This window comes from Diadema antillarum, unplaced genomic scaffold (genome assembly GCF_040938485.1).
Source record: "Diadema antillarum isolate AM-2024a unplaced genomic scaffold, OU_Dant_1.0 seq00000821_RagTag, whole genome shotgun sequence".
Taxonomy (NCBI): Eukaryota; Metazoa; Echinodermata; class Echinoidea; order Diadematoida; family Diadematidae; genus Diadema; species Diadema antillarum.
Genome location: NW_027271698.1, coordinates 3,956,297 through 4,028,385, shown reverse-complemented (window position 1 = coordinate 4,028,385; position 72,089 = coordinate 3,956,297). Strand labels below are relative to the sequence as shown.

General features: G+C 38.2%; 2 protein-coding genes across 2 annotated transcripts; one reads left to right on the top strand and one right to left on the bottom strand.

Annotated features, from left to right (window-relative positions):
• Positions 1-26,087: 26,087 nt before the first annotated feature.
• LOC139739947 (E3 ubiquitin-protein ligase TM129-like) lies at positions 26,088-31,685 on the bottom strand. Its single transcript, XM_071650547.1, has 4 exons — positions 31,475-31,685; positions 28,797-29,262; positions 27,723-27,885; positions 26,088-26,657 (listed from the first exon to the last, which is right to left on the bottom strand). The coding sequence occupies exons 1-4, from the start codon at positions 31,683-31,685 to the stop codon at positions 26,406-26,408; spliced, it is 1,092 nt and encodes a 363-aa protein (XP_071506648.1). The 3' UTR covers positions 26,088-26,405.
• An 832-nt stretch (positions 31,686-32,517) lies between these two features.
• LOC139739856 (eukaryotic translation initiation factor 2-alpha kinase 3-like) lies at positions 32,518-63,887 on the top strand. The gene is made up of 16 exons (XM_071650457.1): positions 32,518-32,888; positions 35,718-35,847; positions 39,657-39,854; positions 43,876-44,006; positions 45,015-45,243; positions 45,824-45,974; positions 47,536-47,799; positions 48,414-48,552; positions 56,295-56,507; positions 57,106-57,228; positions 57,780-57,926; positions 58,498-59,500; positions 60,727-60,897; positions 61,314-61,415; positions 62,064-62,126; positions 62,998-63,887. Exons 1-16 carry the CDS (start codon positions 32,647-32,649, stop codon positions 63,154-63,156), a joined length of 3,465 nt encoding a protein of 1,154 aa, XP_071506558.1. The 5' UTR covers positions 32,518-32,646; the 3' UTR covers positions 63,157-63,887.
• The last annotated feature ends 8,202 nt before the right edge of the window (positions 63,888-72,089 follow it).

The window sequence follows — 72,089 nt, the reverse complement described above, 5'->3', positions numbered from 1 at the left end:
GATTCATTATTGCCCTATAACACAGTTATCAGTCTCGGGCCGAATCACGGCAGTTAATAGGCAGTGGAAGATACCATAGTACGTTTAATGATATTCTATTTAGCGTGCATTGTTCACTTTCGACCTGCTTGTGAGTCAGAAAAGACATGCTTACATTTTTTTCTCCGCTAACAATTTGTCGCAGCTTTTCTGATGAAAGACATGGATCCACAGACGAAGAACGACCGAGAAGGAAGCCTCCTCGCCCGAGGTCTGTGGTAACACATGGCGTATCACCTGTTTCCCCACCGTGTATAAGCTCGTTATAATCCCTTCATTAGCAATCAAGCTGCTGCACACCTCATGTTCATCAGGAGTCCCCCATGAATAATTCATGAGTCATCCAGGATTGAGATCAGGGGCCCCTGGTTCAATACAATCTGTGGTCACGGCTCATGATCTGATGAGCGCTTTCCTCATGATCGATTTTTTCCCCCTCGTCGTATATGTATGGAGCCATGAAACAAACAAACAAACAAACAAACAAACTCAGGGTGAAAAATAATCTTGAATTTTGCATGTACCTGGTAATTTCATGAGAGAAAAGACAGATACAGAAACAAACAAACACAATAAAAAAAACAACAAACGAAAAAGATGAGTGTGATTGTTTCTGTATGCACTTAATTAAAAAAGACCGGTTTATTAATGTACTGACATTCATCCATATCTTCTCCGATGAACAAATATCAAGGTATTCTTTTAAAAAGTTCCTATATTTCAACACTTGGCATCCACTATAATCGCCTTGCTGTCTCATTGTCGTGCACTGCTGAGGAAAGCGTGATATCTGTCAATTTAGAGCAATTACAAATTAATAATTGTTACAAAGGTTTGAAAGAAGAGGTTTTATTCTAAAAATATAAAATTGTTAGATAACTTTGAGATTACAAGCACGCCAACACGAAATAGACATTCACAGAATATAGGTTAGCGATCCACTGGCACTCGGTAGATGAAGAACGCAACTATGACGTATGTGTCTCGACATGCGTGCATCCTTTTCACACGTCATACCGGCATTATAATGAGCACACGTGGTGTATTGTGAGTCAACCGTGAAGACAGTTCTCTGGCAACACTGCTAGTCTACAGTCGCCGCTTGTAATCCCCCCCCCCCAAAAAAAAAAAAATATATATATATATATATATATATATATATATATATATATATTTCCTTGTGGGACCTTTGGCAAACTGTAGCCTCCTGAGGAGAGTCTGAAAAAAAAAATAAAATCCCTTTCTCTCCTTTTCGCAGACACACGTGCGACTGTTTTGCACGTCACAGAAAGTATAGAATTATGGAGTGGGGATATGGATTATAATATGGGAAAACAACATCTCGCTCAATTTGTGTGTGTGTGTGTGTGTGTGTGTGTTGTGTGTGTGTATGTGTGTGATAGTTTCATCACAACATTTACTGCCATTGCTTTTAACATTACTGTGTATAAGGAAAATATGAGAACTTCAAAATCCCATAACCTTACTTCAGATGAGCGTCACGAGATAGACACCCACGAGTCACACAGCCCACGAGTCATACAGCCCACGTGTCATACAGCCCACGAGCTTGACACTAGGGGAACAAGGCCCACGAACTCGACATCCGAGAAGATAGGCCCACAAGCTTTACGATCCATGAGCTATACATAATAGTCATTGTCTGGTGTCTAACTCGTGGGCCTGTTTTACTTTGTTTCAAGTTCTTTGGTTGTATAATTCGTAGGCTGTATGACTCGTGGGTATATAACTCGTGGACCTTTTCCAAGGTCTATATAGATAATTTGACTCGTGGGTGTGTCACTCATCGGGTAACCCCGCTACTTTAGGTCCAATTTAAAAGAAATATTTACCATTCTGATTGTCTCATTCTTATACCATATCTTCTAAAGCCAACTGAACTTGGTTTGGAATTGCGTTTTAAGCACTTTACACTGTCTCTATTTCACGTCACATGATAATAGCCTAAGATTGTTTAGATAATCATGTACATGATTTTATAAGGAATTTTCATTTACTTTTCATAGAATGAAGATACATCAAACATTTACAATAAAACGTAATACAACTGAATACTATACTCTTATAGTTAAAAGTCGAGAAAATTAATGATCGCTGGCACAGGAATGTTTGAGTTACCAAAAAGAATATGTAGAAATGTAATTCGATGAGACCTACTGTCAAAAATAAAAGAAAGAGAAAGAGATGATGTAGAAGATGTCACTGATATAGGACTACACCTCGGTCCGTTCTCATTCCGCACACACGCATATCAAATCTGTTTGTGTGCCCGTGACGTCATCACTCCGGTCCACAGACTGCATGTCGTCTACTGCCATCAGACTGTGATACCTTGTCTGTTCTCACATTACATTCCCATGTCATCAGCCGATGCCTGAAACACGTGATACCATCCTAAAACGCGTGATACAATCTTCTCCTATAAGACTGTTGATTTGCACACGTCTCACAGAGCTGCAAATGTGTTGGCATGTCAAAAAGTCAGAATCTGTGAGAGAAACGTATAATTTAAATTATCATCATCAGTTTATCTTCCACATAATCGTCATTATCATTTTTATTGTCGTCAGTCTGTAATTTGCAATGCCCTTTACTTTTCATGATTTTTTTTTTGACAAGCATAAAATATTTTTACAGGCTTTAATTTATTCTGTCGTTTGACTATCACATGCAATTCTTATCAATGATGTGATTTCTTTATTCACCTTTCGTTTAAAAAAAGTATAGCCTATTCTATATCCAAACAACCGAAATTGCGTTGAGAGCCATACAACAAGTACGAGTCCTTGTTGGCTGTGATATAATGCATTTTATACTCAAAACTTGGTGATTACTTACATGCCTTTTGGCAGTATTTTTCCTACTAGGACCCAACAAGGTTTCCCAGGGGCGGTGCAGCCGTGGGGGCCGTGGGGGCTCGGGCCCCCACACTTTTTGTGCACCATACAAAGGAATACATAAGGTGTCATCACTTTGGGTCCCACTTTTCAACCCGGAAGTACGTAAGAGGCACTACAATGGGAGGGGAGAGAATGAGCTGAGGACTTTTTTTTTTTTTGCTTGTCAGCTGAAGAAACCCGGAAGTGGACGGGTAGAGATGAGCTGAGGACCATTTTTTTTTTTTTTTTTTTGCTTATTAGCTGAAGAAACCCGGAAGTGGGCGGGGAGAGATGAGCTGAGGACCATTTTTTTTTTTTTTTTTTTTTTTTGCTTGTCAGCTGAAGAAACCCGGAAGTGGACGGGGACGGGGAGAGATGAGCTGAGGACTTTTTTTTTTTTTTTTTTGCTTGTTAGCTCATGAAACCCGGAAGTGGGCCCCCACACTTTTGAAAACAGTGTGCCGGCCCTGTTTCCTACATATCATGCAATATTTGTCAGCCCCAAATTCCTTTTTTAATTTTTGTTGCGCATTGATATTCCTCAACAGAACTCTGGCTTTTTTAAATATAATAATATGAAAATTTAGCATTTTTTTAATGTCTCGTGGACACGTAATTTGTAATGTATGAAGTCACACGGGTAAGCTGTAAGTGATGGTACGTGATTATAGATTTCCTATTTCAAATTGATATCAAGTATGCGGCATACTTTCAACCATAGACTACCTCATAAAGCTCCCACCAACGGATGACCCATGACACTGCTTGTCTTTAATAGGGGTTCTAATGATCTGTTGTAGATATACTTTTCAGTCAGAACGTCATAGTTTGGTCAAGTAAATACTCATCATTTTGTTTCAATCTTTGTTTCGTTTTTTGGTTTCGATAGGGTGGAGTTATTTGACACTGTTTAATAATCTTGCAATGTAATTCTTTGTCCGATAACATTTCTTACAGGAAGTATGAGATAATATAATAATGTACAATGATTCTTTCAAGGACAAAGTCGTCGTACAAACATACCAATATTGGTGTTGGTTCTACCCTGTGGATCTTTTAAGGAAGAGCAATATGAAGCTATATAGTTTTCTCGGTCTATACACAATCTCCATCTGTTGCCGAGACATGCCGCCACTTGGAACATTCCATTCGTGTAGCATCCACCAGTCGTTGGATGTTGAAGTTATCATGATATCGGAACTATGAGAGGCAGATTGTCTACGGCGAGTGATGGGACCACCTCCCTATTGGCCCCCGACATAGCAGCTACTTATCACTGGAGAGTCGTCTCCATCAACTAGATCATCCGACTATATCAGTGCCATATTAAAGGTGCATACCCTGCGACGGTATATGTTATGAAAGTTATGAATTGAGTCACACGCCCATGAATGAGAAGTGGTTCCCCCTGAATTCCCGAAATTACGACATGCATTTAATTTTAACTTAACTTACCCATAATTCTAGGAGGGGGGGGGGGGGGGAGGGGGAGGGAACAGCATGTACATCGCTGGGCAAACTGAACGCAATTATGTACCATTGTTCTCATCAAAATCTGATTAAGAAAATATGAAATGACTGTCATGACCGTTTTTTCACCACATGAAAATGCTGTTCAGAGAGATTTTCACGTACAGGAGAAATTATGTTTATAAGAAACTATCAATGGTGTGCTCATCGGATTTTCTTCATACAGAGACATTCGTGACACGAGTATACGATCACTAAACATGGATAGCCTGGATCTGTTTTCAGTTTCAGTATCGCAATGATCAGAGCACATGAGATGAAGAGCAAAAAGAACGGCTCTTGTTACGCACATCTGGTGTTTTGCAGAAATTTTTGATGGTGTGGACGAGAAAGAGACTATCGGGCACCAACGCTTAAAGGGAAATGAACTCTAAACTAGAGATTGTAATTTGTCATTACTGACAAATTAAGGTGATCCGATTTTTTTTTTCATCAATGATTCGAGTCCTGATCGCAATAGGCATGACCATACAGGTTTCGTCTGTTGTTAAAAACGTTGGCCGTGTGATGTTTGAATTCTCGTTTAGAAAAGGGAGTCATATCTGCCATCTTTGGTACCAAATTCCGTATACACTAGATAACGAAGGTACAACAACAAATACATATGACCTTTGACCCACCTTTACACTCCCAAGATGGCATCTGAGGAAAAAGTGATTATTTTGTGAAATGATTCTTGCGACATCGTCTATACGTGTGCAAAATATGGGAAAGATAGGACAGGTATTCGCCAAGATACAAGATGAAACATTTATGACCTTTGACTATAATTTACATACCCCAGATGTTGTCCGATCAAGTAGTTGTTATTTTATGAAATAATGTACGTGACATGAACTAAACATGTGCAGAATATGGGGGTGATAGGGCGTGTTTTTCTTGAGTTATTGCAACGAAAGTTGCAGAAAGAAAGAAATATCTCAATACATAGAAGATAAGCTTTAATTTCAACCAAGTTTTTATCGTGATCCCGACATCGTATGAAAAAACAAAATCAAATTTAACGATAGCGCAAAGTCTCAGCTACAACATATTAAAATCTGGGAGAAATTCACCGAAGGGTAAGTGAGCTAGTGCTCGATAAAGACAATCATGTCAATTTTCACATTAAAAAAAATTCCCTCCCATAGAGATAACACGTCATAACGAAGATACAAAAAGAAGTACATAGGACCTTTGACCTCAATTTGCACAGACAAGATGGCATCTGAGTAAAAAGTGGTTATTTTGTGAAATGATCCTTGTAACATGGTCTTTGCGTTTGCAAAATATGGGAAAGATAGGACATGTATTCACTAAGATACAGGATAAAACACTTATGACCTTTGACCCTAATTTACATACTCAAGATGGTGTCCGATCAAGTAGTTGTTATTTTATGAAATAATGTACGTGACATGAACTAAACATGTGCAAAATATGGAAGTGATAGGGCGTGTTTTTCTTGAGTTATTGCAAAGAAAGTTGCAGAAAGAAAGAAATATCTCAATACATCGAAGATAAGCCTGAATTTCAACCAAAATTTTTGACGTGATCCCGACATCGTATGAAAAAACGAAGGGCACACTTACGGTAGCGTAAAGTCTCAGCTACAACATATCAAAATCTGGGAGAAATTTACCGAAGGGTAGGTGAGCTAGTGCTCGATAAAGATAGTCATGTCAATTTTCATTTCCAGAAAAACTGCACTCCCATAGAGATAACACGTAAACTGGTCAAATTTGACAAGGTTACTTTCAATCCATTTTTACGAGGTGATACCGTTATCCAATCAAAATTTTGTAATTTTATGTTTGAAAGAACATTAAATAAGCTACAACATAATGAAATCTGGGTGAAAATTGACAAAGGACTAGTGAGATACGCTCGAATGAACTTGAAATTTGATGACGTCATTTTGAAAATTTACTTTTTTTACTTTATTAAGAAATTTGCTATCTTTTAATCATTTTGTCAGCATTGCCACCCCATGAAATGACATGTACAACTCATCAGGTTTTAAAATATGTAAAGAAAATGGGGGGTCACCGTCCATCCTGACGAGTAAAATCGAATTTAAAATTAGCAGTTTTTTGGCATAGTTGCACTGTATATCGCCATTGACGCGCGCGCGGAATATCAACTTTGACGGGCCCGTATGACGTCATATTGAGTCGCATTGATTTGAAACTTGGTATAAATATTCCTTAACATTTCAGACATCCGATCAAAGTGAAAAAACTGGAAATTTCAATTGCACATGAGCTGTGCGTGCGTATATGCGCGCGCGCGTACGCGTCCGTCCGATTTTTTCAATTTTTCAAAAAATGCTCCAAATGGTCTGAAACGTGTGCAAAAAAATTTTGAGCTCGATTGGAGCATACAAATATTTCAACGCGCGCGTACGCGCACGTTTTAAGAGAAAATATGAATTTTGAGAACATGAGTAGAATGCGCATAATTTGAAATATATGTGACGTAAATTTCATTGAAAAATTTCATTCCATTAATGAGATATGATTGAGAATGTGTTTTCATATAATGACGTCATAGTGACGTCACGGTCGACTGATCACAATGATACATTAGATTTGTCGTCTTTGGGACATGATGCATACATGGTATAATTTTGAAATTGATAGGCAGCGGACTTTCTGAGCTAACCTCTGCACAACTTTTGCGGAGAAATAAAGAAACAAAGAAGAAGAAAGAATCCGTACAGATACAGAAGGTGATCCGAAGGATACTCGGATCACCTAATAATATACTGATCGAGTGAATGCACATCTGCTCAGTAAAATCAAGCTCCTTGGTAAAATACCTCGGTGAAGTTCGGGGATAATCGGGCAGTGGGTTAAAAAGCATATCAATTTTTGAAAGTTTCGGTACCCTCGTCACTGAATAAGGGAACTACAACAATATCGTGATGTCACAGAAGGACAACGATAGAAAATACACAGAGAACTAGAGATTGTAATTTGTCATTACTGACAAATTAAGGTGATCCGATTTTTTTTTTCATCAATGATTCGAGTCCTGATCGCAATAGGCATGACCATACAGGTTTCGTCTGTTGTTAAAAACGTTGGCCGTGTGATGTTTGAATTCTCGTTTAGAAAAGGGAGTCATATCTGCCATCTTTGGTACCAAATTCCGTATACACTAGATAACGAAGATACAACAACAAATACATATGACCTTTGACCCACCTTTACACTCCCAAGATGGCATCTGAGGAAAAAGTAGTTATTTTGTGAAATGATTCTTGCGACATCGTCTATACGTGTGCAAAATATGGAAAAGATAGGACAGGTATTCGCCAAGATACAAGATGAAACATTTATGACCTTTGACCCTAATTTACATACCCAAGATGTTGTCTGATCAAGTAGTTGTTATTTTATGAAATAATGTACGTGACATGAACTAAACATGTGCAGAATATGGGGGTGATAGGGCGTGTTTTTCTTGAGTTATTGCAAAGAAAGTTGCAGAAAGAAAGAAATATCTCAATACATAGAAGATAAGCTTTAATTTCAACCAAGATTTTTATCGTGATCCCGACATCGTATGAAAAAACGAAATCAAAGTTATCGATAGCGCAAAGTCTCAGCTACAACATATTAAAATCTAAGAGAAATTCACCGAAGGATAAGTGAGCTAGTGCTCGATAAAGACAATCATGTCAATTTTCACATTAAAAAAAATTCCCTCCCATAGAGATAACACGTCATAACGAAGATACAAAAAGAAGTACATATGACCTTTGACCTCAATTTGCACAGACAAGATGGCATCTGAGTAAAAAGTGGTTATTTTGTGAAATGATCCTTGTAACATGGTCTTTGCGTTTGCAAAATATGGGAAAGAAAGGACATGTATTCACTAAGATACAGGATGAAACACTTATGACCTTTGACCCTAATTTACATACCCAAGACGGTGTCCGATCAAGTAGTTGTTATTTTATGAAATAATGTACGTGACATGAACTAAACATGTGCAAAATATAGAAGTGATAGGGCGTGTTTTTCTTGAGTTATTGCAAAGAAAGTTGCAGAAAGAAAGAAATATCTCAATACATCGAAGATGAGCCTGAATTTCAACCAAAATTTTTGACGTGATCCCGACATCGTATGAAAAAACGAAGGGCACACTTACGGTAGCGTAAAGTCTCAGCTACAACATATCAAAATCTGGGAGAAATTTACCGAAGCTTAAGTGAGCTAGTGCTCGATAAAGATAGTCATGTCAATTTTCATTTCCAGAAAAACTGCACTCCCATAGAGATAACACGTAAACTGGTCAAATTTGACAAGGTTACTTTCAATCCATTTTTACGAGGTGATACCGTTATCCAATCAAAATTTTGTAATTTTATGTTTGAAAGAACATTAAATAAGCTACAACATACTGAAATCTGGGTGAAAATTGACAAAGGACTAGTGAGATACGCTCGAATGAACTTGATATTTGATGACGTCATTTTGAAAATTAACTTTTTTTACTTTATTAAGAAATTTGCTATCTTTTAATCATTTTGTCAGCATTGCCACCCCATGAAATGACATGTACAACTCATCAGCTTTCAAAATATGTAAAGAAAATGGGGGGTCACCGTCCATCCTGACGAGTAAAATCGAATTTAAAATTAGCAGTTTTTTGGCATAGTTGCACTGTATATCGCCATTGACGCGCGCGCAGAATTTCAACTTTGACGGGCCCGTATGACGTCATATTGAGTCGCATTGATTTGAAACTTGGTATAAATATTCCTTAACATTTTAGACATCCGATCAAAGTGAAAAAACTGGAAATTTCAATTGCATATGAGCTGTGCGTGCGTATATGCGCGCGCGCGTACGCGTCCGTCCGATTTTTTCAATTTTTCAAAAAATGCTCCAAATGGTCTGAAACGTGTGCAAAAAAATTTTGAGCTCGATTGGAGCATACAAATATTTCAACGCGCGCGTACGCGCACGTTTTAAGAGAAAATATGAATTTTGAGAACATGAGTAGAATGCGCATAATTTGTAATATATGTGACGTAAATTTCATTGAAAAATTTCATTCCATTAATGAGATATGATTGAGAATGTGTTTTCATATAATGACGTCATAGTGACGTCACGGTCGACTGATCACAATGATACATTAGATTTGTCGTCTTTGGGACATGATGCATACATGGTATAATTTTGAAATTGATAGGCAGCGGACTTTCTGAGCTAACCTCTGCACAACTTTTGCGGAGAAATAAAGAAACAAAGAAGAAGAAAGAATCCGTACAGATACAGAAGGTGATCCGAAGGATACTCGGATCACCTAATTAGGTGATCCGAGTATCCTTCGGATCACCTTCTGTATCTGTACGGATTCTTTCTTCTTCTTTCTTTCTTTATTTCTCCGCAAAAGTTGTGCAGAGGTTAGCTCAGAAAGTCCGCTGCCTATCAATTTCAAAATTATACCATGTATGCATCATGTCCCAAAGACGACAAATCTAATGTATCATTGTGATCAGTGGACCGTGACGTCACTATGACGTCATTATATGAAAACACATTCTCAATCATATCTCATTAATGGAATGAAATTTTTCAATGAAATTTACGTCACATATATTTCAAATTATGCGCATTCTACTCATGTTCTCAAAATTCATATTTTCTCTTAAAACGTGCGCGTACGCGCGCGTTGAAATATTTGTATGCTCCAATCGAGCTCAAAATTTTTTTGCACACGTTTCAGACCATTTGGAGCATTTTTTGAAAAATTGAAAAAATCGGACGGACGCGTACGCGCGCGCGCATATACGCACGCACAGCTCATGTGCAATTGAAATTTCCAGTTTTTTCACTTTGATCGGATGTCTGAAATGTTAAGGAATATTTATACCAAGTTTCAAATCAATCCGACTCAATATGACGTCATACGGGCCCGTCAAAGTTGAAATTCCGCGCGCGCGTCAATGGCGATATACAGTGCAACTATGCCAAAAAACTGCCAATTTTAAATCCGATTTTACTCGTCAGGATGGACGGTGACCCCCCATTTTCTGTACATATTTTGAAAGCTGATGAGTTGTACATGTCATTTCATGGGGTGGCAATGCTGACAAAATGATTAAAAGATATCAAATTTCTTAATAAAGTAAAAAAAGTAAATTTTCAAAATGACGTCATCAAATTTCAAGTTCATTCGAGCATATCTCACTAGTCCTTAGTCAATTTTCACCCAGATTTCAGTATGATGTAGCTTATTTAATGTTCTTTCAAACATAGAATTACAATATTTTGATTGGATAACGGTATCACCTCGTAAAAATGGATTAAAAGTAATCTTGTCAAATTTGACCAGTTTACGTGTTATCTCTATGGGAGTGCAGTTTTTCTGGAAATGAAAATTGACATGACTATCTTTATCGAGCACTAGCTCACTTAAGCTTCGGTAAATTTCTCCCAGATTTTAATATGTTGTAGCTGAGACTTTACGCTACCGTAAGTGTGCCCTTCGTTTTTTCATACGATGTCAAAATCACGTCAAAAAATTGGGTTGAAATTCAGGCTTATCTTCGATGTATTGAGATATTTCTTTCTTTCTGCAACTTTCTTTGCAATAACTCAAGAAAAACGGCCTCTATCACTTCTATATTTTGCACATGTTTAGTTCATGTCACGTGAATTATTTCATAAAATAACAGCTACTTGATCGGACACCATCTTGGGTATGTAAATTAGGGTCAAAGGTCATAGGTGTTTCACCCTGTATCTTAGTGAATACATGTCTTATCTTTCCCATATTTTGCACACGCAAAGACCATGTTACAAGGATCATTTCACAAAATAATCACTTTTTACTCAGATGCCATCTTGTCTGTGCAAATTGAGGTCAAAGGTCATATGTACTTCTTTTTGTATCTTCGTTATGACGTGTTATCTCTATGGGAGGGAATTTTCTTTAATGTGAAAATTGACATGATTGTCTTTATCGAGCACTAGCTCACTTACCCTTCGGTGAATTTCTCCCAGATTTTAATATATTGTAGCTGAGACTTTGCGCTATCGTTTCATTTCCTTCGTTTTTTCATACGATGTCGGCATTACGATAAAAAATTGGTTGAAATTAAAGCTTATCTTCTATGTATTGAGATATTTCTTTCTTTCTGCAACTTTCTTTGCAATAACTCAAGAAAAACATGCCCTATCACCCCCATATTTTGCACATGTTTAGTTCATGTCTCGTACATTATTTCATAAAATAACAACTACTAGATCGGACAACATCTTGGGTATGTAAATTAGGGTCAAAGGTCATAAATGTTTCATCTTGTATCTTAGTGAATACCTGTCCTATCTTTCCCATATTTTCCACACGTATAGACGATGTCGCGAGAATCATTTCACAAAATAACCACTATTTCATCAGATGCAATCTTGGGAGTGCAAAGGTGGGTCAAAGGTCATATGTATTCATTGCTGTATCTTCGTTATTCAGTGTATACAGAATTTGGTACCAAAGATGGCAGATATGACTCCCTTTTCTAAATGAGAATGCAAACATCACACGGCCAATGTCTCTAAACACAGATGAAACTTGTATGGTCATGCCTATTGCGATCAGGACTCGAATCATTGATAAAAAAAAATCGGATCACCTTAATTTGTCAGTGATGACAAATTACAATCTCTAGTCTTCTTCTTCTTTCTTTATTTCTCCCCAAAAGTTGTGCAGAGGTTAGCTCAGAAAGTACTCTGCCTATCAATTTCAAACTTATACCATGTATGTATCGTGTCCCAAAGACGGCAATCGAACTAAAATCAAAGTGATCAGTCGACCGTGACGTCACTATGACGTCATTATATGAAAACACATTTTCAGTCATATCTCATTAATGGAATGAAGTTTTTCAATGAAATTTACGTCACATATATTTCAAGTTATGCGCATTCTACTCATATTCTCAAAATTCACATTTTCTCTTGGTACGTGCGCGTACGCGCGCGTTGAAATATTTGTATGCTCAAATCGAGCTCAAATTTTTTTTGCACACGTTTCAGACCATTTGGAGCATTTTTTGAAAAATTGAAAAAATCGGACGGACGCGTACGCGCGCGCGCATATACGCACGCACAGCTTATATGCAATTGAAATTTCCCGTTTTTTCACACGTATCGGCTGCCTGAAATGTCAAGGAATATTTCTACCAAGTTTCAAGTCAATCCGACTCAATATGACGTCATACGGGCCCGTCAAAGTTGAAATTCCGCGCGCGCGTCAATGGCGATATACAGTACAACTATGCCAAAAACTGCCAATTTTAAATCCGATTTTACTCGTCAGGATGGACGGTGACCCCCCATTTTCTATACATATTTTGAAAATTGATGAGTTGTACATGTCATTTCATGGGTTGGCAACGCTGACAAAATGATTAAAAGATATCAAATTTCTTAATAAAGTAAAAAAAGTAAATTTTCAAAATGACGTCATCAAATTTCAAGTTCATTCGAGCGTATCTCACTAGTCCTTTGTCAATTTTCACCCAGATTTCAGTATGATGTAGCTTATTTAATGTTCATTCAAACATAAAATTACAGTGTTCTGATTGGATGACGGTATCACCTCGTAAAAATGGATTAAAAGTAATCTTGTCAAATTTGACCAGTTTACGTGTTATCTCTATGGGAGTGCAGTTTTTCTGGAAATGAAAATTGACATGACTATCTTTATCGAGCACTAGCTCACTTAAGCTTCGGTAAATTTCTCCCAGATTTTAATATGTTGTAGCTGAGACTTTACGCTACCGTAAGTGTGCCCTTTGTTTTTTCATACGATGTCAAAATCACGTCAAAAAATTGGGTTGAAATTCAGGCTTATCTTCGATGTATTGAGATATTTCTTTCTTTCTGCAACTTTCTTTGCAATAACTCAAGAAAAACGGCCTCTATCACTTCTATATTTTGCACATGTTTAGTTCATGTCACGTGAATTATTTCATAAAATAACAGCTACTTGATCGGACACCATCTTGGGTATGTAAATTAGGGTCAAAGGTCATAAGTGTTTCACCCTGTATCTTAGTGAATACATGTCTTATCTTTCCCATATTTTGCACACGCAAAGACCATGTTACAGGGATCATTTCACAAAATAATCACTTTTTACTCAGATGCCATCTTGTCTGTGCAAATTGAGGTCAAAGGTCATATGTACTTCTTTTTGTATCTTCGTTATGACGTGTTATCTCTATGGGAGGGAATTTTCTTTCATGTGAAAATTGACATGATTGTCTTTATCGAGCACTAGCTCACTTACCCTTCGGTGAATTTCTCCCAGATTTTAATATATTGTAGCTGAGACTTTGCGCTATCGTTTCATTTCCTTCGTTTTTTCATACGATGTCGGAATTATGATAAAAAATTGCTTGAAATTAAAGCTTATCTTCTATGTATTGAGATATTTCTTTCTTTCTGCAACTTTCTTTGCAATAACTCAAGAAAAACACGCCCTATCACCCCCATATTTTGCACATGTTTAGTTCATGTCTCGTACATTATTTCATAAAATAACAACTACTAGATCGGACAACATCTTGGGTAAATAAATTAGGGTCAAAGGTCATAAATGTTTCATCTTGTATCTTAGTGAATACCTGTCCTATCTTTCCCATATTTTTCACACGTATAGACGATGTCGCGAGAATCATTTCACAAAATAACCACTATTTCATCAGATGCAATCTTGGGAGTGCAAAGGTGGGTCAAAGGTCATATGTATTCATTGCTGTATCTTCGTTATTCAGTGTATACAGAATTTGGTACCAAAGATGGCAGATATGACTCCCTTTTCTAAATGAGAATGCAAACATCACACGGCCAATGTCTCTAAACACAGATGAAACTTGTATGGTCATGCCTATTGCGATCAGGACTCGAATCATTGATAAAAAAAAATCGGATCACCTTAATTTGTCAGTGATGACAAATTACAATCTCTAGTTAGTAAACATGTTTTCATTTTCGTAGCATAATGAAAGAGCACTTGGTTTGGTTACCTCTTTCAGGAGGCAGGGGGAACAACATCACCCTTAACATAATGTTAGTGTGTTAATCAAGTGGAAGGAATGTAAATTTTTCATGGATATGAAATAAAAAAAAACCAACAAAACAGCGAGACAGGGGTGGGAAGGGAGAGATAAATATAGATGGCCACAGTACAAACTGCATCTTGTAAAGAAATGGTATAGGATTAAAGTTTTATGATTGAAAAAAAGTTCGTGCATTGATTCACGAAAAAAATCGTCTTGTGCAAAATGGAGGCAATATAAGAAATTTGTAGAAGCTTCGATGTTGACAATAAACTACTATATTTCAACGTAACTGAATAATATACACGCAAAGAACAGTACTATACTGTATATACACGCAAAGAAAAGTACTATGGGCATTTGATTTTCGTGTCTAGGCCAATTACCATGGGCACCCCAGACCTTTTCCCTGACCCTATAACTCTAACCCTAATCCTGAACTTATAGGCCTACTAATCCTGACCCAAACTCTAACCTTAATCCTCATCTTTACTTTAACCTTATCACTAACCAGTATTTAGCCGGGGGCATCGAATTGTCCATGGGTGCTAATTGCCCCGATAAAGGCGATTCCTGTTCTACACCTATGTATAACTATGTTATGCACACAGTTTTTATTTAATAAAACTGAAAGTTGTCTCTTTTTATGTCAGTCTTACCGAGTGAGATAAGACGAGACGGGTGGTGGTGTTCGCCAGGAGACCGAGGCCTCATGGCAATCTGTTGACTGGTTGACGATTCACGGCTTATTTTCTATCACGTGTCTTCTCTCTATTCCTTCAATCGGGTATATATAGACTGGCTTCCAGGCTGCTTGCGTATCTTGCTTTAATCTCATGCAAAAATTAATATAGATAAGGAACAACAAAATTCCAAAGGTGACAATGCCGATATACAACTATCCTACATGTACTACTATACGGTTACTACTACAATTGCAAACGCAGAAATTTTCGCGGTACATTAATTTTCGCGTATTTTGCACTACTCTTGGCTAGCGCGAATTCTAAAGCCACGAAAATTTCTTCATAATTTTCTCTGCACATTTTGAATGGGTTGACAATAATATATTGCGTGCTGCGAATTAAAGAACCCGTGAATATATTTATGAGCCGCTCGATCAGCGCGAAAAACTAATAGCGCGAAAAACTAATGACGCGAAAACATCGACATTTACAGTACCATGGTATGGTTATACTCCTATACGGAGACATGTACTTACTACTCTACAACAACAACAACAACAACAACAACAACAACAACAACAACAACAACAACAACTCTTTTCCACCTCCCTGCTGCTACTATATACTACTACTTCTACAACTTTTATACACCACTTGTAATACTGATGACGATGATGATAACATTGCAATTCAATACAACAGGATGCATTGCTGAGACATGTCACTCCGTGCTCACGTTGACCTTCAGGATTAGGCCTATTAAGCAAAAAATGTCCTCCAAACAGTAAGAGGAATTCTCCATGACATTTCAGAGAAATTCACTCTACTTGACCATGAAGGTTTAACTCTTATAATCAGCAGCTTCCTCAATGATAAACTCAGCCACACGCTGGTCTGGTTTTAGGTTATTAGTGGATGTATAGCCCAAAACACCTCCTCACGCACCCCCCCCCCTTCCCTATTCCTGGCAAGCAATGCCATAATACATGATGACGTTGTGCTCAATGCCTGTGTCATGTCGTTGAAAGAAATAGCTAGTATTATAATCATTTGGCAAGTTGATAGGGAATTAACGGTGTATTGTGCGTGCATGAAAGAAATTGATCCACGTCAGGACACTGTGTGGAGAGTCTATGGCCAGAAGTTGGTTTCCTTTCATTACCAGTGTGGAATGAGGAAATCTCTGATTATAGCTCGGTAACACATTCCAGACAGGCTCAGGAGACTGTCATTAGCGCTAAAACTTGGCTTAGTATAGAGAGCTCGATCGAATTATGCAAGCACACCCTTTTACATTGTAGTGACTTTAATTTCCATACATTCCATCAGTTGAGGTTTTTTTTTTTTTTAATGGTTCATTATCATTCAAAGAGTATAGGTCTAATTATAGTTTAGCACGAAAAGAGAAGGGCCCTTGGAGGGTGAGACGTTTTTCTTCTCTTGATTAAACCATGTTATGTTTGAGGAGGATGTATAAAGGCATAATATCATACTTCTTTGGTTGCGATTTGGGATTACTTGATGCCCTGCCATGCCGCAATGAATTCGGGGAGAAGGCCTCGACACTAAACCGTGGTATTCTTGCGCAATCCATATAGTCCATGGGCCAAGACCCGAAAAATGGGTTGTTGGTACCATCTGAGGTGGCACAACCTTTTTGGTGTCAGTTTGTTTGTCGGGCATAGATATGCTTATCAAGCTATGATAGCATTTCCAAATGAGTAGCTTAGTCATAATAAATGAATTTTTAACCAATTTGGTCTCGTTTTTATATCCCTATACTTCTGAATCGAAACTAAACCGCTATACAAAAAAGAGCACTGCCTTCTGTATGTCCACAGGTGTTCTGTTGTAAACGCGGTGCGCTTAGTCTTTATTCAAGGCAGCGAAGGGAATATCCAAAGGGTTATGATGTCCACAGCTGTCACGCGGTGCGCTTAGTCTTTATCTAGAACAATGTACCGTTATCATATCTAAAGTTCCTCTTAAAAGGGATTATCTATACTGTTTTTATACTACCCTATCAACAAATACATCAGTTTTAAACAAAATCACTCTGTTCATTTACAATATCATTCATTATAATGTATCGTAGTGTACCGGTACATTGTTTTTGCATTATCTTATATTGTTGGAGGGAAATAAAGCAACATTGGCGTGGTATCAGCGTTTTCATCGTAGCGTTTTCGCCGGAAAATGATAAATAATTGAAAGATACGGTAAAATTCACAAGGAATTGCTTTTGTTGTTGTTGTTGTTTTTAGATAAAAGGATAAACACTGTATCATACGCTTTGGATATTCCCTTCGCCGTCTAGAATAAAGACTAAGCGCTGTGGACATCATAATCTTTGGATATTCCCTTCGCTGCCTTCAATAAAGACTAAGCGCACCGCGTTTACAACAGAACACCTGTGAACATACCATAGAGCTGTATTTTACAGCTCTATGGAACATACAGAAGACAGTGCTCTTCTTTGTATAGCGGTTAGTTTCGATTCAGAAGTATAGGGATATAACAACGAGACCAAATTGGTTAAAAATTCATTTTCTATGACTAAGCTACTCATTTGGAAATGCTATCATAGCTTGATAAGCATATCTATGCCCGACAAACAGAATGACACCAAAAAGGTTTTGCCACCTCAGATGGTACCAATATCTGGCCTGGCCCATGGACTAATAGGCCTATAGAAAACCCGGCTTACCCTTTGTCCGCTCAAGTCTTTTGAGCTTCAATCCTCGACCATGCTGGTAGAATACTTGGTGCTAAAGCTCCTATTCACAACTTGCTGTATACAGAATCACTGGAAGTTTAGGATTGTGGTTTCGAGGGGGTTAATTCATTTGTGTAACTACATTGTGGGAACTTGAACCGCACAATAAAGAGTTTGGTCTCAATTCTCGAGTCTTTTTCTTATCACTCTACATAATGTGATTGTGCTGTTGGACACTATTTTCTCTACATTTTAAAGAAAGCGGCTGGCAAGAAAAGACTAGGTTTACCGGGATCACTCATGCAGAACAACCAGAGTCAATAAAAGAAATGCAACCCCCGGATGGTTGGGCGGAATTCTCCCTGATGGTCGCCATGAGTGGACGTGCAGCTAAGCCCCTCGCGCAATCGTGGACAAACCCATCACAAAACACACACACACGCCACCACCACCACCCTCCCCAATCAACGCCCAGCAACGATACGCCACCACGATATACCACCAAACAATGGCAATACAAAACAAAGATCATGGTGGACCACCACCACTCACACTCACATCCAGCAGCCATGCACCACCACCACAACCACGTCTTACAGTCCCGAACAAAACAACGATAGCAAAGCTCTGCACCAACAAAGCTACTTCAAGATGGCCGACAAAATGGTCACAAAATCTGAAATGCCCACATACTTCCCTACAACTACTGAGTGAAACTGGTCATCGTGAGTGATCTAAAAATCCTACATATTTCCCAAAGAATGGTGATTCAGGAAGTTAATAAGAACCAAGGGGAAAGTTTGAAGAAAATCGGACAATCGATGCAAAAGTTGTGAAATTTTAAGATTTTGGTGTTGGAACCGCTGGATGAAGAGACTACTTGAGTTTATGGCATCATGTGTGGACAACAATATAAAGAAAATATAAAGAAAATTCAACATGCTTTCACTTTTCTAGCATAATGAAAGAGTACTTGACTAACCACTTTCAGAAAGAAGGGGGAATAATTGCTACCCTTAACATATATAATAGTCAGTATCAAGTTGATGGAATATGTAATTTTCATGAAAAATGAATTTTTGTGGAATTTCCTTTATACTTTCTTTATATTGGTGTTCAAACATTACGTAATAACCTCTAGTAGTCTCCTCATCCAGCCTGCGGTTCCAACATCAAAGCTTCAAAAATTCATAACTTTTGCATCGATTGTCCAATTTTCCTCAAACTTTCACTGATGTGTTCTACTAATGTTGCTGCTTTCACTCAATCCACATTGCTCTTTAGGTTTTGGTTTCCTTCAAATCAGCCAAGAGAGAGAGATAGCTGAAAGACTGCTAAAAGACCACTGAAAGACCATAATAATATTCATTAAAGACTATTTTGAACCGTTTCAAACTTTTTGGAGATCATGGATACCATAAAATTCACTGAAAGATCACATAGGAATCATGAAAGACCATGGTGATCACTAAAACTTCACTGAAATATTCTTGACGAAATTCCTGACAAAATTCATATCGCGTGAATACAAGTCTGCATTGCTTCAACGTGCATGCCTGTGGTATAGAAGACACTCGCGTCTGAATGCAAACCGCATTACCGGGCCGAGCGCGTACCAAGGCCGCCGCTATTTCTAATTTCTACACTCGCCTATGACGAATCATTCAATACACCTCACAACACGCCCCGCTTTTCTTGTTTTCGACACGCTCAATTTAAGGTCGGATTAATCCAATTCATGCCAACGTCATGAATGTCACAGTGTGATAAGACATGATTCCTTTTTCCTTCGAGAGAGAGAAAAATCATTGAGGATACAGAGATTATGAACTGGGAAGCCCTTATGAGAAATGCGACTGGGATTATGGGATTAATAATCATAATGATTGGCAATAATAGCATTTAAGATATCAGCTCCACACACACCGAACCAGACGGTCTGCGACTAATTTCTTGATTAATATATCAAGGACTGTTATAAACATACCGGCGTACATACTAGTGGACCTAATGGAGTGATGGAGTTGATGAGGGCAAAGAGATGTTACGTGTGGTAAACCTGCCATATCATTCCCATGCAAGTAAATCTTGCATCATCATCGGGTCAGGCCATTGTTCTCGGCCTCTCTCTCTTCCTCTGCTCATTCGTATAGGATATCCATTTTTTTTTTTTAAGAATCGAGTATCATGGCAGTGAAATTGTTAAATACGTTTTGTATATGTGTATTTCAGAAAACCCATTTTCACCATTGGAATACCATGTTTCAGGTCTACAAGCATCAGTATATAACCAATATACCCCCCCCCCCCCCCCAGCATGATATCATTATGTAAAGCTGAATGTATGTTGATGGCTTTTAGTTCACGCTAGAGGTTCATCTGTTGCCTTGGTAATCACATATGACAGGCATTGTATCTCATTGTGATGTACCCATTGTCTTCTATTCTGCCTCCCCCTCCCCAAAGTAATTCTTCCCATCATGCATTGCTGCATTAAAAAATGCATCACACAGATTTCCCAGCCTCATTGTTATATCATATCCACTGACTATGTCCATTTTATCTTTTACTTTATTATAGCAGAAGAGTATGTTTATAAACATGTTGAAAAAAAAAACCCAACAACTATTGAGCAAGGACCTGACAGACTAGATAACCCTGCTTAACTCATTCCTCCTCACTGCCTTGGCCTCTGTTGATTAAGATTATATGCTGCATGTCAAGCAATAAAATCTACAATAAACTTCAGAGTGGAATATAAAAAGATATAAGAGGAGAGATAACAATTTTTTTTTGCTAAAGCAAAGGTATTGATCATAACAACAATAATTTCTATCATAGACAGAATGATAAACTGAGGTGTCAGCCTCCTTCATCCATTAGTTTCAGTGTCCATCTATACAAACATACAGTTTGTATCTTGTGTCATCCCATTAACCCATTGAAGACCGAGTCCAAGTATACTCGGGTAGGTGTCTATGGGAAATGTGTGTTATAGCAAAATCAGATTGTCCTCGATGGGTTAACATACTGCTCACAGGAAACTGTGCTACAGGTGAAATCCCAGAGTGAAACACAGTATCATGAAGATTGAGTTATTGCAACTGATTGACAAATTAGCCTACATCTACTAAGATTGAGTTATTACAGTAATATTCACCATGTAGTTGCATCAATGTCATAAAGCTACGTAAAATTGCAATATGCAGCATGCACAGGTAAAGAATTTTTTTTTTTCAAATAAAAATTATCCTTCTCTATCACTGATCATATTCATTAAGCCAGCTGATAAAGCCACCACATCCAAAGATGATAATTTTGACAGCATTCAATTACAATCTATTGAATCTAGGATGCAATGACGGATACAATCCAGGAGTCAACATCTCCGTCAGTTTCACATTAACGTCTGCATCGTCCTTCTCTGAACAAAGATCCACCCAGTAGCATATGCTACAGGATTCCCCACATTGACTCTATACCCATCTCACCCAGCACGCCCTGCAGTGGAAAACAACATATGGACGTCTCATCTGTTTGCACATCATTATATATCCCCCTCTAGCCCCTGCCTATCACTGCCCTATTCTGCATATCATGAATAAACATGAGACCTCATCTATTCAAATTAGCTACTGATTATTCGTACAGCCCCCACCCACGCATGCAAATAGTCTCTTACAGCAAGACAGGTGGCAGCATTATGTCATCTGTGTGGGGAAAACAAGCTTGCCTGCATAGGTATCAGATTGAATAGTCATGATATGTTAATGAAAGGTGGAGCTCTACAAATTAGCCAATCACAGGACTCCTCTGTGCTGGCGTCTAGCATGTTCTTCATCCAGGATGGGGTTTATGAATAATTCAGAGCCCTGGCGGCAAGGCTGAGTGAGATGCTTCCACCCACAGAGAACGAGATCATTTCTAAATGCCACAACAATATGATGCATGAAGATTTGATGCAGTGTTTTACAATAAACAAAACAAAACATAACTGACTTTAATTGCTAAGCAGATGTCTTTGGAATTTGACCTACATCTGTGAAAATATATGCTAATGCAGCTACCAGTTGATTGAATAAATCAATTTCTTTTACAATTGATAAGATAATGCACAAAGTCATATGATATTAAATTTCTGTTAATTGTAATATTCAACCCAAGAATGTTTCATCTTTACACTCTAATATGCAGCCCCATATTTGATGACTAAAAAAAAAAAATCTGTTTTTGAAGTTGCTGTACTTGTATTGACACAGAATGCATTCATGATGTAAAATATATGCACTAACAATAACAAAGAAAATCTAATATTCATGTAAAAATTCATTTTTTTTAACCTGTACATCAATGAAAAAACAAAACAAAACTATTAGTCCACATGTGTCAGAAATTTTTGAGGGTGGATGTAGGGATGAGTGGAATAATGGATGAGTACATAGATGAAGAGATTAATAGACAGATGGAATGGTAGATGGAGAGGTAAATGGCTGAAGACTTGATGCAGCTTCTAAAAATCTAAGTCTATTAGAATTCAACTCTTTTGCAAATGAGTATTGAATTCTGACTAAGAGAATGAAGTAAATGGAGTCCTGAATATTACTAACAATTAGAGTGGCATTTTGGTATTAAGCTATATATATTAAGCTATAGGTATAAAGCTTATGAATGGAATTGCAAGATGTGTTATTTAATGAGGAGTGTCCGAAGTATTCTCACTAAAATATTCTACCTTTGGCAAATTAATGAGAAAAATAAGCATTTATGGCTATGACCTGGGTATTCAGTAAAGTGGATCCCTACTACTCAGGTCCAATCAGGTTCGCGTGGGCAGTGAGTTCATGAGAAACATTATGAAGTGTTTCCAAACACAAATACACCAGAACTCCTGTTCATAGAGACAGGAGAGAGTGCAGAGTGTATTTTGCAATGCTCCAAACACTAAGTTTAAATTCGAGAATCCACTAACTTCATCATTAAGAAAACTGCATGAGACTGTCTCCATCGCAGTGTTTGGCCAATTTCAAAATCTTGGCAGATTTTTTTTTTCTATCTCTTTGTTTATCTCTAAATTTCAAAGAAATCAGCACATAAAGGCTACTTTGCAAGTTTCCATGGTCATCAAAATGAAACCAACTTTGATGGTGTTTTATTGATATCACAGAGAATGCAAGATAAAATTCTTGTACATAAGAACCATCACCAAGTACTGTTCAGAAATTGAATGGAGGCAGAATGTAAATCTATGCCACCTATTATTTTTTAATACATTTCAAGTCTGTATGATCTCAATGCACATAAACTTGCGATTTGCTGAAAGAAACGAGGATAAAATATGATTTAGTACGTTTGAAAATGTCGCAAAACTGAGATAGCATCTAGCTTGACATACAAGGATATTTACTGCTCAAAAACTTATACATTTCAAACAGTTCTTAATATCATAATGACTTGGCATTAATTTGACCCATTTGTATATAGTGGGTCAAAATAAGCATTTTTCCATCTTAATCTATATTAATTATGAATGTATACCTTACTGAATCTAACCCATGATAATAAAGACATTCTTTGAAGCTTGAGTTTATTTCACATGTCAGGCAGCTAATTGTTCGTGCATAATATGGATGAAAAAAGAAAGTACAAAGAAAGTCCACAGAGCGGTCTTTCTTCAACCAAGATACTGATGTCTGGGAGGGACAGACAAAAAAAAATTATAACAATAGTATTAAAAAAAATAAAATAAAAATGATGATAATGATAGTGAAATAATGCCTCCAATGCCCTAAGGGGCAGAGAAATCTGTCAACACTAATTTCATTTTGTGTAAATTCACTGAATGTAAATGACAATCAATATCAAATTTGATCCAGAAAATAATAATTGGCATTATAAAAATGCAGGTTTACCAACCGTTCTGTAGACAAGCACTGACCAGTACACTGTAATATGAAAAGATGCTCAGTTTCTCAGTACATTGTAGTAGTAAGGCTACACTGGTGGAATCAACATCAAATTGCAAAAATGAATAGGGCGTGGAGACAAACACTAATTTTTGTAAAACACCTTCTAAATTACAGTCTCTGCTACACTGAAAATGCATTCAGTAGGACTCAATCTGTGATGGCTCCTCTATGCTGCGTTTACACCATGTTCCCGGCAGCCACGGCGGTCGGGGTCACATTTCAAGACACCGTGGATAAAACGGGATGGACATGAGACAACATGGTGAGACGGGATAGGCAGACGTGACAGGCTGTGATTGTCATGGATACCCTGTCAGATTTTTAAACTGTCAAACAAATTGCCACGACAGTCCCGGTGATAATGAGAAACCTTGTAGATTGCAATAAAATGGGGTAAATGCAACAAAACACAATGGCACGTTATAGGCCGTAACAAAACATGGTGGCGGTCTGTAGTGGGCGGCAACAGAAAATATTGATAGTCTAGCCGTATCAGACGCTGTGAGAACAGCGTCTGACAGCTATATGTTCACTGGGGTGATCTATGGACTGGAATGAACAAGACTAAAATATGAAGAGGGGAAAACAGGAAAAAACTCTCATCTATTCACAATGCATTACGTTTCGGGCAGACTGGGCTGCCGTGGCCACTGGGAACATGGTGTAAACACAGCATTACTTTCAGTTGAGTCTGAAATCTCTCTAAATCTCTCTAATTGTAAGAGAATTGTCAGGTGTGAATGTATTGATACCAAAGAAGAGAATCATTGAAAATCTGTGGTAAATTATAGTCACAGCTGTAGACAGTTTGACTGCTATTTTTGGGAAAGAAAGAGATGAGCTGTTGTGTTTATTGCAACTTGTTGCTAAAATTAATTTGTGCTTTACAAGGAGTTTAATATTCAGTAGAGTTAACATGGGATTTGATAGATCTGTCGTAAGCAGAGAGACATGAAAATTAATCAAAGACAGTTTCCCCTACATCTTATTCCTAATGGATAAACTGAACATTTTCTCGAGCATAATATTTTGTTGTACCAAAGACTGAAAAGTAAAACTAGGAAAAAAGAATGTTGACAATAAGGACTGCGAGCTCGAAAGTATTAGCTAGTTGTATTGGATGAGAATGAAATCCTACAAAAACTGTAACAAATTTGGAGGATAGATTTTATTTTCTGCAAATTAGAGGGATTACAATATTTTTCAGTGGGAAGTCACAGAAGCTGTGCAAAGTTTTGGGTCATAAACCCGTAGTCTACCTTTAAAATCTTCGGGACTGAAGTATGATAAGTTCCATTGCTTGGATACCACACTTGAAAGACACTGGCTTTTGTGTGAATTTTGCAGTATTTTGCAGTATTACATTTTTTTTTTTCATTTTGAACACACATCTCTCAATAAAATTATTTTGAGGTGTCAAATTTTCTTCATATTTATGAGATGATTCAACACATGTGGGGAAGACTGTCTCTTTTGTGCAATGGTTTGTTTTTCTGTCATTATCAACCTTTCAGATTTTGCACAATTACTGTCTTATCCATACATCAACATAAATATTACAAATTGTTTTCTGCCTCATAAAAAGGTAACTATTTGTGTGTGTGTGTGTGGGGGGGGGGGGGGACTACAGTAGAAACACACTTTAAGGTACTGCCTATTTTCGAGATTTAAACATTTCACATTAGTCTACAGTTCTAAACGTGAGTGTAATTATTTCATGAGTTGAATAGTTGATTCCAGGTTTGAGACTCAAATAATGCCTGGCTATTTAACCTGTTGACGACTAGTCACCAAGTATACTCAGGCAAGTGTTTATGGGGAATGTGTGTTATAGCAAAATCAGCCTGTCATCATCGGGTTAAGACTAAGACCTGTTTGTCTGTCACAGAGAGAACAACCATTTCGCTTGATTCATCTAATGTTATAGTTCACATATATTTTGTAGTGGACTGAATCAGAAGATAATCACTACAAGAGTACTTCACACAAAACTTCTTATTTCTTTATACAGTGGACTCTCATTATAACGAAGTTCTTGGGACCGGCAATTTTCTTTCGTTATATCGAAATTTTGTTATAACCGAACAAGTAAACTATAAAAATACAGAGAGTGGATAATGTTGCGGCCTGAAATTTCACTATAACCGAGTTCAGGAGTGCACTGTAAAAGGTCAATTCCTTTGTTTCTCCAACTCCCACTTCACTTGTTAAAAAAGAATGCTAAACTTCGTACTTTCACTTTCTACAACAGTTTAGGAGTTGCTGGTCATATTTTTCTGGCAGCCTTACAAAGATTTCCATCTGATACACCAATGCAATCATTCATATTCCTGGTGGCTGTTTCTCATCATACCTCAGGTTTACTGGTCTATCAATTGGAAATGTTTGTCCTTGTGTTAGAACCCCTGTTATTAACAACACTGGGCAAGTCTAGGGAGGCAGATGTTCTATTCAAAGATTAATGATGACGTCCTGAAACCTCCCACGACGAGAAAACCTATGTCATGTCTCGATGCAGCGGACGTCCAGGAGGCAGAACTTTGATCGGCACGTAGGACAGGGCGCCCTCGCCCCGAGCCACGTCTCGGGACGGTCCTGTGGCTGCCGATTGACCCACCATTTACACAGGCACTCCAGGCACCACATGGGGCGGCAATAGCACTGGACACATTCGCCCTGTGAGGGCGCATCACACAGCTTGACGAGCTTGATGTCTGCTGGGGTCTGTAGGCAGCCAATGCAAGTCTCTGGAGGCTGGCAGAAGAGGAATTAAAGAAAATGAAGACTAATAAATGTATGTATGTATTCATATTGACTTCATATCTATATATTGTTTGATCCTGAATAATTCTGCTCTTGCACTTTGCTTGAACTTGTAAAACCAATTCATTCATTAGTGTTTGGTTACTTTCCCCAAATGGCTGCCAATACAACTTAGACAAAGTTTGCCAAGTCCCTTTATAGCTGCAGAGCACTCTAAGCTGTCGGTTCCAAGGTGGCTTGCTCACAACATTCACAGGCTTCCTTAGTGGCCAGGGAAGATCTCTATCCAAAAGCAATCCAAGCCAAACACACACCATTCAAATTAAATAATACGACAGCATGTACAGAAGATCACTGTGATATAGAGGGTATTAGAAGGATCACGTAGGCCTATGCCTTGTCCATTGGCAATGAGTGTGAGGATATCTGTAATAAACATTAAGGAGAGCAAGCTGGCAGACATGCTGATCTGACGTGAACATTGCACTACAACTATGACTCCAATGTTGTAATCTTTCATCAAATGGGTTCCCCAAAACAGTAGCTATTCATTGCAGAACATGGTGAGAAATTCTAGAAATGTGACTGCTTGAACTCTCTAAAAGATGTTTTGTGTAGGAATATTGCGCCAAATGATGCATTCACTTATTCTCAAAATTCAATTTTGAGTTAAAAAGTTAACATCTGGACCTAAGGGTAACAGTAACAGCTTCAAGCGTTCATAAAAACTAAAAGACAAATAATATTTCGCTGTCTGACTGTAATAAAAACACGATGCAAGTGATAGCAATTCAAGCAAAAACCTGAAAGAAGCTTTTCTAATACCTTTTACGGAAAACAAAAAATGTGTAAAGTGGGATACTACTAGAGGACAACAAATTTAAGGAAAGATGCTCTCCTAACAAGAATTACATACTTTTTATAAATTGACCCAGGCTTGGTACTTTTTGGCACAGCCGAAGTCAGGACCAACATCAATCAACTGATGGAGTTGTGATAACAAAAAGAATTAATTCACACATCAATCGTGCTGACCTCTACTCGTAATCCACTCACCGGTGAGCCGTCTGGAAGGTGGTATTTTTGGTTGCTCTGTACCTGTTGCCTGAAAGCCTCAAGGAAGCGGTCAGTCAGTGTCTGTTGGATGACCACATTCCTGGCATTGACAATGGGCATACTGACCTTGTCCTTCAGGTCCCGAAAGTCCAGAGCATTCAGTCTGCATACAGCGTGGTAGAGAGAATCACACAAATTTTTAGTAATGCATTCACATCAGTGTTATCATGCATCCTGTTTGTGCATTTACATTATCAGTGAGTACAATATAGGTCTTGATAATTACCCCAATATGTGAAAAAGGCAGTGAGTTGAATTAGTGTAAAGCTGACAACAGTGTAAAACATAGTGTGAATCTTGTTCTGTCCACATCAACTGAATGTATTTGCATCTTTTAAATTGTTGAGTGCAAAAATTTGAGCAACTGAAACATGCAAATGTTATGACTGTTGTAATGTTATGATATTTAAACAGTATTGCCACTGATTGACAAATTGCCCTACATCGATGTAAATCAGTTGCGATGAAAACATCTCGACGGAAGAATTTCTTGAATTTGAATAATCTATACAGTATGTCCACAAAAAAATTACAATCAGATTTTTGCATTTGAAAACTTCCAATATGATTAGACTATCTAAAAGCTACTTCAGGGTCTTAAAATATAACGAGCTATATTTTGCAGAAAACCTCATTCAATTTGGTTAAGCTGTCACAGAGAAATGTGGATCTTTGTAAAGTATGTCATGGGTCTGATTCTTCCAAATTTAGCACTCGGGGATGCTCTTGGTAGTGCATAATGTGTGAACACAATGGACAGAACGTGGAGGGAAGGGATTCCCGACATGCTCTACAAAACTCCTCATTTCTCTTTGACCACTGAAGCAAATCAGATGGGGTTTTCAGTAAGATGTAGGTAATAAGTTATAGTTTCATACCCTAAAACTTTATTTGGATTGATTCGCTATTTCTAAAGTTACTATTGGTCCCATTGTATTTTTTTTTGGGACATACGGTATCGCAAAATCTGTCCACCCTCTATGGAAAATGGACTATAGCGCTCTTATTACCAACCTGATATGAAAAGGTTTAATGTTTCTGTTGATGCTGATGACTTCTATCGTAAGGATCTGCACACCCGTACTGCTCTCATGCGACAAAGCATGATCCACGCTCCCAAGAATGTTCATGTGGCAGTCCTGCTTGTGAGCAAAGTGTACAACGTAAGCCGACGACCGAATTATCCACGAGTCTGTGACATAGATCCTGGCACTCGGTGGGCCGGTAGAAAACTTGTTTATCCTCCTGAACTCGATGTTGATATTGGAAGCAACCCCCCTCCAGGAGTCTGCATGGTAGCCGAGTGTCGTAGCGATAGGGTGTTTGGACCACTTGTTGGAGGACCAGTAGGATGCAATCAGCAAGGTGATGATCAGCACACAGATTGAAACTCCCAGATAGATAAGCCATGGTGCCCCAATCAGCCAGGGATTAAAGAAGTTGTATTCAGGACACACCAGTCCTAGACCAACATAATAACCTTCCAACAATGGCAGGGGAGAAAAGAAAACAACAAAATATATATTATTGTGTTAGATTGGCAAGAAAAATTTGGCTTGCTGTCTTCTAGACTAGGAAAAATCAACTTCATCTACATATGAAGCAAACATACTTGGACATAAACCACACAGCTCTGAAAATGTGCAATGGTGAATATCAGTACAGGCTGCCCTGACAAACAACTTTTGAATCCATGTTGTTACACTAACTCAGCATTTGTGAATAGTTGTAATATCTACCTTTAACATATGTATCATTTAAATTTACCTGTATCTAGGAGTTTCTTCAGACAAACATGTCTTACACTTACAATGTACTTGTTCCAATATTGCGTAATTCTTTCTAGCAGAAATAAAAAGAGCCTGGACACAGTAATATAATGTGTTCAACCAAAATAGCTGCAAAATAATCAATTCTGATAACTCCTTGATTGACACCAAAAGCAAAGATTAAAAAAAAAAAAAATTTCTAAGTTTGATTTCAAGAGTCAATTCTTCCAACACAGGAACAAGCAAAACATACTTTACTGTGTTACAGCCATACAGGCCTTCCTCTCAAATAATAAGATAATAATTATGATGAAAAATGATAACAAACATAATATATTCATCATTAACATTGTGTCAATATGAAACAGTACTGACAATGTTAGAAGGTCTTATTTACCCAGGGTAGCCTCTTACTGTTAACACTGCTTTTCCAGCTCAGAGGGCCCTGCTATTATTATTACCCCAGCATTGCCATTACCAGATACAGTAGGCAGTATCGGTACATGTGTGAACCCATTTAAACACCTGCTCTTAAGAGGGAGCTGTACATCTTGCTCAAACCTGAATGTTAACAGGAAGGATGTGAACCTATGACCTTCTGTTAACAAGGGTCCTTAGTATGCCACTGTGATCCCAGCGAACATCACGTAGCACTGGGGCCTCCATATGATAAATGACTTCTTTTCTCATCAGGGCCAGCGCTACGTTTTTAAAAGTGAGGGGCCCAGTTTATGGGAACAGGGACGTCGATTCATTTTGAGGATGAAGGGGGATACTTCTGGTGCCACTTCCGGGATTAACTGGCTGAAAATAAGCTCCCCTGGTTCCGCTGGCCCACATCATTATTTGGTCATGTCTGCAATTGAATTCTAGTGTCAACTCTACTTGCATATCCAAAGGAAAACTGATTACATGTACAAAGTATTTGCTGCCTTTCATTCCCTCCCGAGTCAGTATTCATACACTGTCAAATTTACCATCACCAAGGGTCCTCTGATTCTCTAGCAGAACCATGATACTTGTGGAGTTTAATGTTTAGGTTTTGTTGTGATTTTTTTTCTCCATTTTTTTGTTTTGTTTTGAGAGCAAAAAGTGTGAGGGGGTGCAGTCCCCGAGCAGCCACCCCCCCCCCCCCACCAATAAATCTGCCTCCTGTTAAGTGTGAAAGGGGACAACTTTGCACAACAGGGAATGACACAAGAACCAGACAGGGAATTGCCTTTCGAACACTTTTAATTCGGTCCTCGGTACCGAAACGTCAACGTAAGTCCTCCGTCGACAGTCGCCATCTTTCGTTCTCTTTTCCGCCCTCTCTCTGCGTATCTGTTACAACCGTTTACACATTATGTTCCCTTACAAGTGTACGGTCGGTAAATCGGTCATCCACAACCGTTTTACCAACCATACATGGCATTTTAACAAGAGGCAGATTTATCAGTCTAACCCCTTACCCCCCGCCCGTTCTGCAGCCCCTGATAAAGTCTGCATAAAATATTCCCTGTATTTTTATAGACTATAAGTGTAAAAACATGACTGACCTCCTTGCCTAACTTGACTACTGTCTACAATTTGTACATTAGATTCTACATGAGGGATAGAACATATAGAAGAAATATAGAATGCAACATGGGCCATTGTCTCACAATATCTTTACATCAGTTGAGTAATCACAGTGACACACATACAAACACACACTCACTTTGCTCACTACACTTGTTACTTGTTGAAATAATCCCAAAACTGCAGCTCCGTTGAAGCTATACCGGGATGAACAATCCTTGCTGTGTGTCAACAAGGGTGCAGAGGTGCCATAATCATAACCCACATATTTACAATAAAAGTGGTTGAACCCGTGCAACTAGCTTACAAGTTACACTTACAGTTTACACTACAATCACACTAACAGTACCCAATTTGTGATACCTAAGGGAAGAGTCGCATGAAACACGATCGTGGCTGTGGTCCTTTTGATGTGGTAGTGGACGAAATGCAGCTCTTCGCTCCCAAGCCAGGAGGAAAGTACGTACTGAATCGTCAGTCCCGCAGAACGAAATTCATTCGGAGGCACTACCAAACAAACCGCTATCAAGAGATACACCAACGTAAACACAAAATCGGCGGATGCCTCATACATTGCAAAAATTATAATTTTGACTGCATGAGAAGTAGAAAGTTAACAATAACCAATAATCACAGTGGATCAGCCGTCTGTTGCAACGCACTATTGGTCTTGACGTTCTGCTTCCAGAAACAAGGAACGCGGGCATACGCCGACCAACGAAGACCTAGTCGACCTCTTGCCCGCTCAGGACGGGGCAAATCACCTACAGTGTCCCGTTCGCCCCCGCTGCTAAGAGGTGTCTCGAGAAGGGCCTCTTTAGCTTGTTATGGATTGATCGGATGAGAAGTGTACTGGTTCGGAAGTTTGCTAATACAAATATTTATTAATTTCAGAAAATGCACTTTAATATACATAAGTATATTTAAAGAAATATTTTGTCGCAGATAAAATATTTTGAATGAAAATTCACATATTTTTACTAATGTTAGGATAGTTTCCAGAGAATTAACAGCCATTATCTAAATTGGCATCTTATTTATACACGTCGGGTTGTAAACATTGAACTTCGACCCACGAAAAGGAGCCGAATCCGCATGCGGAATTACATGATTCTGTGATCTATGGTGTGGATCGACATATTCAGTTGTGAACTGCGATGATGATTTGTTACAATTGAGCTGGAAACACTACAGAAGATTGTCTTTTCTTTTTCTATGGCTGGAATTCGGAAGGTTTGACACACAACACAGTCATTACCATGTAATCTCGCGCGCGGGGAACTCGGACGTTGAACGTCGCGTACGTACGACTAACGTCAGTGGTGTGGCGGCGACACTGATATCAATAACAAACTTTCGAGAAGTTTGACTACCGTCGAAGTACACGTCAACCTATGTGATGTGGAAGTAGCAGTGCTGTCTACGTTTACACCGCATGAATCATAACTTTGAATCTGTTTAACCAAAAACTTGTCTCCTTGGATGATTCACGCAAGAGCAGTTAGTTGTAACTGCTCGACAGTACCTAATGGTTAATGGATGAGTTGCAACTCAGAGCAAATCTACGAAGGATTTGCTCGCTTTTGTGTGTGGTATGTATCGTCATCGTATTGCACAATAATGTCGCGCCCGTGGAGGGGAACCCCGGAATTGCCGGTAATGGAGCGGGCGAGCGCTGGCGGAACCCTGAGCGAGCAGGAGGTACACCATTGAATGATGCAGTTAGTGGGAGACACACCGAAAGCTGTTCTGCATCTCACTCTCAAGGTGTCAAAAGGTGCCCTTGATTTCTTATTTCATGTAGACTAGTGAATTTAATGACTATAGGTGCTAAAGTAGATTCTAACTAATGCAGTGGCCCAACCCAATCGAAATAGAGGAGAGCTAGAGGCTATACAGAGTAGGATTCTACAGTGTTCTACTGTTCCCGATTCACTACCCCCACACCAGTAAATTACTACAGCATATGCCAACTCATTCTTCCCATGCACCATCCGGGACTGGAACAACCTGCCTGTTGATCCTGCCGTATACCCATCCCTCATCGCCTTCAAAACTGCGTTGAGCTATGAGGGAACTCTGGAACTCATAGGATGTAACTCTTCATCCAGAGATTTTTACTCGCACTTGTAAATATTTTGCACCTGATTTCAAATTTCTGTTGCCCCGGTGCGGCGTATGCGTATGTTCTCGCAGTGTATTCATCCTCGACCATTTGAGGGCAGCACTTTATCGGAAGAAGAAGAAGAAGAAGAAGAGTATTATCTGATTATAGACATAGTAAATTACAATGCCATAAATAGTAGTAAATTAATAGAAGTTCTGTGTCGTTGTCCAGCCAATTCACTTCACCATCTGGACCCTTCTTTTTGTATCCAAGACTATTGGTACACTTTGAACACACACACCCCTGCGCAAATGTACACTGTATGAGCATGTTCTCTTTCATGCATGGTTTGATATTCTGTACATTGTATTGATGAACAGGAAAACCGGAAATGTGATGGTAAATTACCAAGAATGAGAGTATTCTACCAAAAAAAAAAAAAAAAAAAAATGAAATGTTGACTTGTACAGCTATATATGACAAATATCATATTGCAGGTAGTTAGACAGAGGACCTACCTTTTAACTTATAGTCATGAATCTTCACATTCTCGACACATACACATTTATTTTATATTGTCTTGATCACACCACAGGGAAAGAGTTGCTTTTGGGACAGCCACCCCAGGCCCAAATACACCACTCTATCTACACTACACTACCCCTTGTTAGCTTATGCATGGATGCACACACACACACACACACACACACACACTTGGCAAGCGGTGGGGAATTTATAGTTTTGGGTGGCTGTCTCAAAAGGGATAAAATTTTGTATATCAAAGGTTAGTTGTAAATATTAGATAGATGGTAATGTAGGTTTCGTATCTAGATTAGTGAAACAAATCTTCTGGAGCAAATTGCTTGCCTGGCAGAGCTCCTTTCAAAAGAATAACAGCAACCAAAAGGCACTCTTGCCCACTATAGATCTGCAATGTATGTACGTTTGTAGGTGTAAAGTAAATATTAAAGAAAACCAGTTGGAAGCAAGTCAAACAGATGGGGGGCGGGGAAACAAGATCATACATCATTCTTTGAGGGCAGAGTGAATGTAGTGATTTCTAAGAAGTGGGTTTCTTGGTGCTGTAATCTTTGAAGCATTGTTTTTACTTTGCAGCACTGTTCAGTGGCGGATCCAGAGGGGGGCACAATCGGCGCACGCCCCCTTTATTATTTTTTTTGTTCAAAAAAAAAAAAATGAAATGAAACCCGGAGGTGGCACCAGAAGTATTAGTTGCACCCCCACCCCCTTTACAGAATTCCTGGATCTGCCCCTGCTGTTTTCTTTCATTGTAAATAGCTCTAGCTCTTGTCGTTGACTATTTCATCACCTGTTGCAGCACATCCCATTCCAGTTTACCTTGGAAAGAGCTGCTTCAATATCATCAGTGTGCAAGTCCGCTGAAATGTTGATGATTGTTGTACATACACTGTACCCTATGCTCATGAATAAATGCATTACTTTTCTGAATCTCTGATTCAATGATGTGCTCAAGGTTTTAGTCAACAAATGCAAAATATGTATTTTCAGGGTTACCATCATTCTAAACTTAAGTTTGTATTATACATTTGCATGTCATCAAGCTTCTGCAAAGAACTAAAAAACAAACAACAAACCAAAAAACAAACAAACACATGCTCCCCAAAGCAATGATGTGTGTAGAAAGAACAATCCCTGAGTTTTCATTTTTACAATACAGTATTCAGTGCAGTGAAATTCAGTGGAATATACATATTATGTAGTCAAACCTGCCTTAGCAACGACCTGCTGTTATGTGGCCATGAAAGGAAAAAAAAATAATTAATTTCTCTTTGGTGGCTGCTGTAGACAGGTTTGACAGTATGTAGGAAGGCAGTGTCATTTGACATATTTGCTGGTTCTAGTGAGATAAAGACAAGAAAATCACTTTTTGAGAGGCAAAATTTACTTGGTATCTGATTGCGTTGCAACAGTGTGGAGTAGCCAAACCTCTGACTAGTTGCAAGTGTTTTGTTTTGTTTTGTTTGCATCTTCACTAAAAAACAAACAACACTAAAATGTTTCCACCTGCCATCCTATTTCTGTGGTCCTTGAGTCAGCATAAATGTGTGTGGAGCTGAAATTTTGTATCACTAGAAATGCAGAGCTGATCTGTACACTAACAGTAAACACATTATGTTTGTAACGTATGCAAACTTCGTTTGCTTTTGAGATACTGAATGTATTCTTGCACACACAAACTAATTGTGTTTGTTTCAATGTGGTTAGATTAAACCTTATTTTCAGCTTGAAAATGAGTAAACATAAATATTTTTTATCTCAAATGTGAGTTGATTTAGTGTCTAAAGTTTCATTTGAGTGTTCAGTTTGTTATCTTCTATTTACATACCAATATCCTTTCCCCAAATTTGTTCTAGACCACAGAATACAGGCTTCAGATTAAAGATGTTTGTGTGTTTTTGCAACTAATGTAACTTTTTTTTCATATTGTTTTCTATTTCTTTCTTTACCCGCATGTAGACCCTTGATGATTCTAAGCACCGTTGATGGAAAGGTCCTGGCGCTGGACGTCCACAATGAGGGTCAGCTGCAGTGGAGCATGGACCCCGGCCAGGGTCCTCTTCTCTCTTCTTCCATCAGTCAGTTTGAGGTATTTGACCATTAGATGTTGATCAGCTGATACTAGAAAGCATCTCTGGCAATGTAAAATAATGTGGGTCACGTTATAGAAACGTAATGTTGGTGATATTTGGAATATGAGCTGGTAAAGATCGTATATCCTTTTGCAAACATCACAAAGTTTTGCATGAGTAAAGAAAAATATCTCCCAACATTGTTTATGGAATCTTGTGGTAATGCACCTCAGACTTTTCAGGGAAGAAATGAAAAACTTTCCCCATGTCACTCAAGAATAATTATGTTCCCCTCATGTATTGAAAATAACAGGTGGATTTTTTAGGGGGGGGGGGATCTAAATAGATTCGCTTGAAATCTATGGTATCAGTATTTATTTCCCCTCCGTCTAAACAAAGTTTCCAGTTTTATTATTTTGAGGAAAGGCTTGAATTACTTACCTATAGATACAATGATGTACCAGCTTGCAAAAGAAATCTGATTTCCTGGGTTGCAAAAGGGACACACAAAGTTTAAAGTTAAGCAATGGTGAGAATTTAATACATTTTGATGATGAACTTGAATATGTACGATTGTGTACCAGAAGTTCAAACATCAATGTCTACTGACAGAAAGCATTTTAATTCAATTCAACATCTACAAGATTTCTCCCATGTACCTTGGGGTATAATTTGCACCCAAAGTGAGTAGATCATGGTACTTGAACAATTTGTATCTGAAAGATCACAACTTTTATATAAAAAGAAAAAAAGCCTGAATGACATTTGATATTCAAAATGCAAAGGCTTTCCATTCTTACATGTACTTATTTCACGGCCAATTGTGTCATAGCATATATGAAAGATTTTTAATGTTGACACGGTAAATTTCCAAACAAACAGTAGCAGTGATAATGATTCAGAGATAGAAGAGAAGCCAGATGTTCAAGCTGTTTGATAGTGCAAGGTAACTAACGACACCAGTGCAAAGTCCAGACTTATTTTGTTTTCTCCAGTGCCCCATAAAGCAAAGCACACATACATTACCAGTAGGCAATGAACAGTCTCCCTAGATGAGAACAGAGTTTTCAAGCTACAATAAGACAGTGACCACAGTTCATTCTGTGACCTCATTCATGTTATTTTGTCTACATGCCAGGAATATTGAGTTGATTCCTGCGTGTAATATGCAGCAGGAGTCATTTGCCATCCTTAAATTGTCACTGCTGATTTTCACTGCAGAAATATTAGATAGGGCCTAGAATTAATTAGATTGACCTTAAAATCTGCACATAATTGGAAAGCATTACACAAAAATATTTCCAGTTTGAAAGAGAAACGGTCTGAGGTAAAATCTGAATGTGCTTCCAATTTCTGATTTACCGGTAGTTATAAATTCAGCAGTTAATAGGCTTTTAGAATGCATATGAATGGAAACAAAAAAAAATGTAGTAAATGTGAACATTATTGGGCTCAAGTAAGAGGGAATTTTTGTACTCTTTTTAATGGAACACTGATCATGAATAATGAACATGATAGAAAAAATTTGGCATCAAACCATGGAAATTAATGTCTTGGACTTTATGGCTTGCACATATCAGTCCCATTTGGTCTGCCAGAATGGCATTAGTCTTTCATCATTTCTAAACATTGTATGTAAATTTTCTACCCATCAGTCACCTGTGTGATTTCCTGATTATGAAGTTTGAAATGACGCCAGCCTTATTTTTTTTTTTCTTTATGTATACAGGTAGATTCTGTGTATTTATGAGCTGGTGCTATTTTAACCTGAAAAAATACTGCACCTGTAACAGTGCATGATACATTTTTTGTATTTTTTGTATTTTTTTTTTTTGGGGGGGGGGGAGGGGGAGGGGGTCAGTTGTACAGTATCAGTTGGAGAGCTAAAGAGAGTAGACACAGTTGTAAATGATCCTAGAGTGAGTATTGCATACTGTACATAGTAAATGATATGAAGTGGAATATATAAGCTCATGCAGGTTAATCATATTGATCTAACCTAATCTGGCAGATCCTTCTGGCATTTATTGTTACAGGGTACAAGTACATGTGATGTGTCAACAGAATCTATGGGGTTCAATTTCTTCAGTAGTACTGAACCAGCCCTGCCTACATGCACATACTGTGCATACTGTAGCTTTTCTGTAAACAAGAGGATAAGAGGGACATTTATCTGTATACCTGTCTCAAATGAAAAACAGTGGTGTCAGTTTTCTTTCAAAACTGTATCCTCTGTGGAGGGACCATCAAATGCATTGTGCAGTGTATTTGAAAACCCAAATTACTGTATTGTACTGTATAATTACAGACGTATGATATTTCTGCAGAAATACAGTTTGTATCTTTCCTTGTGAAAGATAGTCATTCGAAAATCAAATATGGATGCTGTACATAATATTGACGTGTATTTCTATCTACAGCATAGTATATAATGTGTGTTCTTTTAACTGTACCACCAAGGCAGTATTATTGACTTACAAATGTAGCAGGTCAGTTTCTCCTACTGTTGCTTGCAGGCAATCAGAAGAATGATTATTTTTATTCTGAAGAGCTTTCCATATCATTAGAACATTTATCTTCACTCCCCCGACAGTCTCTCTGTAATGTAGCTTTATTATGCACCATCAAGGCAATAATCGAGGACTGGGCTCAAAGGGCACTGACTGGTTAAAGTCTCGTCATTCACTTAATGATGCATTATTGGTCAAGGGGATCAAATGTCATGATGTATCATGCTTAATATCTGAAGCAAATATTTGGCTAATATATACTGTAAAACATGATATATTCGCGGCACGAAATTTTCGCGAATTGGAGCCGACGGCCTTTTTCGCGGCAAGAAATTTTCGCGAATTGCCTCTTGCATTCAGTGCATATAGTGTAGATAAGAAATTTCGCGTGCATTTTAATTTCGCGAATCTTGCCGCTCGCGAAATTCGCGAAATTAAAATGCACGCGAACATTTCTTCTTTTACAGTAGGCCCATATCAAAACTAAAATACTTGCAGCCAGATGCTGCTGTGTGTCCAGCATTTTGTACAAAATACTAAATACTCCTTCATCAGGCCCAACCTGTAAAAAATCATGTGTGCTACAAGTGCATATGTATTTGTCATTACTACATGCAGTTACTACATGTAGTAGTGGTATTGGTGGTAGTAGTAGTACTAGTAGTAGTAGGTAGTAGTAGTAGTAGTAGTAGTAGTAGTAGTAGTAGTAGTAGTAGTAGTAGTAGTACAGTATGTACGTACGTGTAGTAGTAGTAGTAGTAGTAGTATAGAAATGGTTAATAGTAGTAGTATAGAAATGGTTAGTAGCAGTAGTAGTGCCCTTGTAGCAGCAGTGCAGCAGCAGCAGTAGTAGTACTAGGAGGGGGGGCAGGGGGTGACCCTTAAACCCCGCCCCCATGGGCCTGCAGCCCCAACACTAAAAAAAGGGGGAAAAAAACACATTCTGCAGCCCCTGTACTGTAACTAAAGCTGCCACTACCACTGTACAATGCAATTTTGCTACTTTTATTGTGAATAATGTCATGTTTATAATATGTAAAAGTGGAAATTTTCACAGTGTTGAAATTTTTGTGCATTTCGCGCAATCAGAAACCAGCGTGAAAATAAAAGCATGGAATATTTTTGCTCGCAATACATTCCAGTAGTCCATGTCTTGATTCTGTGGAATCAAAAACCTGCGAAACTCATTTTACCTGGCTGAGTGTGAAAAATTACTCTTGCGAAAATATCAATTTTTACAGTAGTGCTTTATAAATGTTGTTACAGTGTACCATTCACTCCATTCAAACAATCTGTGTATTAACCAATGTTCTCAGGTGACTGGTCCAGAAGGTGTGTACAAGGTGATCCCCTCCCTGGACGGGGGTCTGTTTCGCTGGGACGGGGAGACCATTGAGGCGGTCCCCTTCACCGCGGAGACCCTCCTCAGCACCTCCTTCAAACTCAACGAAGAGACGATGGTGGTAGGAGGCAAGGAGATGAAAACTTTTGGCATCAATGCTCGAACTGGATCGGTAAACTTGATGGCTCTCTCTCTTCTCAATCACATACTGTGTGTAGCTTAAAATCGTCATCGGGGCAACAAGACCTCATATATCTACAAAATGTCAATTGTTCAGGAGAGCCGAAAAACATGGCGGCCAAAGCTCTATGCCGAATGGGATAGCCTTTCATTTGCCATGCCGTGGTGGCTTCATTTTTGGGGTAAGACAGTTATGATTTGGACAGGACATCATATCACAGATTATCTAACCATTAATCTTAAGTCATTTTCACCAAAGTTTGAGATACAAGGTCTTGTCACCCCAGCGATGTTATGGTTTTATTATTGCAGTGGGACAATTGGGAATTGTGATCAGGCTTCTACTGTTTATTCATTCCTGAACCTTACAAACTGCATTTTTGCATTTGTGCAGTCCAAGGGGCAACAACAACAAAAAATATTCACATGAATGTCTTTTTTGTGGACTACTCTACCAGAATATTATTTTAATTCATCCAAAGGTACTTTTAATGTTATTTTTATGCCTCCGCCACGAAGTGGTGCCGGAGGCATTATGTTTTCGGGTTGTCCGTCCGTCTGTCCTTCCGTCCGTCCGTCCGTCCTTCCGTCCGTCCGTAATGAATTTTGTGGACAAGGTAACTATCAAAACCTGTTGAGGTATCCTAATGAAACTTGGCATGTATGTGTATTAGGGGGTGAAGTTGTGCCTATCAACTTTTGGGTGCACATGCTCAAGGTCAAAGGTCAAAAGGTCAAGGTCAAATACATAAAATTTCACTATTTCCACCATATCTATTGAATGCATGAAGATATTTTCTTGAAACTTAGTGTATACATGTATTACCCAATTGAGATTCTCTGGTGAAAGTTTGGGATATGAGGTCAAAGGTCAAAGGTCAAAAGGTCAGGGTCAAATACATAAAATTTCACTATTTCCACCATATCTATTGAATGCCTGAAGATATTTTCTTGAAACTTAATGTATACATGTATTACCCAGTTAAGATTCTCTGGTGAAAGTTTGGGTCATGAAGTCAAAGGTCAAAGGTCAAAAGGTCAAGTAAAAATATTAAAACTTCTTTTTTGTTCTCCGTACCTTGGAAAATTGTTCAAGGTATCTTCATGGAACATAGTATATACATGTACTGACTGGAAGTGATTATCTAGAGAATGTAGGGTTCATGGGGTCAAAGGTCAGGGGTCAAAGGTCAAGCGCAACACTTCAAAATTTTACTATTTCCCTCATATTTATGCAATGCCAGCAGGGTTATTTTTTTTTTTTACACATGGTGTATGCATGTGTAACCTAATAGAAATTCTCTGGAAAGTTTTTTTTCCTTCTTTTTTTGCATCAAAGGTCAAAAGGTCAAAGATCAATTGAAAGTGCTGAACTAACTTTTTCCTCCATATCTCGGAAGTGGCTCAAGTCATCTTGAAACTTCGTACATATTATGCATGTTCTACCTGAAAGTGATTATCTTATGAATTTTAGGGTCAAGGGCCAGATGAAAATGGTAACAATTTACTATTCAATTCAGAAATTGCACTTTTTCTCCACACCTGTACCTTGAAAATTACTCAATACCTAAATGTATGAATGGGTCAAAGTCAAGTTAAAGTCCTTAAATCCCTAGATACATGCTCTCCTATTCATCCAATTAAACCTAGGTCAAGGAAGGTGAACATTCAACACATTTGTGACAAACTTGTCATTTCAATATTTTGCCAATTTTGTGAAAATGTAATCACACATTGTCCACATGTGGGCAAGTCCAAGCTATTTTGCACCAGTAACGCGTGGGACATCACAAGAAGATTTAGCCCTATATTACACTGTTAAGATTGTAATTTCATATGTTGGGTTGCTTTTGATAGCTAGTAGGTATCTTCATTCAAAACAATAGAAATAATGAGAATCACACGTTCAGTATTTAATTTATGCAAATTTATTCTCCAGTAACGCGTGGGACCACAAAAATTGTCTTTTTTTTTCTTCTTTTACTTTTATCTCAATTATTGTGAAAATACTTGGTACACTATAAAATCATTACAAACATCTTTTTCTACAATAATAACTGTACCTGAAATAAAACATTTCAGAAAAAATCATAAAACTGTTTTCTCTCAAGGTCAATTATAGAAAGATAGGTATAGTAACGCGTGGGACAAGTAACGCGTGGGACATTTTTGTCACTATGAATATTGTGATGTGAATTGCACATTTGCTCAGAGAAACTTTAATATGGGGCACTAATAATATAAATAGATGTATTTCTAATAAATTCTTGCAAATTCAAATGATTTAGACCCACCAGAACAATAGATATAATAAAAAATATGAAATGCCTGTGTTATCCTTTATTTTTTGACATTTGACTTTGAATGTGACCTTGAAAATAGCATGCAATGATCTTTTGTGAATTATTTATCCAAAGTGGAACTTTTCACCAAATTTCAAGTCAGAATTCACAAAATTACAAAAAATCCCTCAATAATGTACACATTTCCCATAGAAGACTAAGATTTAGTACACTTCCATTGACTTGTACACAAATCGTCCCACGCGTTACTAAAATGTCCCACGCATTACTAAATTTAATTGAAAATTGCAAGTATGAGATTTATCAGACTAACTTTTTATCTCTTGGATATGATTAGGTCCATTGTGAATTTGGTCTTTTGAAAGTTTCAGGTCAATCAAATCATTAAATTTTATGCAAATGAGAAATAATGACCTAAAAAAGTAACGCGTGGGACATGCTAATTTTGGCCCATCCCTCATTTGCATATTTAATCAGCTGAGAAACTGAAAATCACAGTCATGATAACTTGTTAGTCAGACTTAAGGTCACCATACTTATTTTCATAAAAACTTGTAAAAATTAAAAGATACATTTTAAAATGCAAAATTTTTTAATGTCCCACGCGTTACTCTAAATTTTAATTTATGCAGATTAATTAATTTATTGCTGGTTATGCGGAAGGATCTTTACTTTTTCTTTTTGAAATTCATGTATTTTAACTTCTTAGCTTTCAAATGATACTAAGTTTATGTAGATTGACCCATTTTAAATTTTCAGTCTTGTGTGATCAAATAGCTTGGACTTGCCCATGTACTATCCAGACCTATTGGGAAAATCATGCATTATGGCGGAGGCATACCAGTCGCCAAAGCGACATTTCTAGTTCATATTTTTAAAAATATTTATCACTTTTCCTTTGGATATCTTTGTACATTATTTGTGATGACATCCTACTGATGCTTAAATTGCATGAATTTCTTAATCTGTAGAAAATTTAGCAACATACCCATGTGTGCAGTCTACTGTATGTCTGCACAGCTGTTACACTGTGAATCTAGTATTTGCACTGAGTGTGCTATACTGTATGCATACACATGTCAAGAGTCCAATAGTTATGGCGAGTGCAAATAAATTTGACATCATACTTGTATTATTTATGCAAGCAAGTAAAATTGCATCAGAATCCACTAGTGCATGTTTATATGGTAGTTATATAAAATCATTTTGGACACACTTCAAATTATATCTCTACCAACAAGAATTTGTGACTTTGAAATTCTTTAAAGACATGTATTGCAAAAAATGATTCAGATTTGATAGAAATATATCAGACTATTTTGAAAATTCATATCAACCCACCAATTAAGAGTATGAGGCTAAGAAATATGCTACATGAAAATTCGATGTTGGAGAAAGATCTTAGACTAAAGTATGTTCCATGATAAAGGTACTTTGTAGTATTCAAAGAGGCTGGGTTCACCTGAGCTGGTGTCCATAATATGTCTGATTTGAGCATGTCATAAACCACTGTACAAGTAGAATCGTTTACCAACTACATGTAACTTTCCTGTTGGGAAAATTTCATTCAACTGCACTTTGTGATAATTTCAGTGATATTTCTGTACATCTTCTCATCTCGTACATACTAGTGTGTTATTAATATCGGACTAGTTCAGTTTTCAGAATGTCATATGTTGCGAGTTATGATTTGTTTTTCATTTTTCACAGTTGCACTACATCTGTGGGTCAAGCGGCTGTCAAATGTATGGCAATGAGCAGGACGATGACCAGGATATCATTGTAATCCAGTACACGAGACAGACGGTTCGAGCCGTTGACCAGCGGTCTGGGTCAGAGAGGTATAGAACTATCAATTGCTATAATCCTAACTTCTCAAACTGAGTTTGAAAGGGAACGAAATCCAAATAAACATGTACAGTGTAGATTCAGTGAATTAAGAAATATTAGTAGTACACAGCAGTGAAGTTTCAGGAAAATCAGCCAGTCCGTTCGAAAGTTATGAATGTTAAAAGTTACAGTGCCATCATCGCTGGATGAGACTACTACTACTGTTTATCATGTCCCTGCAGGATGATAAAGAAAATACAAAGAGAATGCCACAAAATTAATATTTTATGAAAACTACACTTTCCCTCACCTTGTTACTGACATTTGTGAAGGATAATATTATTCCCCCTACTTTCTGAAAGAGTTCTTTATCTGTATTTTTTTTTGTATATTGTTGTCCAGGGGTCAGTTTCATGAAAATCTTATGAGAGACTTTTTGCTCATAAGACACATTTACGAGAGACTTCATGAAACAGATTTTACCTTTCTCTGAATGTATCTCATTGCCGCATATGTGCGACTTTGACCACTCTGAGATTTATGTTTTGACTTTTATGTGATGACTTCATGAAACTGACCCCATGTGTGACATCACAATGAGTTCCCATGTAGATTTTATTGTTTTGTAAAATGGGTTTTAGAATCTCTACAATATGATTGGTCAATTGTCATGCATTGATTTGAACTAATCCACACTGAGTCATGCGTCCGGTAAAATCCAAACGCATGGCTCAAGTCTTGTATAGTGTTGTAGGTGTTACGGATGTATGATGTGTAAAAGGTTGTATTTCATAAATTTACAGGCCCATTTCATTAAACAAATAATGCACAGGCCTAATTCATGGATCAGCGAGGATTGGATGCTCTCGTTTGACTTTGGAACAGTCTAAAACCCACGAGCGCAGCGAGTGGGTTTAAACATTTCCAAAGTCAAACTCATGCATCCAATTCTCACCGATCCACTCTGTCCTGTGCATCATTTGTATAATGATATTATGGGTGTGGTTTGACGTGGACAGGTGGAATTTCAGCGTTGGTCAGCATGACATCACATTCCTGGAGGGAGATCGACCCTCCAAGGAGGACCATCCCAGCTGGGAGGAGGATGATGAGGAAGGCCTGGTCTGTGAACCAGAAGATGATGAGGATACCATGGATGAGATGCCCACCTTGGGGGTCAACATGGGCACCAAAACGATCTTTGCCGTGGGCGGGGCTACTGGTCGCCAGCGTCTCTGGTCTCACCAGGTATGGTCATATTTTTATCCTGAAAAAAAAAAAAAAAATATTGTGCATGGAAAGTCACCTCATTTGTATTGTAAGTGTTATTCAGAGATGAGTCCCTATGTACTCTAGCTTGGATGCTGTATGAATATATTGTATTAAAAATGTATAATGCAATATTCCTTGAGCAGTCCAGCTGTATGTGATGTCAGCTTTCTACATGGGAGGTCAAGGCCCTGTCACTATAGATTGACCAGCTGCACTCAAGTCCAGATGGTTTTGGTCACTTGATGGTCAAGATAATCAATGTTTATGATAATGTTCTTCATAAATTTCATCTTAAGGCATGTTGTACTTTTCTGATGTTGTTTGACACCAATCTTCTGGAGTAAGATTATCCAGAGTAGATAGTTGTACATCGTAAACAATATGTCATTGTACATTTCAGTGAGTGCCGTTAGGATGCAAAACTTGTCATATTGAATTCTGAGAGTAAAGAAAATATACTGTACTCTGTGTATGGGTGTTCAGTGATGGAGTATGATATTGGGCAATGTATTTTATATATAATTTTCATGAATTTGTTGTGTCTTTCCTATACCAGATCGAGAGCTGCATTGCCCATGCGTGGACCATCCACAATGGGGTCGTGAGCCCTGTTGATCTTTTCCAGCATGCGGCCCTAGGTTTGACTTCTGACCCCCAACCCCAGATGACCCCATTCTTCTCCACTTCCCAGCCAATGCTGTATGTTGGTAAGTGTGCATGGCAATATAATGCACTATATCTCCATCACGGTTGTTGATATGTGACCCTCCACAACAAAAGAATCCAAAAGTTGTTGATGGCTGAGCCGAGAAAATCGAGTTTGAAGTCAGATCATCAAACTTGGTCAGAATCATAAAATTTCTGTTTTTGGCATAATGTTGCAGTTTAATGTTTCGTCTATCATCTGCCAAAATTTCAAAGCTAAATGATCCAAGGAAAGGCAAGAAGTTAGCATTTTTTTCTGGGCCATGATTTTCTGATTTTCAACGGAAAGATTTGGATTTAGTGCTGCAGATAGACTCTGCCCCTAGCAACGAGGGTGTGATCTTATTGGTCAGTGCGAGGCATCCTGGTTACTGATTGGTCGTGCGTAGACTGCTGGCGCTAAACTTGAATGAATATTGCGGACGTTGCTATGAGCATACCTTCTATTGTCGAGAGTCGAAAACTGTCTTACCTCCTCTTGATCACAATTGTGTTGGAAAGAAAATTTTTGAAGGCGGTTTTCTGAAATGCTGATTTCCTAGACCACTCGACATGCTCTCATAAAATCATCAATATCTCTGCAACTAAGTATTTCTATGAGTCATGTTATGTGTGAAATCAAAGCGGAAGAGCAAAGGAATGATGTCATGTCATTTTCAGAAAATCGACGTCCCTTGATTTTTGGATCCTTTTGTTTTAGCAGGTCACATATGATCAGGATGCTTGATTACTGTGATTATTTTTTTTTCTTCTGTAATGAGTAACTCCTGCTGATGAAGACTTTGATGAAACTTATATACCATCCTCTTTGGTAGTAGGAATTTAGGAAGGGATGAAAGAGCTCAGGTGAATGTGAAAGAATAGAAGAGTTTGTTTGCAAAAACCGATAAGTCCATATTTGTCAAATGGAGATATTTGCGATTAAAGGTCAAGAAAAATAAAGAGAATAATAAGAAATTGTTTGCTTCTTTTGACCATAACTTCAAAAATATACCTTTATATGTAGTGACCAATGTATCATTTAAAAGGTATTATTTTGTACTTTATGACAGAGACCGTACTTCAAAATCTCCAAAAATGGACTTATCGGTTTTTGCGAACAAACCCTTCAATTATTTATAGACTTGTCATATCTAGGTATCCATGCCTTTACCTGATACTTATTCCCAACCTATGAATTAATAAGATTATGGGAAGCTGTACTTGCAATATCAAAGTATCCATTTTCATTCTTCTTCCTAAAATAGATTTAAAAGCAGGATTTTCCCTTTATTTTTTAGATGCTTCTCAACTTCCAGTGTGATGTGAAATTTGATTAAATTTTATATGAAAGTCCAAGTTTACACTGGGAACTAAGGCTACCTTGTGTTCGTATGAAGCAATATCTAATTGCTTGTCATAGATTACTATTCTTGAGATGGCTGCCCAGTTCGTAAACAAATGTGATTTATCACTGGTACTGATCCAGACATGACAAGCCATAACATTATTGAAAGATGTAATCCAAAGTTTTGACATGAAACAAAGCTGGACTGTAATCTTGACTTCCATTTTTGGTCACAGGTGAACACGCCAACCAGCTGTACATACATCCTTCCCCTGAATCTGAAGTATCCCAGACTGCATGGGCATCCCAGGGGGGAGGTGCTCAGCCGCAGGATGGGAGCCTGATGGCCCCGAGGGTACAGTGGCGACCCTATGCCTACAACTCCGTCTCCCGCACCCCACTTCTGGTGGCAGCTAAGAACGAAGAGAATTTGGAGGCCAGTGAAAAACTGCAAGGCAGATCAAGCAGTAACACGGCAGTGTGGAATCAGTACCCCTTTGGTGAGCTTTATGACTTTGTCATTCATGGGAATTCAAACTTAAAACATACATTGTAGTTAGGCACAGTTCCAAACTGTTTTCAAATTGTCTTTAATATTGAAATAAAGTAAAACTAAAACAAACAATGCTCAAAGGTGAGTGAAACCCAGATGTATGTTGATTAAAGTGAATGCAGCAATATTAGTACAACTTAACAGTGAAGTTTGAAAAAAATCGAACAATCTGTTGAAAAGTTATGAATTTTTTAAGTTTCAGTGGTGCCTTCATTGGATCAGAAGACTACTTACTAGAAGTACTACTACTACATGACGTCACATACCTGTAGGAGAAGATATCATGAAAATATTAAGAGAATTCTACCAAGTTTGATTTTGTAACAAAAAGTACACATTCTCTTTAGCTGCTATTGGTATATGGTAATGGTAATATTCCCCCTGCTTTCTAAAAGATGTAAATCAATTGCTCTTTCATTATACTAAAAAAACAACAACAAACAAACTTGAGAAACCAGGACATATATGTACCATTCAGCCGTGGAAGCAAAAGAAGGAAGAGGTAACTAGCATAGTTTGAAGTAATTGGACAACGTATATGTTCTGGTGTGTTCTCTGCAGACAGTGGCTATAATTACCTCATGCACAAGCAGAGCCCCGCCTACATGGTACTTGGAGACCATCGGGAACCATTTGAAGCCAACGGCAGCGATGAGGACAGTCTGGAGATCCTCTTCAGTGCCTCAGTCTGGACCTGGTGGTAAGACTCTCAACATTTAGGCTTCACAATTAAAAACCCAGAGTTTTGGGTAGGAAATGAAAAGACAGGATGTCCTAATGTGAAAGTGTTCAATATGAATTTCAGTACAGTGTAGTATACATGTTAAAGGCATAATTTACTATATGCAGATGAAACAAAAACCCAGCGTTAGTACTTTAAAATAGTTCTAAAATATGTGTTAGGGATAGAAACAACCACTGTAAAAAATTGAATTAGTAAAATCGGTGTTGAGTATTGTTAGATATACAAAGTGTGAACAGTAGTTATAATAAAAATGTTTCCAGACTAAACTGGCTACAGTTAAGGTTTATTGAGAAATAAACTGATATCTACAGTACGCGCAATAGAAAACGCCCGACGAAAGTGCGTCCAAATTTCGTCCCAACGCTTTTTTCGTTGTTGATTTCGTCGGGGACGTTTTCAACGCTTTTTGCGTCCAGACTTCATGGACGGATTTTGGACGAATTCAACGAATTCAACGAAATCCCCGAACGCTTTTCCGAAGCTGTGGACGCTTTCAACGCTTTCGACGCTTTCAACCCTTTCAACGCTTTCAACCCTCTGTACACATCACACACACAGCTACACTGTATACAAAGTTAGCTCGAATCGCGAATCGCTAGCTCTCCCTTCGTCGAAGTTGTCTAGGTTTCCCGTCCATTTCTCTCATTTTCTCTCTTTTGCTTTCGTATCATTGTATCCCTTTCTTTTCAGAGTACAATCATACTTCTGAGAGTTTAGTTTTCTCATTTTTACTAAGTGATTACCTTGTTTGCAACAATTTGGGGTGAGTTTTTGTTCGAGTGTTTGTTGAGTTTTTCGATTGAACGATTTGTCGATTATCTTCGTGTGTGCGAGGACATCGTACCCACTCGTTTGTTTCCGTGTAAGTATTTTTACCGTAAAGTGTCTTCATCGTTCGTCTTCACGCATCGGGTTTTCACCTAGTTTTCCTCATCGTAGTTTTCCCATTCATTTTTTTTTTCCGGTGCAAGATACTCTGTGTATTTTCTGCTACGGTAAAATGCCATCGTCGATAGTTTTTGTGTATTCATCGTAGTTTTCCACCTCCATTTCATTTTTGTGTGCCAGATGTGTAGCTAGGTCTGCGATGTCTGAATCGTTTACAGGTTTGTTTTGAGAGGGATTTTGAGGGTTTCGCGGTGGATGAGATTGACTGGAATGAGTGATAATAATAATGATTCTACTATCTAGTGGTGTTGATATACGAGCTCTTTTGATGATGCAATTTATTTCGTGTGACCGACCATCATGACGTTGGCGATGACGAGTACGAAACGAGTAGCCTACACATGTACAATGTAGGCCTGTAAGACGAGAGTGACACTGACGACATGGCCTGGCCCTGGGGGGCGGTTTTAGTGTTGGCTCGCTCGATCGTGCACTGGAGTGGTCTAGAGACCTGCATTTTATTTTTTCATTTAATTGTATCCTTTTGCCTTTTTCACTCTGGTTTACTGCTACCAAAATTTATGTCTCTGAAGAAACTCAACCAGAAGTTAGACAATATGTTTGCACATCAAGCCCAAGTCTGTCAATTGCGATGTTCCTACTCCTTTTTAACTCGAAATCCCATTTTCTTTGCTCATTTTTCCACTGATAAATTATTTAGAACTGTACTGCATTTCTGATGAATTGCTTTTGTGTTATATCAAGAGCCTGCTGAGTAGGTGTTTCATTCTATCCTTTCAATTATCTTTCTATCACTTTCTTCTTTGACCCTGGATGGAAAAGAAAAACCCTATCTTGCCATGTAAAGACAGAACACATACCATCATGAAATATCATGACATTACTAAAGTAATAAAAGAAATACGAAAGCGATGAAAATTCTTGTTTGTAAAATCATAAATCAAAGGTGATTTCATATGAACCAGCTCTTTGAAACGTATTTAATTTGCCTATTGGTACTTGCTTTGCAAGTACACTGTATACATTTTCTCTCCCATGGACTTTGTGTCCCCCTTTTTTTATGTGCTTTAATGATTATTATTCTAGTTTGTTTTGTCAATATCATCATTATTGCTGTATCATTATTACCATACTTTGATATGGTTAATTGCATTTGTTGATTGACTCTCACTTTCATTTCGTTGCCTCCTCTTGGTACTTGTGCAGATCCTTTCTAGGGCTTGCTGTTTGCTCACCCCCCCCCCCCCCCCTTTGCTGTTGCTATTTCACTCTTTACCTTTCTTTATCTCTCTGTTGTTCCTTATCTTGTTTGATGTTGCCTCCATATTCATCCTTTTCCTTCAATGGTTGCCCCCTGGCCCTCACGACTATTACTAACCTTCCCCTGCCTTTTGTCTGTCCATCCTCCTCCTCTAATCCCCCTCCCTTTACCTGTTGGGCTCCTTACCCATGACATCCTACCCTCTCCTTTTGTTTTCTTTGTTTCGTGTCCCTTGCCTGTTCCTGACTGTTCTTGTTGTGTGAAGTCGCTTTACATGTATGTGGTTGCTTTTTCTGCCTATTTGCCATTTTGCTTCTGACGAAGATTCTGCTGTGATCGAAAGCTTAGGTCCCTTTTGACTCTATCCTAAAAACATTCATGTACACTCCCAAAACTTGCTGGGCTGTAGTAATGGAAACTTCATTATCTAGCATGGGAGGGGGAATGCTTTCATTTTCTCAAGAGAGCATTTGTGTGAGAGAATGCAAAACTTGATTGAGTGTTGCCAAGTTGTTTTCAAGCTTCTTCATTTTATTTGATCTTAAGCATAATCACTTTCGTAAGTACATGTACAGTATTACGATTTCTTCTCCCCTGACTGTAATCGGAAAGTTCGCCATAACGATGATCGCTAATGTGTTTGGATGTGCCGATATGGGAAACACGTGGTTCAAAGGAATGCACCATGTGCTACTGCAAGTTTAATGGTAGAATGCGCCATAGGCTTAGTTACGGTAAACAGTTTACGTTCGATGCGAATGATTATTACGTCTTTCAGGATCGAGGAATAATACACACAAAACATGCAAACAAACAAATCCACGAACGAGTGTTGATAACCAAAATTCATATAATGAAAAGTAATAGGCAGTTTTGATGAGCATGAAATTAATTGTCATAATTTTGCTGTTTAATCGGGTGGTGGCTGCATCACATAGGACATCGCAGTGAATTTGTCTAGGCGTATGAGACATTTCATATATTTCTGTGATTGCATTTTTGAGTGATTAATCAATTCCTTTTAACAGTTCGGGAACATATAAATGCATTGTACTTAGATCAAGTACACAATAATCGACGGTTCGATGTATGCGCCTAAAGAAAGGCGAAAGAATCAGAACATCTTTGCAATGATTCCTTTAACTCAACTCACCAGCGAGTTCTTCGATCGATATTAGACCAGTGCGCGCATTCTTTCGACTGGCACCTGGGGTCTGGCACGCACCTGGTTTTGTGGAAATTTCCACAAAGGGAGAGGGTGGGGTTTTTCCAATCCCAAGAGACCGCATTACACAAGAAGACAATCTCGTCGCTTCTATTATTTTCCGTCACTTGTGTTTCCCCCTTATTCTTTGCTAATAATGAACATTTAGGTTGAACTTGATGATGGTTGTTCACACGTGGTTCCTTTTGTTGTGAGGTGTAGGTATTTTCTTTTTTATCATTCTTGGGAGGGGAAAGAAGAGTAAAAGAGGGAAAACTCATTTAAATAAACGAAGGGCACGTACGCTCAGCATCCACAGCAAGCCGTCTTTTACATCAGCATCGTTGATTATCATCACCATCATCAGGCATCACTCCGATAATTTTGTCCTTTTCTTATAAACATTTAGAAACACGATCACCATCACTCGAGATAAACACGTAGCAATGGCAGATCCAGAGGGGGCGCATGAGGCGCACGCCCCCTTTATTTATCGTTAAAAGAAAAGAAAAAAAAAGAAGTGAAACCCGGAAGTGGCACCAGAAATATTACAGAATTCCTGGATCCGCCCCTGCCTGTACGAAAATAAATGACAACAAACAAAGTATCAACAACCTCCCCGACAACTACATAAACATTACCACAGAGCACACCGAAGCGGCTGGGATCAAACACCTTTCGAAATACTGCAGCAAAGCGGGAAATCGCCGTTATTAAAATGCATATGTACACAGTGCGAGGCAATTGAAAGAATTACCTTTAAATATTTCAGAATATAAAGGGAACAAATTAAGTGATATGAAACGAAAGAAATCGTATACCAAACGAGAGGTATGAGAAACGACCTCCAATATTATAGGCCCTTAGCCGCAGCATATCAACAAACATGAGTAGGCACACGGAATATGCGTGTTTGGGATTCCTCCCTTCTATATTTCTTTCCTGAAGTACTAGTATTCCCAATGCCCGAATAAAATAATGACTAGTTTGTTACTCTGATTTCTTCTTCTGAGGTAAGGAAGTTCGTTCATCCGAAAACGAAAGGATTGACACTCCGAAAGTTTGCTAATCGGACAATGCCCCCCCCCCCCCAAAAAAAAAACAGCCCACAAAATGCTCGTTAATCAAATTATTGGTTAATAATAGTGAAAGACGATAATAATGATAATGATAATAATAATAATAATAATAATAATATAACAAAAGACAGAAATAAAACAATATATGGCCCTATAGCAATTACCCGCAGCATGATTACATTTTCGAATCAACAAACATGGATAGGCACAAGGAATATGCGTGTTTCGGATTCGAAATAACGCCGTAACCATCGGAATAGCGCACCCGTTTTCTTTTTTAGGAATAATGAACACCAAGGAAATGAATAAATTATTTCAAACTATAAGAATCCATCGTAATTCTTGCCTTAATGATTTTCCTCCCTTCTATATTTCTTTCCTGAACTATTCCCAATGCCCGAATAAAATAATGACTAGTTTGTTACTCTGAAAGTGGTGTTGTGAGTAAGGGAAGTTCGTTTATCCGAAAACGAAAGGATTGACACTCCGAAGGTTTGCTAATCGAACAATGACAAAAAAAAAATAATAATAATAGATTTTATTTTCACACTAGGTACGAACGTCTGCAAGGTGTAGGGAATTTGCGTGTTACGGAACACTTTATCAGTTTCGCATCAGCGAACTTTACGTGGGTACTACAAAAATGCCTCCCCCCTAAAAAAGAAAGAAAAAAAAAGTATTACACCAACACTTGAGCATAACAACAAACAAGAAAGCTAACAAACAAATAAACAACTTAAGATTTAATCTCATTTAGCTGCTTTGAATATTTCACGTTCCGTCTGTATATTATACTTCTTTTCAGAATTATCTCTCGCTTCCCGCTTCACAACTAGGAAATAAACGATGTCATACTACTAGTATATAAGAATTAAACTTATTGTCTTGCTCTAATATAGAATTCATTATTCCAAAAGTTCGTTTATCCGTGAATACAAAAGGCTCGATACTACAGTACTACGAAGGTTTGCTTATCCGACAATAACGCACCTACCCAATCACAAACATTCGTGCATTTTCGGATTATGAATCATAATATAATTTGACTATCACATTTACGAACATCTATACTAGTATTTCGTGTAGGGAAGTCGCGTGTATCTGAACGTTTCATTTTCGTACTAACGAACCTTTATATGGGTGCATGGGTACAACGAACATGACCCTCACCCCCCCCCCCCCCCAAAAAAAAAAGAAAGAAAGAAAGAAAGAGCTTAGTCAAACTAAGAATCAGTCAGAATTAGTCGCTTTGAAAATTCCCCGTACCGTCTGAATTATCTCTCTGTCCAATAAAGAAATAAACGATATGAAACTAAGAATTAAACTTATTGTCTTGTTTTAAATATTTTTTTTTTTTGCTTTTCTGATTCAATAAAAAAACGGGCAATGTAACGCGCAATTGCTGAAGAAAGAAAATATATTTAATGACCAAATAACGGCGAACAAATCCTTCTAATTTCTTTTTTCCTCTTTTGGGGGTTAATTTTCTTTCTAATACTCAAATGGATTTTACGTACACGCAATTTTAGTGAAACCATTTTCTTTTTGGTCGGCATTCTACGATAAGGTTCCTGTGGGTTCCCGCTCGCCAAAATTGCGTGATTTCTCTTAAATACTATGAACCCGAATGATCTCTGATTGGTAATTTAGTCTATTTCATGATCAACAGTTGTTTATTTTCTGCTTGTAAAAAAAAAAAAAAACCACCACGTGAACTACTCGTACTAGTACATCGTACATATCTCTGTTTCGTTCAGCCAGTCTCACCTGCCTGGTTCAGCCCACAGAACGTGGTTCAGGCGAGCGAGTCATGCCATAGCAATGGCGACGCACACACGGCGCACTCGCCTTTCCCCACCACGTGCACTTTCCCTGGTTAATACGGTTACATGCAGCCAGCAGCATGAAATGTGATGTATCAGGTGACTTACTAAATGCAGTGATAACGGTACCGTACTTACAGCTAGGGTAAGGGAAACTAAAACTTTTACAAATTGCTTCAATGAAAACGGCATCGATATATGTATACATGTTACCATTTTAATATTATCATGTGTATCAGGTGAATTCCACGCCTGTCTACAGTTCTCATTCCGACCGCTGCGCTACTTGCTGAGTCTTGCAGTGTGATTCTTGCCGGCTGGCTAGTGGATGTGGCCACTACACACACGTGTATTCCATGTGCGCCTTGGATCACGGACGCTTCTAACGAAATTTGGACGAAACTGCCGAGCTCCGAACACGCATTTTCCGAACGAGCAACGCATTTGCCGAACGGAATTGAGCGGGCGGTCGTGCGTGAAATGCGTCCACAAAGCGTCCACAAAGCGTCAGAATCGTTGCTACTGGATCGATAACGAAAGTTCGTCCAAATTTCGTCCAGATTTCGTTGCTACTGGATCGATAACGAACTTTCGTTGGAAAACGAAATTGACGGAGGCGTTTCTTATTGCGCGTACTGTACTTATATTTGAGGCTTTATTGCAAAAATGTTATATGGAAGGATGTTTTGTAGTACAACAAACCTACACATATTCATCAAATGTGATATCTTAAGCATTTTTAAAATCACTGCTCCCAAAGGTAAATAGGACCTTTAAAAGTCAGTTGTAGAAAGCGCGAGTTTTGCATCACGTACCGGTACTCCATTTTGTGTACATGTATTATTGTATGCCCGGGTATGTGTACCGGAAAATACTTCGGATTTAGCAATGTAAGGTTACCACCTCCGCCGTGGCTACGTCACATTTACAAGTGTACACTCTAATTGTTACTGGCCATATTTCTTGACAGATTTCTTCAAATTCAGTATGTAAAAATCTAGGCGCTTGTAACTTTCTGTGATAGTGCCCTCCCTAGTTCTGTCCTTATACGCAAAAAGATTTATTTTTGAGGTTCTACTTGAGTGCGCTCTGCTAGCCACTTTTCTTGATGGATTTTGTTTAAATTTTGTACAATATTTTTCATAGTTGAATCTGAACCCCTATAAATTTTAATGATGCTGCCCCAAATGTATTGCCTTTTACAGGATCATATACAGATTGGTTGCCACCATGCATATTTCTTGTGTGCACTCTACCATCCACTTTTTTTGTTGAGGCTTTGCCATGTTAACCCATTGAGGACGGGCTGATTTTGCTACGAACAGGCATTTCCCACAGACACTTGCCCGAGTATACTTGGAACTCGTCCTCAACGGGTTAAAGGTGTAAAGCCTATGTACACCTTTCTTTTTTTTGTGTAGGAGAGAGATTCTAACAACCAGTGTAGCCATAGCCATTGGGATGCAGGTTTTCTTCTACTACGTCCTGATGCCACGGCGACGGAAACGCATCTCCAAGATGCTGGAGAGGGAGAGGAGGGAGGCGAGAGAAGAGGCGGAGAATGCCACGAGATCCTCAACGAACTCGTTGGAAGCAGCAAACGTTGAAAGCACTCCCAAGGAGTACAAGTCAAGGTGAAGAATCCTGATCACATTTCCTTATTAACCCTTCAACCCCTGAAATGCCTGCAACCACCCTTGTGTGTGCCGTGTTTGTTTGTGTGTGTTTAAAGTGGGGGTAATGAAATATGACTTGTACTTGTCTGTCTGGTTCACATCATCCCTGGATCAATGTAATACACAACTTAATTTCTTTTCCTGACATGATTGTACAAGTTTGCATTGCCAGAAACTGGCTGGTGATGTTGATAGGGTTACCGAGATATTGTTTATTATGTACTTGCTGTCGGTGGCCACACCCAGCTATTGTTTTGAGTCAGTAAACTATTTTGTTTGAGTTTTCTTTATTAACACTGTAGAGGGTCCATAACGCCTACATTTACATCATCTATCAGTTGTGACATTAATCCTCCGGTTTATGTATTTGCTTGTTTGTATTGGGGAGGAATCACCACCTAATGTCATGTGAGAATTGCAATAAGTAACATCTGAAGAACAATAAGGTGATGCACATTTTGTGCCTGTTCAGCTCATATCAAGGTTATTTTAATGAGACAAATAAATTTCTGCATCCATGATCATAAATCATTATATTGTTTGTATGATTTTTTAGGTATCTCGGTGACTTTGATCACATGGAGTGTCTAGGCAAAGGAGGTTTTGGAATTGTCTTCCAAGCAAAGAACAAAGTGGATGAAAACAGCTATGCTGTCAAGAGGATAACACTACCTAACAGGTGAGATTTCAGTAAGGAGCAGAATTTTTTTGTACGAGAAATTTGTTTTTGTTGTGTTTTTGGGGTTTTTTTTGGTGCTGGGCCAGGTAAGATAAACTTCATGTGTTTGTGTGTTTTTTATTTTATTTTGTGGAGTCCAAGATATAAATTGATATCACATATAACAAGCAAGAAATTTGTGCACTTTTGTTTTTGAGCTAGTGTGTACCCATGATTTCTATCGTGGGTATTACTCTAATAATTGTTCATTTATGTCGATGAAGGCCAATTTGTCAATCAGTTGCAACGATAACTTCTTGTTGTTGAAATACCTCAGACTTTGAAATGCTATTTTAGAGAGGCTATGAGTTCCGAGACTTTGCTTTGAGACTTCTATCCTCTCATGAAAGCAATTCTATCCCTTTAGAAGAAACATTCTTCATGGTTGCCAACCTCCAATCTCAAGCATACTCAGAGCAGAATTTTTAGGGTTGCACAAGAGGGTTGCCATATTCAGTGCAGCATAAGGTAACCTCATTTCCCCATGATTTTATAATGCTGATGCTTTGCAGAAAAGAGGCTCGCGATAAAGTGCTTCGGGAAGCCAGAACCTTGGCCATATTGGACCACCCTGGCATTGTACGTTACTACAACTCCTGGCTGGAAGAGCCCCCTCTAGGTTGGCAGGATGTCCAGGATAAGCTGTTTGTCGGGGAAGCGTAAGTGAAAACTTTCTACCTTTCCTCATCAAATTGTAAACTTTTTTTATGGTGGAACCGCATTCTGGCATTTCTCCAGTTATTATTTCCCCCTACTGCCTGTTCTTGTGGCCCATTTGTTTTATCCTTTTACTACAGGTTTTTACAAATTCAAAATTGTACATTTTATTGTCTGCACTGTAAGAAAAACTTATCAGACAATATTTCATCAAACTTGCCATGCACATGATTTAGGACAGGGCATTTCATGAAATAGGTGTTACATTGAAGAACAGGGATCAAGGATCAAAGCTAGATAATTGTGAGATGTCACTGTGTTTACACTCGAGTCCTGCAATGGTTCTTGTGATTACCTCAGACTTGTTATGTTAACAATGTGCTACAGCGCAGTGGCATGTCAGATTGTGACAGAGTTATGTGGCAGGCCAAAGGAGAGCCTTCTCAAAATGCAGGATATGTTAAATGTTGTATCTGCAGACACCATCATAACATGTAAGTTTAAAGTAAAGTGTGCGCGAGTAAAGAAATCTTACCCAAATTTGTTTGTGTCTTTTCTACATTATAGGGTGAGTACAGACGTCCTTTCCTCGTTAGATACTCCAGCCTTCTTCAATAAAAACAGTGAATTGGTGAGGAACAGAGAACAATTACTGCAACAGACTGGAGTGAAGGCTAGTATAGACCCTCACCCTGTGTCACACAGAAAGACAAGGGAAAGTCCCCTGCTTAGATTTGATCTCAGTGATGAGGACGATATAGAGGAGGAGGAGGACGCCAATAGTGGAAGAGATACAGCTGTGCCCAAAGATTGTCTGAGGGACCCAGGTGTGGGGTCAGACATCGTGTTCCCTGATACCCCCTATGACTTGAGTGGTGGGTTTCAACTGGGAAATGACCTGGAGGAGAGTGGCTCGTTCAGCATCGTCTTCCAGGGAACGGAGGATGATGACAGGCAGACCAAGAGCACCAAAGATGACTCTCGCTGGGATGAGAATACTGCTCAAAGCATCGGTGCCCTGAACGATGAGAGTCTATCAAATCAGAGTACGGACACTTCATTGAATACGACCGTGGACGAACCTTTCCAGCGCTACAAAGGTTCGGGTGTACAAAGAGCCACAGACCTTGATAGGAGCGAGTCCTTCCAGATAGTCTTTGAAGATTTGTGTTGCAGCGATCACCGAGGACATTCAGATGGTGATTCAGACGAATCAGATGGATCAGATGTGTCTGAAGAATCTAAGCCCACTGTGTCATCAGTAAGCAGTCACCAGTCAGAATCTCCAGACAGGTGTGTAAACGTTGATCCTCTGAAGTCACCCACGGCGAATTCATCATCTGTTAGTCCCAACAAGGACAGAGTGTCGGCAGAGTGTGAAAGGACTGCGGCAACCAAGGTGCCCAAGGTTTACCTCTACATCCAGATGCAGCTGTGCCGCAAGGAGACCCTCAAGGACTGGCTCAACACCAACACCTTGTCTCGAGACCGCAACAAGGTACTCTACATCTTCCACCAGATCCTAGAGGCGGTCAACTACATCCACGGCTGCGGCATGATCCACAGGGACCTCAAGGTGTGCTTTCTGCTCTCTCTCTCTATCATCTCAATTCAAATTTTTACCATCTTTTAATTCCGGGCTCTTTAAACCCACCCTAATTTGGAAGCAATTTCTTCGAAACATGCACTGATCATCTATTGCAAAATTGTATAAATCCACCAAATTCCCTTATATAGTTTGCTGTAGTGTAATCACAAGATTGCCTTACTGTATGACACAATTTTACCCAGACAGTGCATCAAATATCAATTTTTTTTAAAACAAAGAATTCAATATCTGTTCTACTTATACTTTCTCCAAGTAGTGCTGGTCCCTTTATACTTGTAGAATCCAAGGGTACATAAAGACACTGGTTGCCTTGATAACTCTGCAAGTGTATGGCTTTTGCCCCCACATACTCCCCATGGTAGAGGGAGAATAGGGAAGACAGCTGCAAGATACTTGGCTACCCCACAGTGATGGGGTGTCCATAATTGCTTTGTCCAAATGTTGGTGGCATGGTAGATCCTATTCCCACCTCACTAAAACTTAACAATGCAAAATTAATTTCTCGATCATTTCTATCAAAGGGAACTATCACGGGTGATCATTTGGATTGAAGTCAAACTCTTTTGTGTATGCTAGTTTAATGCGAATGCTGCAATAATTGTTACGCTGAGTGGAAATAATGGACACATCGGATTTGGATTCTGTTTTGATCTCCAGATAGTTTCCTATGATGTGGTGGTGGCTGAATGTTTTGCATTTCTTTATTCTTGATTCCTAGCCTTGCAATCTTTCTTTGTATGTATTTATTCTATTACAACAAATTTTGCAGAAACTTCAGGGGCGATATTCATTTTTCACAAATGGTCAAATATCATAATCATTATTATATAAATAAGTATAAATTAAGTCATTGCAGCAGGTTGAGTGGAGTACAGTCAACCTTGCCCAAGTCGAATTTATTTGGAATGAAGAAATCGGCCTATGAGGGATCAAAGTCAAAAGAATACAAAAAGGACTTGAAAAGACCTTCGACTTGGACAATTATTTAACGTATGCAAGGTCGACATAAGCAAGGTTGACTGTTTTACTATCGCTTTGTTCATATTGTTATTATTGTCAGTAGCATTATCATTATCACTGTTATTTTCATTGCTTATCATGGTATATATCGAGATTGCTACCAATATCATTACTGATATTTTGTCATCATTACTGTTAATCAATATTCATGACTATGATTCGTCTCCCCACAGCCATCCAACATTTTCTTCTCCGTGGATGGTAAAGTGAAGGTGGGGGACTTTGGCCTGGTGACAGCCATAGATACTGGGATGGAAGATGGAGAGGAGGAGAGGGATGCGGGCAATGGTCTCCATCTTCACACCGGGAGGGTCGGAACCCAGCTTTACATGAGCCCAGAACAGGTGAACCACATCCTTCAACTAGTGTTTGGGCTCTGTTTAATTGCAAAACCGGAAACATCAGCTCCATGAAACTTTCACAAATCTCCACTGGCATACAATACTCTGGGTAGACCAACACTTATTTTAAGAAGATTTATGTGTATTTAAGTGTGTTTTAAGAAGATTTAAGTGTTATATAAATGTATGTTAAGAAGATTTGTGGAAGTTTTCATGAACACATAAATTTCTTGTTTTGCAATTATGAAAGGTTAGGGAGCTTTAGCGTGGTGATATGATGAGCTGTGTGACGTAGGGAACAACGAACCATGGCAGTCATGGGTTCTTTTGATTGCAACAGCTGTTCTGAAAGGATGAAATGAAATGGAAACATTATGTAACCATTGTGTATCTAATTCTTTTGTTGAAATATCATTTAGGTATCGGGACAGAACTACGACCACAAAGTGGACATCTATGCCCTGGGCCTGATTTTCTTTGAGCTCTTCCATCCCTTCTCAACACAGATGGAACGTATCCAGGTCAGTGCTGCTTTGAACCACCTTGTGTATTCTCACTTTACACAAGGTCCTGAGACTTTTCCCCTCCCAAAGCATAGTGTAAACATACTCTGGGACTTCTCCCATTGTCTCCCACAAAGGTGGTCCACTCTAGGGACAAAATTTAAAGGAGAGAGTGACCTTGAGCCATAATTGACTGAGGCCAGCTGTATTCATCAAATTTTCCCATGGGCAAACTCTAGTGTCAAATGGCAGGGCACACCCCAAACCTCAATTGCCCCTGCAGCTTGGGGAGGTTGAGATAGTAGTGTGGATGGTCAGTTGCAAAAAGAGATAAGACCTCTCGTGTCTGTCCCTGTAACGCGGGACCTAGTGTGAATGTTGGGTATTACACACCCATCATATTTTTCTTGCCGTGTGGCCAAACTTTAAGATCACGTCGCTAAATTTGATACTACAGTGCACTCTTGTTATAACGAACACGGTTATAGCAAAATTCCAGTTACAACGAAATGAAAATTCAGGCCGCAATATTATCAGTTTTATGTTTTTTATTGTTTATTTGTTTGGTTATAACAACATTTTGATATAACGAAAGAAAAACGCCGATCCGAGGACTTTGTTATAATGGGAGTCCACTGTATGTCTCTTGCACATTTTTCTCTGTAGGTCATGTGCCAAGCCAAGACGCAGAACTTCCCCAAGAGATTCACCAAAGAGCTGCCCCTGGAGGTGAGACTACAATAGAATGAAAATTTAGAATCTTCATATAAGCCATTTGCACCTAGGGATACTGAAAATCTTTCATTATCATTTATGTTGTCTTCTTAGGTGCACAATAGACAAGGCAGGTTCTGACTTATGTTGTTTGAGACATCGTTCATGCCTGCTTTATTGATCTCGACTAGATCATCTGTTAGTTGTAATTGGAAGATATTGATGTGGGCAGTGGATATTGATTTTTTATTCTATCATTTCTTTCTTCAAGAAATCAACAAACTAAGATTGTCAGGCCCTTTATCATTTTGTATCTGTCAAGAAACATATGCATTATGATATGTAAATAACATCGGATTGACACACACGGTGGTACACGGAGATTAAAAGATGTTTTTTGACAAGGAACTAGATGAGAAACAGGGAAGAGGAAAAAGAGTTACACTTCCAGACTTACTGATCTTGATGATGTCGACTGTAGGGAGAACAGAGAATGTCAGAGACTTTTAAACTTTGTTTATAAGTGAATGAATAGATATGCAGTACCCACTGCTGTAAGGATTAGAACCAGCACTGAATGTCAAGCTAGAGCTCAGAAGTCTAGTGGATGTGACACCCGTCTACTAATCAGGAGATTGCTGGTTCGAGTCGCGAGTATGTATGCTCATGATTTTTTTATCATGGCTACCATTAAAACACTGAATAATTGATGCTTGTTTGCATCAATGATGGGAGGTTTGTCAATCACTTGCATTTTTCACTTTTGTTGGAAGATCTGTCCAATAAAAGTGGAACATTTAGCTGAAGATTCATACTGATAAATAATAAGTATGATAAATGTTATCTAGTTTTGATAATGTAAATACACATTGCTTGCCTACTGCAGGGAGAGTTTGCAAAGTGGCTACTATCAGACAGCCCAGACCAGAGACCAGACAGCAATGAGATCGACACCAGTGACATCTGCAGTCAGCTGTATGAAGACTACGTGCCGCCCTCGATACATACCACGAGGTACCGGGGGCTGTCCAACTCCTCGAGGTAGCAAGACTCTTGGAGAGATCACCCGATGTGTGTGCTTGCCAAGCTGTTGGAACCAGGTCTTGTTATTGAGACTCCAAGACTGATGTGCTCAGTGCAGGATATGTCATCATTGTGTAAATGGTGGCACGACTGGTAGAGTTTTATTAGATCTGGGTGTTCAGGATGCACAGGAATTGATACCAATTGATGGTCATATTAGTTTGTAATTTCTATTTTATTTTTTATAATTGGGATGGAAGTGAGAAAAGAGTATCTGCTTTAGAATAGTTACAGAGCAATCCATTTGTTAAGAATCAAGGTTTTTAGATGGAGGGTAATCAGATTGTTATATTTGATGGAAATTTTCCTTGTCATTTCTATGTCTTGACACATGATGGCTGTGAATGAAATAAAACACATTTCCATGGAATTGTGGCAAACATATGTATGATTGGACGACAAGGACATTTTTCTGATTCATTTATGAATCTATCATTGCCACCACTTAAAGGTCCAGTTTACCTTTGGGAGCATTGATTTAAACATTTTCAAGATATCACATTTGATACATATGTGTAGGTCTGTTGTATCACAAAACATCCTACAATATAAAATTATCCCAATAAAGCCTAAAATATAAGGAGATATCATTTTTTTTTAATAAACCGTAACTGTAGACGGTTTAGTCTGGAAACATTTTTATTCTAACTATTGTTCACATTTTGTATATTTAACAATAGTTGAATACTTAATATCGATGATACGGATTCAAATTTCTAGAGTGGTTGTTTCTATCCCTAACTCACATTTCAGAATTATTTTAAAGCACTAATGCTAGGTTTTTATTTTATCTGCAAATGGTAAATTATGCCTTTGAATTAATTATAAGTTTTAAACTGTGTGCCAGGACACAACACAGAGATGCTACCTATCATACAAGAAGAGCGCGAAAGCTTTGTTTTCAATTTCTGGCATTCATTGCATTATATCTGTGCTAAAATATGCAAAGTGCGATGAGACGTAGTGTGTTTTGGCTTTGCACTTCATGGTCTTTATGTACTTCACACTAGTTTTGATAAGGAAATTGTGGCTCATGGGGTCCAAGTTTTGTGTGTGTTTTTGTAATTTTAATTGAAAGGAGGAAATATTTAAGGTACACATGTAGCTAGCTGCTTATAACCTGACAAGTATTACTCTGATCTGCCAATTTATACACTGCCCATCATTAAATTCAGCTAGAAGCACTTGCCAGTCAGCCACTGGTTGTAAATTCAGTATTGGTCAAAGCACTGGCCACATATTACACAATCTCTATACAAATTCAAAGAAATTTTGGGCACCCAGTAATGCCATATAGTTGCCTCTGTACAATAGAAATAGAAATACAGCATTTGAAACTTGAACCATCATGTGTGTACAGAAGTCATTTGTTAGCTGGCAGGGATGATACAATCATGTGGCAGCTATGGACTATTGCCAAAATAAAGAGGGCTTAATCGTCAAGAAAGAAAATAATGGAGCTGTAGTAGCTTTAAGCCCATTCAGATATATGGCAAAAAAGAAAAAAGTTTGGATCTTCATAAAGAATATCACTATTTGAACTTGTATTAATTATTTAAGATTAAAGTCAATCTGTATCTCAATTATTCGGATTTTCTGTTGGGTCCACACGTCAAAAACTAGATGTTTGGGTTATGATCCAAACATCACTGCACGCCATGATCCAGTGGTATCTTTGCCATATGTATGAATGGACTTGTGATCTTGTGTCATCTGTGTCATCAACATTCCATGTTAAAAATTAATGTTGCCAGGATCGACAGATTGTATTCAAATTAAAGCCATTGCTGATAAGTGGCAGTTGAGGTCATTTGCTGTTCTATACAAGACATTCCATTGAACCAAACTTTTTGCATGGGAATGTAATTATCTGTTTTCCCTTAAAAGGGACCATCATTTGATGAGAACAGTAAGGTTGTTAATGCTGCACAAAGTTCATGAAGCTTGCACCCTTTTTCTTCTCAAGTCATGATATCACCAAGCATAGAGTGCAATGTTGTAGATAGCCATTTTTAAGTCCAAGTGGTCCACCTGTAAATAAACATTTTTTTTTAATATGTTCATTTTTTTTTCCTATTCATGTGATATAGTAAATCTGTTTTTAACCATGGAGATGCTGATCAATCTCTGTCTTTTGACTTTCACAAACCACACAAGATAGATACACACATTGATTTGATAACTGTTCTTGTGAAATGTTTGGAAATGTGGAATGTTTGATGACATGCCTGTGGTTGAAGTAAAGTACACACCTTTTTCTTCTTCACTCTGGCATTGATTTTTAAGTCCAGTGACTGAACTTGTCTGCTGAGGTAACGTGTGCTTTGTACTGGTTTATCTACACTGTCTCTGATTGTAACAGTGGAGTGTATCTTGACCGAGCTGCAAGTAAAGTCTCATTGAAACTCTTCTCCATGTTCCAAGTCAGCATTGTTAAATATGTGTATAATTTAATTGAAATACACTGTACTCAAGGTTTTGCTCACTTCTGACCAAGCAGCTATGAAATATTTGAATTTCAGATGTTTCCACCCGTGGTATCATTTACATACCAGGTGCATGTGCAGTATGTACCCATTGATTAGCTGTTGATGATGTCGTAATATCATAAATATCGTCTTATTGAACACAGATCTTCACTAAGAATTCCTCCAATTTAACATCAAAGAGAAATCAAATTGCACCATCACATCAACTCCTTCCAGAGTTAATTCATAGCCTGGAAAAGTGATTCCCGTTGTAAAGTCCACAGGGCAAAGCATGGAACGCCACAAAACCGAAGTAGACTTTGACGTCTGAAAATTTAAGAGCAAACAAATTTTATAAGTTAAAGTGGGAGCTGTTTGTCTGTTATGAACAAGAATCAGCAGTCTTTATCCTATACTTCTGCACATGATGAAGAGTACCTGGTATGTTTAGTGTTTAGAAATAATGCTGTCTCAGACTTGCCGGTTTATTGAGGCATGTAAATTATGATGGAATGGCCAAAGGATGTTCCTGATAAATGTCATTATGTACACTTTGTGTGCTTGAACAAATTCAATGTTTTTGTAAGCTAAAAGCTACAAAGTGCTTGATGTGAATGGAAAGGTCAAAAAACGTCAAAAGATGAATTCCATACCATGGAGTGTGTGTTTGTTATGGCTGCTTTGAGCCAGTCTGTGTGTGGCTCAAGTGTCGGCATGCTCATGCAGTGTTTTGTGTGCTTCACGTTTCAAAGGAAAAATGTGAAGTATGACTTAAGACATTTTAGTAAGTGGTCTTCCTGGCATGTACATCAGTACTGTTGGTTTATATTTTTCTATGGTTGTGAAAAGAGGGATTATATTTATCAACAATGTACAGCCTGTTGTATTGTGAGGAAAAACAAAGATGCTTTATTGTCTCAGATAATCAGTGGGACATTCTATGTACGGTATGTAAGTCACAAACACTGCTGTGTCACCATGCCTGTGTACATAGCATGTGGTGTGAAGTAGACTTGCTCAAGTCCCTAATTAGGGTACAAATTGTACTGCTAGAAAAAGTTCATATGAACATATTGTATACCTTGCAAAGGGTATTTAGCCAGTTTGTTGGTGTGGTGTTTTTTGTTGTTTTTTTGTCGTTTGTGTGAAAGTGACTTTAGATTGGTGATTGATGGAAGAAATTTTTATTCAAGCTGCATCTTGATCAGTGCAGTCATCTGATGAAGGGATCTAAACAGATCTAAAGAGATCTGTTGTATTTCCCAGAACTTATGTGTCAAATGTACATGTATACGAAATGCTTAAGGTGTACCGTGGCTCAATAAATAAGCTGCTTCATGGTATGAAGCTGCTGTTAATATCATATTTGCATATTTGAGTGTCTTAGATTTGGGGTTTATATTCACCTGCATTTTATGGTTTGGGCAAACCAGTCTGCAAATGGATGAACAGAATGACATGATAGTGACTCGTATGTAACACTCTCCCATGGGAGAACATTTTATTTAAAGAAATGGCAATATGATACCAATAAAGCAATATTTTTAGCACAAATGGTAGAATAAATGTTCATATTTAGCACAATGCAGAAAACTGGACAATAATCTGTGAAACATGTAATTTAGGGAAGTAGTGCTACTGAAATTGGGTACACAAATTTGGAAATTCACTGCACATAAAAAGAGCACATGCTGCATAATACATGCTGTGCTTACAATCGTGCTGCACAGAAAATTCAAGTTGAAGGTAGGCATTACCTTGATGCTCTCAAATTACTCTGACCAGCCCACAGAATATGACAGATAAGTTTTGCTGTTGAGAACATACAAGAGGATTCACCTTGGGGTTTTAAAATCTTATTTTGGCAAGGTAAAATCTGTGATGTTTCCATACATAAAACCTCCCTGAGCAGCATTCAAAACCCTTTTTGGATTGCACACTCTGTACGATCCCTCTCGTGCCAATTATCATGTACGTATTTGAACAATTTGCATGTACATGGGAATAGATTGTGACAGCACACATTACCATACAAAAAGAACCTGGCCTCTTTATACTACAGAAGTTGAATATTTACTTTGCACTTTATGACAGACTTGTCTATACTGTTGGAATAACGTTGTGAATATACCACATACATTGTATGACTCTAGTGAACAGCCTATTCTAAAGATTTTACAAATACAATGCACATGACTCAATATTGACTTTACGCTACCACAGATGTCACAAGCATTGCACCTCTTTTTGTTTTGGTCAGAATGATAAGATACACATTACACATACATACAAAATTGTGACATTGCATGACAAACTGAAGTTAGTTCATAATGAAGAAGTGCAAGAATGTGATAGTGCAGTCATGAGCATGTGTAATTTGTATGGTAGAGAAGGTAATAGTGTGTGGCAGTGAAAGAATTGAGCTAATTTGTACCATGTGTTACACCTACTGTACTTGAATAATGTCAGTTCAATACAGTATTGAGTTTTGAATCACAAACTTTATACCAACTACATATCTCCCTTGTTGCTGGCATAGTAGAAATCTTGGGAGTTGCCAACCTCTTGCATTGGTTAGGTGCCAAAGTTTACAATAGCTTAGAAGTACACTGTACACGAATGTACCAAGTAGACATCAAACTATTTGAAGACTGGTGTTTAGTCTTTTCCTCTCTTTTTTTTTTTCATTTCAAATACAGTGTAATTTGTTCAAGCATTACATTTATTTCAGAGGAAATTCAATAGCTTGCAACAGCAGTCAAAGTCAAAACTAATCTCCAAATGACATACCCATAGATTTAATACAAGACTTGCCTCATATAGTATGGAGCCATGAATGGCAACATGAAATACATTGCAGATGTTCACATCAACTCAAGTGCAAAATGACAACAACAATGAAAGTAGATTGTAATACCCAATGAAGAAAATAATAACACAATGATAATACTAACAATGAAAGTCAGCCTTCAAAGTTTGCTGATGGTGGATTTGTCAGCGGGATAATCTTGCAAATAGACTTAATTGTTCAAAACCTGTCACACTGTACATATAAATACCCAGGCAATGCAGCTCTTGAAATTTTCAAATAAACATTCTAACAGAGTTACTGAAACTGACCTTTCAGAATTACTTTTGCTCAGCAAGTCAACTGTTTAAGCAGCAAAAGCTAGCACTTCAAAGTGCCTAAATGATGGCTGAAATTTCAAACAGCTTGTGGCAGAGTGGTAAGCAAAATAAGTGGACACCATCTAAAGGCTGAATAACTCCAGGGAATATGTGATCACAATTGAATCATTACTTAAACACAGCTTTACTGATAAGATTGGCTTCAAACTCACGACGTGCAAAATATTCTCTATTTAATTACCGGTGTATTGGATGAAAATATACATCTCATACTATGTACATATTGTGGCCAATGTATAGCTATGCAATTTAGATCGTAAGAATTTTTTGCACTTGTGTATCAAGTAGCCTGTTTCTCATGGAGTACCATCTGTAGTGATAGAATCAGTCAAAGTCGCTTCACATTTCTCGCAGGACAGCTTGGTTGCTCTCAACTGCTGGACAAGCTTTGGATCAAACTGTGTCGCTAGGTCAACCTGGAGAAGCTGGCAACGCACTGGGATAAAACAAAATACATTTCATAGACTTTTGTTCTCAGCATACTTTTCATCACAATTCTACAAGACCCAGCAGCGCATTCATAGCAGAATCAAAGAGCAGTAAATGTTGACACTTCCCTGGATTACATCTCATCCATTATCTCTTGTGCATTCCCACATGTTTCATCTCTGGACTGACCTAGAGCAGGCGAGCAGCTGACGATATGAATACATAAAACTCAATTCATATCACAAGGCAAACTATTTACCTCTAAACCTCAGACACTTGATTGGATAAATCTCTTTAGATGTAATTGTACCATGCATACAATCCGTCCTGTTTCAGTCTACTTGTTTAATATGAGATTTGGAATGCAAATGCATTAAATTGAAACTAAATCAACATCCCATTTTACTGAACTTGTATATTATATTCATGACTTTGTAATCAGTTCATAATGGCTTCAAATTGTGACATCCTTGCTTGTTTATTTGTTATCTTCATATCACATGCACGTGAAACCGTCAATCTCACAGGACTGATGATACAAAACCAACTGAAGTCTTGACAGGCATTTACTTTACATCTTGTGTATGAAAATCAGTTCACTTTGAATCAATTAACCAGTAGCAGAAAATGAGGTGACAAAAATAAATTAGTCTCCAGCTACTTGAATATAGGAAGAAACAGCATACATCCTCCAGTGGAGATGTTTTAATCATACAGCGGACTCCCGTTATAACGAAGTCCTAGGGACCGACAGTTTTCCTTCGTTATATCAAAATTTCATTATAACCTAACAAATAAACGAGGAAAAAACATCAGAGCGGATAATATTGCAGCCTGAAGTTTTACTTCGCTATCATTACCAGAATTTCAGAGTTCGTTATAATGGGAGTGCACTGTATCAACAAATCTTCCCCTCACTCACAGATATCAGCCATCAGCTGTTGTTTGACTGAATCCAGCTGAGATGAAAGCCTGTCAAGGCTCTCCATCTCCTTCTGGTAATCAAAGACACTATCTCCCACCAGAGAAACGGCAGGCATGTAGCTTGCACCTGTGCTGGCCATACACTGAATAGTGCATAAAGCAGGTCAAAGCAAAAAAGGTTTAGGTTTATCTTTATAATACAGTTATAAGTCAATACAATGGACACTGGTGGCTGCACAAGGAAATTACATAGTTTAGCATCTTGGTGTCTTGCCATATATCAGTAATGCATGCACAAGCTTTTAATCTTTCATAAACTGTAGGCAATTTGAAAGGTACAACTTGCATGCAAGTGTTATATATTTGTTCAATATTTCCTGCAATTACATTTACATTGACTCATAGACCTATCAAACTTGGTAACCTAGTTGGTGTAAATACCAAGAACATTTTTTAAACTGATTAGAAAATACACACACACACACACACACACACACTCACACACACATAAAATCATATCCCAAGATGCTTGTATCTGTATGGACAGGCATTTCATGTCAAATTTGACATATTGTACTGTATGTGTAGCTGACTTTTTAAAAATATCTGTCCAAACACAGATCTTCATTTAATTTAATCTACTCCTTTTCACTGTATACAGATAGGGAAAACACCAGAGATATACTGTACCTGCTATACTAGAAAATCAATTGCTATTTAGGTTTTAGGTCTCACCCAAGCTGTCATTGAAAAAAAACAACAACACATGAGATTCATTGGACTGCCAATGAAATGAAAATAAAATGCATATCAATACTAGACAAATTTTCTTGAATTTCTGTCTGAATGTCTTATACCAAAGCAAACTTCCCGATCCTTTGAAGAAAAAACAGTCATTTAACATTTTTCACATCTGGAGTAGATATGAACAGAGTCTGTCGATGTGCATTTTAACCTTAAATACTACTTTGGTATAGGCCTACCGGTAACCATCCATTTGGAATACTAGTACTTAGGGTCATATTTAATATTTATACATTTTAATGGCAGTACCTGAATCACTCTCTGTATCCACTGTAATTATAGCAGTTACAAAGTTACGGTTATGCCAATTATAAATGCCACTGTTCACTTGTGACATTTTGTGTAAATTTAAACAGGATGGATACAGACTTAAAAAAGAAAGACTACCAAAAGTCACCTGTGGAGGCTGGGATCTTGATGGTGCACCATCCACTGTAAGTGGAAATCTGAGCATGAAATAAAGAATCAATGACACAGCTAAAAATGTTTATTTCACCAATGGAGGCTGGACTCACAGTCATATGATGTACTGTCCAATGCATGCAGAAACTGAGCAAGACTGAAATGAGACCCAACTAATTTTAGAAACAGAAAGGTCAGAATTGACATTACTTGATCGACACACTTGCCTATAAAAAAAATGTTTCATCTAATCTTGGGCTCATGGGGATTTCGAAGCATGACCGTCAGCTTTACCTTAACACATTATACTCTTGCAATTTTCAACACCTAACATGTTAAGTTTTGTTACAAAATTTACAGTCTAACGACAACGTTAGAACTAGACTATTTCATAAACATACCGGAAATGTATGTACTGACGTTTACCGTACCTAAACAAAAGTTCACACTAACAGAGATGGCAGCAGTGCACTGGGACCTGTTTCATGAAGAGTTAAGATTGGTCTTAACGACGTTAGAGCTCAATTTATCAGGCGTAACTTGGTGAATCAAGCCTAACTTAGAACAATATTGATCATAAAGGTTTTTATGTGCTTGCAAATATCTGTAAATAACTGTATTGTAATGTAAATACTACACCGTCTACAGTCTGCGAGTATCTTCATCTCATTGAAGGAGG

What these genes read in the sequence shown, in the direction of transcription:
- LOC139739947 (XM_071650547.1), bottom strand. Translation starts at nt 31,685, where the DNA reads ATGTATGAGGCATCCGCCGATTTTGTGTTTACGTTGGTGTATCTCTTG. An exon ending in TCATGCGACTCTTCCCTTAG is followed by an intron (nt 29,263 to 31,474) that starts GTATCACAAATT and finishes CATTGTTGGAAG; the next exon opens with GTTATTATGTTGGTCTAGGA. An exon ending in ATTAAACCTTTTCATATCAG is followed by an intron (nt 27,886 to 28,796) that starts GTTGGTAATAAG and finishes CGCTGTATGCAG; the next exon opens with ACTGAATGCTCTGGACTTTC.
- LOC139739856 (XM_071650457.1), top strand. Translation starts at nt 32,647, where the DNA reads ATGGATGAGTTGCAACTCAGAGCAAATCTACGAAGGATTTGCTCGCTT. An exon ending in CCAGCCAATGCTGTATGTTG is followed by an intron (nt 45,975 to 47,535) that starts GTAAGTGTGCAT and finishes TTTTGGTCACAG; the next exon opens with GTGAACACGCCAACCAGCTG. An exon ending in AGGATAACACTACCTAACAG is followed by an intron (nt 57,229 to 57,779) that starts GTGAGATTTCAG and finishes GATGCTTTGCAG; the next exon opens with AAAAGAGGCTCGCGATAAAG.